The 72,089-nt window shown below is 36.1% G+C and overlaps 1 protein-coding gene, 1 long non-coding RNA gene and 1 pseudogene across 3 annotated transcripts; 2 read left to right on the top strand and 1 right to left on the bottom strand.

Annotated features, from left to right (window-relative positions):
• The first annotated feature begins 10,267 nt into the window (after window positions 1–10,267).
• Window positions 10,268–10,835, top strand: LOC129084019 (cysteine and glycine-rich protein 2-like; annotated as a pseudogene).
• Window positions 10,836–29,153: 18,318 nt separating this feature from the next.
• Window positions 29,154–36,360, bottom strand: LOC129084178 (uncharacterized). 2 transcript variants are annotated; one of them, XR_008530569.1, is made up of 4 exons: window positions 36,214–36,360; window positions 35,947–36,028; window positions 31,436–31,490; window positions 29,154–31,002 (listed from the first exon to the last, which is right to left on the bottom strand). It is a non-coding gene; the product is annotated as an uncharacterized LOC129084178 (long non-coding RNA). The 2 variants fall into 2 exon arrangements; XR_008530568.1 differs by lacking the exon at window positions 35,947–36,028.
• Window positions 36,361–36,684: 324 nt separating this feature from the next.
• On the top strand, window positions 36,685–62,043 carry VCPIP1 (valosin containing protein interacting protein 1). The gene is made up of 3 exons (XM_054590219.1): window positions 36,685–39,683; window positions 48,628–48,714; window positions 60,461–62,043. The coding sequence occupies exons 1-3, from the start codon at window positions 36,968–36,970 to the stop codon at window positions 61,330–61,332; spliced, it is 3,675 nt and encodes a 1,224-aa protein (XP_054446194.1). The 5' UTR covers window positions 36,685–36,967; the 3' UTR covers window positions 61,333–62,043.
• The last annotated feature ends 10,046 nt before the right edge of the window (window positions 62,044–72,089 follow it).

Raw genomic sequence — 72,089 nt, 5'->3', positions numbered from 1 at the left:
AGCCAACCTGTGAATCTAGGCTGGCTGCCGTTAGTTCTGGGCGTGGAGTTCACTGAGGCCAGCTGTTGCTTGTTTGATAGGATTTAAGAAGTTGTGAAGCATGAGCCAAAACGAGCCATTCCTATGGAAAAGCAGCTTGGGTGGGCCTATAAGTTGGGTGGGGCAGAGTCTCTGGGGATCTCCAAGGTGGGTTAAATGGTGTTAGCAGGGTTGATGGAGTCTCAGATATGGTACCAGCTTGCTGGCTCTGTGTAGGGAGGGTTTAGAAAAGGGACTGTGGCCTCTGCTCACCTTGATGCCAGACACTTCAGTTCCTCCCTGTATGCCACTGGTGCCTTTGAAGCTGCTGGCCTGGTGCTGGAGCTCAGAGGGGGTGAGTGTGAGTAGGTAAGTCCATGTGTGTGTTCTTTAAGAACTGCTTAGAGCTCCAGAACTTTCTTCCACCAACTCAATCTCCACTGGTTTTTGCAACCAGTGGAGACTTACCTTTCTGGCACTGGAACCCTGGGCTGCGGGGCCCTGTGTGGGGCTGGGACTCCTTGCTCTCGAGATATCCCTCCTGAATTTTTATCCACCGCACATGGGTGAGGAATCGGCCTGTTCTGCATCGGCGCCCCTCCTACCAGTCTGGAAGGTTGTGGTGTCTTCAATTCTGTAGTTGTCAGACTTCCATTCAACACTCTATTTCTGATGGTTCTGTGTGATGGTTGTTCTATATTTTAGTTGTAATTTTGATGTGGCTGTGCAAAGAGGCGAGACATGTCTGCCTATACTGCCATTTTGACCTGGAATCTTTCCTTATATTTTAAAAACACATTTAAAAATTTTGCCCCACAGGTAAAAGTTGGAATATTCATATTTAATGTCAGTTACCACTGCGTGGTCTTTTTTTTAAAGTATGTGAATCCAATACTTTTATACTTCAAAATATCATACTCCTACAGAAATTTATAAACAATGATGTTCAATGGCATATGGAAATGGATATAAAGTACAGTAGACACAAATCAGCACATTGCCACTGGTCCTTTCTACATTTTCATTGTAATCTATACACAAAGCAATCCACACAATAAGGCATAGAGAAGCCAGGGAAGTTCCTCCCTTGTAACAAAACAAGTGATCAGTGTGTCTCTTAATTAAAGCCATATTCACAGTGCTGAAAAATTTCTCAGCCAAAAGGAAGTTTTATGTCAATAAACTCCCAAGTGAAATGACATCATTCTTGCTTTAGAGACAAATAACCTGCTTATCACCACATTCAAACTTTGTTCCTTTTCTCTCTATTTCTTTTTGAAAAACAGACACCTGGGTACCATTGCATTTCCAGAATAAATTTGTCCTCCTGCTGTGACGAACACACACACACACACACACACACACACACACACACCACTGCCACCACCACCTCCCACAAATATTTTAACACAAGTAGGTGAATGAGCTACATATAACTGATAAGAGGTTGGGTGCTTTACCTTTATAATCTGAGAGCTGCAATTCAATAGCTTGATTTCTTGGAATACTAGAGGATATAAATGTATTCACAAACTATTAAAGGGCTTTTTCACTTAAAATTCATTTTAAGAGCACACTGTAAGGCTATTCACTTTGATTAATCATACCTATAGATTTAGATCATATTCATATAGAGATATAGATCATATTTTCCATTATGTTTCCAATTTCAAGTTTATACTATAAAAATTGTTGAATGTTCATCTAAATGTCTGGTTGATGTTTATGGCTTCATAGGGTTTTGTGTAAATAAAATTTTAAAATAAAGTTTTTTTGTTAGACAATGGGATCCAATATTTTGCTTGGAAATATGATTCTTTTCATGCAGAAAGGGCAAACATTTTGTTCATCTATTTTATCTATAACAGAGATTATGAGCACAAGTTTTGGGTTTGGACAGACTCTATTTAAGTTCTGGCTCTACCACTTTCTATGTTGGGAAAATCATTTCACCTCTATTAGCATTCATTTTATCAGTAATATGAGGATGATAAGAGTACTTTTATCTCCTCAGTAAGACAGAGGTAATAATAGTGCTTATCTCATGAAATTGCTATGAGGATCAAATGAACTTAGTAGAATACATGCAACATAACAGCAATAGACTGCTATTGTCATTATTATTATCTCTAACAGATATGCAAATGCCACTATTTTATATTTCGTTTGTACTAATAAAAAGAATGGTCAAATTCTAGAGATTTTTTTTTTTTGAAGAAGTCCTAAAAGTAACAGAAAAAAAATCATAAAAAGGAATACTGACCAAGTGATACAATGTCTTTCCCATGTGGAACTATCAAGATTTTATATCATAATAAAGTCCTCTGCTATTTGTAGTTCCTTTATTATATCTTTGGAAGAGTTGAAGGACATTGCAATACAAGAAATATCACTTCCTTAAGGGAGAAAAATGGATAAAATGGCAATCACAGGATGTGAATGATCTGCTCATAAGTCAGCTGGTAGTGGAAGTGAGCGCCAAGGTTCATTAGAATATTTTTTTTATAGCAGATAATCACCAAGACTAGAGAATTGAGAGTAATGCTACCAACTACCTGGTTACAAAAGTAAATTTGATTCATAGTATTTGCACTGCTTTTACAGCACCTTTTCTTCCATTCTACTACAGACTCATCTGCTTAAGTGGGTCAGACATGAAGAGTTGTTGCTATAATTTCCAGCTATGTTTATCTGTTGATATAACAAATCACAACATCCCAGAACTTGAAAAATAAGAAAACCATTTTTATTAGGAAGATACATTAAGGCATAGTCCTAGCCATGAATCGACTCAGAAAATAATCAACAAGAAAAATCTGCTGTAAAAATAGGTAAGAATAGGAGAATTAAAGTGACCAATTTATTGAATTTTCTGAACAAAAACAATTTAGTAAAACACAAAGCAGCCCAAGGTTAGAAAAACTCAGATATTCACAGGAACTGAAATTGAGATCAGTTTATACCACCTTAGCGCAGAGCAGAATTAACTTGTTTCCTTCAACTAGAAAATGGTTCAGATAGTGCTCATTTTGTGTGCTTGGTGTGGGAGTGGCCCAGAGCTCAACATTTTTCTTGGGCCAAATTAGCCATGTCCAAAATCAAAACTGAAATTGAAGTGTGTTTTATAATAAAGTGAAAACTCTTATTTTAAAGCAAAACTACACTAGGGTCAAATATAAGGCTTTTCATGTAACAGGCCTTTCTCATTTTCTGTGTTAGACTCATGAGAAAAACCAAGGGGAAGTGTTACGAGATCAGAACCCTTAGACTGCTGGCATCAGCTTTTTGATTTAAAAAAAATGCTGGAAATTAAGTTTTGCTAAGACCATTACTTATCTGAAGTAAAACTATTATCATAAGTATCAAGAACAAAATAAAAATCCCTCTCCTTTATAATTTTTCTTTTTTTTTTTTTTTTGCCTTTTGTTTGGATAGTCTATTACATACATAAACCATGTCTGTTAATAGGTGATAATAACTTATTTACATAAGTCATGTCAGCAGTTACTATATTCTTCAGAGAATCATATTACGCCTCTGAACTCAAACTTACAAGGTAGACTTTGAAGATAATAATTATTTTTGTTACTTATCAGTAGGAAATAATAGCTTTTCTTAAACACTAGTCATTTGGTGACTCAGTTATTTATGGTCAATTATATGCAATTAATGATTAAATCATTTCAAATGCAAAGGCTCTGGCTTAAAGAGGTTTGTTGCTGTTATTTCCTCAACTAAACCTCTAAGGAATCTGTGTCTGGCTCAACCAGATGTGTCAAAGACTTAAATAGACTTTAAGGGATTATAACTCTTTACATACCGGAAGACCCTTGCATTCCCTAGGTGTTCTAGAATAAACAACCTCAGTTCTTTAAATTTTTCTCACACCTCTTTTTTTTTAATGTTTTATGACTTTCATACATTTCTTTCCAAGTCCTCACATTTTTCTTTAGATGAGATGGCCACAGTGAGACATGCAAATCCATAAAGGATGAAATTAATGAAAACATTCTCTAATAGCGCTTCTGTTTGAACTCGTATATTGCAATTTAGAATTATTCTTACTTTTAAAGTTGTATTTTATCATTATTCAATTTTAAAATCTGAACTCTAAATGCTTGTTTAGCCTACTTATGTTTCTTGAATTATATTTAAGAGGTTGCTTTGATTATCCTATTGCCTCAGCACCTATTTTACAAACCTGTATTTTTCCTGGGTGACTTTGAATTTCATCATACTCGTTAAGGCAAACGACATTCAAAGTGGAGGTGTGCACATCCTAGGTAAGTGCTCAAGATAATTTACTACACTTCAGAAAGAAAAGATCCCAACATCTATTTGTTATAAAAAGAAAGAAACTAAGCTTTATTATTTAACCTACATATTAACACCGGCACCCTCCTACCGTTCTTTGTCATCATGCAGTCAGTAATCCACACGCTCTGTGAATTCTCCTGAGAAGGCTGGGCTTGCCACTTGCTCTCCATCCAACATCAGTGTATTACGGTTTTATATAGTATAGGGGGTCATTGATGTGGTTAATTTTGTAAAAACAAATCCTTCCAATAGAATCTATATAATACTTTGTAGTGAGATGGGGAGTAAATCATGGAAACTCTTTACCTTCTATCAAACTATTCAAGACATTTAGGGTTAAAAGCATTGCTCCTGATACACACTGCCTGGTTCTGCCATCACCAGCCATGAAACCTGGGTAAGTTATTAATTATCCCTGTGGTTCAGTTTCCTCATCTGCAAAATGGGGAGCACACCTGTATTTCTTGTGCTGGGTTCTGAGGGTAAAGTGAGTTAATATATATAAATCACTATAAAAATAAGCACTAGTTGTTAATATGTAAAAGAATACTTAAATATCAAGATAAATGATGTATTTTCCCCTCACAAAAATACAAGGGATCCAAATATTCCTACATTTTCTGAGGGTAGAACTTTCCTTTTAAGGTGAAGCTTTAGCAGTAAGTGAGACTAATTCCATTCACATTCCCCCTTTAAGTGTATATGTGTTTTGAAAGAAATGCTTTGGAGAGAATGCTTTGAAGTGAATGTTTGAAAATATTTCCATCAGTATGTAATGTTGCAAAAAACTGTGTGTGTGTTTGTGTGCTATCAAAATTTTAGTGTATATACACTTTAAAATTTGGGAAACACAATTTTCTATTTGTTTAAAAATCTCCAAAGAATGAATTTCAATGTGTCTTAAGCTAATCTGTTGAAAAAGTTAAAAATGTAATGTCTTTACATTGGTTTGCAAGAATTTTTGATAGCACAGAAAATGGAAATTTGCTAGTCAAATTTCAACAAAAACCTTTGCAGAACTGGTTGATGGGATTAAAAAAGAAAATGAGCACCTCAATAGCTATAGCAAACAACAATGCATTTCTTCAATTTAAATGTAAATATCTTTTTGAAATATCTAGCTATGACAGCTATTAAAATGTAGTATAAGAATAAATTAACCTTACAACGAGATCTTTGAATCACTATATCAGTGTTAAACCAAGATTTTAAAAAAGTAGCCCTGGCTAGACTGGCTCAGTGGTTTGAGCACCCTCCTGTGAACCAAAAGGTCACAGGTTTGACTCCTGGTCAGGTCATCTGCCTGGATTGAGGCCAGGTTTCCGGTGGGGGCTTGTGATAGACAACCAATCGATATTTCTCTTGCACATTCATGTTTCTCTCTCTCTCTCTCTCTCTTTTTCCCTTCCCTTCCTCTCTCTCCAAAAGATAAATAAAATCTTTTAAAAAATCAAATAATAAAGTACCAAGTAATAAAACATTGAGTGAAAGCAAAAAGGTGCTTGTACTATTAATAAAACACCATTAAATTGGCTCTTTCCTATTTTCAATTTGGGGTTTCTATTTTACAATGGGTACAATATTTAGCATAAGCAGTCACAAATATGTAATTTATACATGGGTGTGAATGCTGAAACATTTTTAAGGATAGGGTGCATATTCAAAAGCAAGAAGTTAGTAAACTTTTACCATCTCTATTCCTTGGTTTGTTACCATCTAAAATTTTAATGCCTTTTGTTCTCTTCCTTCTTCATTAATAAATATTTGTTGAATACCTAGTGTGTCCTGGGTCCTGGGTATTGGGCTAGGCTCAGGGAGACAAAAATTAAAGATATACTCCCCACCCACAAACAATAGTTTACATCATTTATGAAACATATAATAAGGAACTATTCCCACAACTAGAGTCCCCAGAATCACCTGCTTCTCAGCTCCTTGCCCTACCTCCACTCCCAAGTCCTTACACAGATAATGATCTGCTGTGGATTGGGATTTGAATTTAAAACTGGTCATTTGAACACCCACTTAGCTTTCATGTAGTTTAAATAAACTATTTATTACTTGTTTTATCTTCTAGATATCTGCAAGGTGCTTTTAATACAATCATGTGGACATAAATGTTTCTGATTCAAAGACATTTCCCCTGCAAAGCACTGAGTTAAGAGGGAAGGAAGGTTCAAGGTACAAAGATGTACTGCGTTTTCGAGATTTTCTATCCATGCTGAAACATGAGAAAATGAGAAATGAGAAAAACACCTTAATTTTGTCCTTATGCTATATGAATTTCTTTCATTATTAAATGTATTCCTCAGCACATTGCCTTTTTAACTATCTTACCTCTGTACTGTATTTCTTCAAGCTCCTTACCATACTATTTGAACGTTTTACAGGCATATTATTTGACTTCAACCACGTCTTTCAAATTTCATGTCGTTACTTGTAATTTCAACCCATGACTGGGATAAATTATTTTTAATTGCTATACTTATTTGCAATGGAGGACAATCACATGAAAAACAGGTAGAGGAAAGTACTGGGCGAAACTGAAATCACAGAAATTAAAACTCCCTTCATGCCTAAAATAGGATCCTATACCATTTCCCTAAATAGCAAGAAAACATGGTGATTTGAGGTATTCAAGGCAAGAAATAGGATCACATGACTTCCTGGGGTCTCATTTACTTTTAAACTCTGCAAATAAGCAAAGTTAAAGCTCACAGTACTTGGAGGAAATCTATATCCATTTGACTTTTTAAAGGTGGTCCTAGCGGTTCAGAAATTTGGGGCATGGTATGAAAAGTCAAAATTAGTTACAAAAGTCTGGGATAATATAAAATTAATTTAGAAAAACATAAGCAGCACATTAAGACAATAAAAAAATCTTCATTTGAATTTTAACACATACTTCTTGAGCTATCCCTCCCACAGAAAAATCCAATTTTACTATACTAATTATTTCCTTAGAAAATCAAAAGAAAAATACAATTTGGGTAAATTTCAGTATAGTGTAGTGATTAAGAGCATGGATTTAGAGGAAAACAGCCCTGGATTTGAATCTTACTCTGCTGCTCTCTGGACCCAGGCACATTTCCTAGCTCCGCAGCCTCAGTTTTCTCATTTATAAAAGTAGTTCCTACGTCATAGGGTTCTTGTCCATATTGAGATAATCACACAGTAAGAACACAATACATGGTAAAATTTAAATTATATATACATAGTATCTACAAGTTTTATATATAAGGCACATACTCTTTATAATAGTCCACATCATAGCCCTTGGAACCTGTGAATGTTACATTACAGGGCAAAGAATTAAGGTTGCATGGGCAACATGGGTGAACCTCGAGGGCATTACACTAAGTCAAATGTTAAGACAGAGACAAATACCATATGTGGAATCTAAAAAAAAATCAAAACAAAAATGATCTCACAGATACAAAGAACAGATTAGACTGTCGTAGGGGTGGGGGGCATGAAATGAGTGAAGGGGGTCAAAAGGTACAAACTTCCAGTTATAAAATAAGTATGTCATGGGATGTAAAGTTCAGTGGTGACTATAGTTAATAATACTGTATTATATATTTGAAACTTGCTAAGAGAGTAGATCTTAAAATTTCTCATCACAAGAAAAAAAATTATAATTATGTGTGGTGATGGATGTTAACTAGACTTACAGTGATCATTTCACAACATATGCAAATATTGAATCATTATGTTGTACACTTGAAATGAATATATTATGTCCACTATACCTCAATTATTTAAATTATTTTTTAAACAAAATTACGTTGTATATGGAATTGAGGTTGCTAATCTGCTGACTTTGAGATAGGAAGAATATCCTGGCTTTTTGGGTAGACCCAAGGTAATCACAAGGATTCTTAAAAGTAGAAGAGGGAAGCAATGGAACAGAGTCAGAGAAAGGTGTAATTATGGAAGAATGGTCAGAAAGATGCAACAGTGCTGGCTGCGCAGGTGGAGAAAGAGACAATGAGCCAGGGAATGTGGGCAGCCTTTAGACGCCGGAAAAGGCAAGAGAATGAATTTGCTCTACAGCCACCAAAAACGAGTACAGCCCTGCTGACACATTGAATTTAGCTCAGGGACACCATGTCACACTTCATCCATATGTGTTGTGTTAAGTCTCTAAGTCTGTGGTAATTTTTAGAGTAGCAGATAGAAAACAAATTCGATATATAGATATATCAGGAGCCCTACAGAGGTTGCAGTGTATAAGCAAAGGTGGCATGTGGAGAATTGTCTTTTTTACCTCCCCACCACCCCAGTTATGGAAACCATGCTAACTCACAAACTTTTCATTTGTTTCTTTATATAACTAGTTGCAAGAACTTGACTTACGATACCATAACATTATCCTCCAAGCAATAGGAGTGCTACTGGCTAACAGCTTATCCTTTTATGGTTCCATCAGGCAGCTAGCAACTACAGTAAATAAATTTTACTTATGTACTATTTAGCTTCTTATGATTTCTTATTTGTACCTAGACACCTGAGAGTATCATACAAATTATGAGTTGACAATGCCTGAGTCTAACTGGAGTGGCCCTGTCATTTCCCTGAAAGGTGAGGACAAGAGGTTGTCAGTGGAGGCAGGCCACACTCACTGAGAGCTTCCTGCCTTTTCTCAGCTCTATCAGAAACATATTATTTACATTATTGCCTTTAATTTTCAAAACCACACCATCATTATTCCTATTTTACAGACAAAGAAACAGAAGTTCAAAGAGATAAAATAACCCTACCCAGGTCACACTGCAGGAAAGCGGCAAGCTAAGTCCACTTGATTTGAAGCCTATGATTTTTCTAGAGCACCACAGAGCATCCAATGTCAAAGGGTGGTCCTGGGTGAAAGCCATCGAAGATCAGGTGTAAAAGAGTTTACAAGCTCAAATACCTAAAGTGCCTGGAAGGTACCACAGATCCTGAGTGTCAGAAGAGGTGAAAATGAGATGATAAACTGACAATCAGTCTTCACCAGTGGCAAAAGTTGTGTGCCTTCTCCAAAGGGAATGGCCGACAGCTGCTATCAGCTGATTGTTGCTATGTTAAGATCACAGGCCTGATATTGCCAGATCTACAGGGTCTGGCAGAAGTGAGGCCTGTTTGAGTGTGGTTGGGTAGGTTGATAATATGGGTATAATAATTTATAGTTTTAACTTGAACATTTCACCTAAAATGTCATATGGTGTGCTTGACTGTGATATTGTTATGTTACAGAATTATATGCTTGTGATGTAATAATAGATTTTGTAATAAAAAATGGGTGCTATTTGTGCCAGACCCTGTATTAATTTTTCAATAAAAGCTAGTTAATATACATTTTAATGTGAAATGGCATAATTTCAAAATGCTAGGAACAAATTCAGATTTTCTTAAAGCACTGTGCAGGCAAATAAGCCATACCTATCAAGTGAATCTGCCCCATGAGCTGCGAGTTTGAGATCCTAGAGACCAATACTGACCCAGGGAGAGGTCCTTAGTCATGCTAAAAGAGAGGTTGTGGGTGGATTGGACTGGATTTTGATTGAGCTCCCTGAGTGAAGAGGTTCCCTAATTTTGAACAAGGCATGCTTATTCTAGGGCACTGAAGTAGAGCAGAGAGGGAAATGTGACTCAACTTTTTCACAGAATCTTCTTAAAGACACCCGTCTAACCAATAATTAAAGCAATTCTAAACATATTAACCCACCCCTCTTCAATCCTTAACACAGCATGATACAGTGAATCAGTGGATGCTATAGCCTGGTTTTTTGTGTTTGTTTCTGTGAATAGGGGCTTGGACACTTAGAAGCTGCATGACTTAAACTTAAGGCAAGTTACTTAACATATTTGCCGAACTCCTCGCGCACTCTCAGACTCCACTTCGCTATCTAGCTCTGCCTGTGGTGCATGGTCCGGCCTCTGCCTCCAAATGACCATCTGGGGAGGTGGAAATAAGTGTGGGGCCTGTGGGCGGACCGTGTGCCACGCGGAAGAGGTGTGTGGCGGAAGGAGCTTCCACCACTGCTGCTTTCTGTGCATGGTTTGCAGGACAAATTTAGATAGCACAATAGTAGCTATTCATGATGAAGAGATCTACTACAAATCCTGCTTCGTAAAGAAGTATGGGCAAAAATGCTACGGCTAAGGCCAGGGCGTTGGCACGCTCAAGATGGACAGAGGTGAGAGTCTTCAACTGCACAGACCCACAACAAATCCAAACATTTCTAAATTTGCTCAGAAACCCGGAGGTGCTAAGTGTTCCAGATGTGGGGATTCTACGTATGCTCCTGAGAAGATCATAGGAACAGGAAAGCCCTGGCACAAAAACTGTTTCCAATGTGCCAAGTGTGGAAAGAGTCTTGAATCCACAAGTCTCACTGAGAAAGAAGGTGAAATCTATTGTAAAGGGTGCTATGCAAAGAACTTTGGGCCCAAGGGATTTGGCTATGGCCAAGGAGCAGGAGCCCTTGTTCACGCTCAGTAAGGGTATAAACCCAGAACCGAGATCACACGCTGAGAATACCCACGCAATCTAGGCACAGATAAATCTAACACTAAACTGCTGTGAAGTTCTACCAGCACTCATGTACTGTATGTTGCCCCATACTTGGGTAGGCTGGCTGACTAGTAGGAAGAGAGCACTGTATCTTTTTGTTTTATCCATCAGCATTTTCAAGAACCATTTCTTTTACCTTTTAAATAAAACTTCAGCTTGGAAAAAAAAACAAAACAAACGAAAAGCCATCTTTATGTCTTTCTTTCTCATCTGTAAAATAGGATTTTTAAAATAGTGCTTATCTCATGGATTAAATGAGTTTATATCCATAAACTCTTGGAATAATACTTGACAGATAGGTGTTTTTCAAATAAAATGAATAATGTGTACATGGATCTCTTATCTGAATGCTGGTCTCACAGGCCTGTGCACAATTCTGATTAGGTCTCTCTGTTGAGTCAAATGTTCAGGTCTACTATTTGATTTTTTTTCCTACTTACAAGCCAACAAGTTAGCTTGTTACTTTTCCACAGATGCTGGGAGAAGATAAGAGACATCTGAGTCAGAGAACAAAGAACTTTTTTACTCAACACAACATAAAAAGCATGGCCATCAGAACATTTGTATCAATCCCTCTTGCCCCCAAGTTCCATGCGTGTGATGTGAAGGAGCCCAAATAGATGCCACACATGCAGAGGGAAAACAATGAGCTTGGGGAACCCACTGCTTTTCTAACAGGCGACAAGCTAAGCCTACTCTGTCCCAAATGGAGATGTTACTTCATCCCTCAAGATTACTTGCTGCAAACACAACCATGAAAAAGAGCTTAGGTAATGAGTGGTGTGGTAGAAAGCCTCTAATGTGGCCCATAATGACTCTTGCCTTCTGGTATTCACTCCTGTGGGTAACTGCCTCCAGTTGACTGTGGGCTGGACTTATTGCCTCATTTCCAACTAACTGAATAAAGCACAGTGGTGAACTTCTGCTTCCAAGATGGGGTTATAAAGAGATTGTGGCTACTGTCTTGGGCACCCTCTCTCTCACTCACTCTGAGAGAAGATAGCTGTCATGTTGTGAGCTGTCTTAAGAAAGACCTGTTTGGCAAGGAAAGAAGTCTTTGGCCAATAGATGAGGCCTGCCCACAGCCACATGAGTGGGCACGGAAGTAGAATCTCCTCCATTCAAGCTTGGAGATGACTGCAGCCCTCGCCAATGCCTTGACTGTAGCAGACCCTGAGCCAGGGCACCCAGCTAAACTGTGTCCAGATCCCTAATCCACAGTAACTGTCAGAAAATAAATGTTTGTTGTTTTAAGCCTCTGTTTTGGAGTAATCTGTTACGCAATAATAGATGACACAAGTGGTCAGGGCTTTGCATTCTTGGCATACTGAGCATACATAACATGCAGGGGCGTAAGAGACTCATAGATAAGTATCTCCCAACAATGAGGTAAAGCTACAACCTCTGTAGGTAGGCAATGCCATTTTCCTAGAAGAGGGCTGACATGCTTAGTGTCTAGCCATCTAGAAAAGAGTCAGGTGATGAGTTTAGAAACCAGAATTTGGAAGGAAGTCCTTAGCTGGAATTACCAATCTTGGGGGTTATTTTTGAAGACTTTTGCTTACTTGAGAACATGGGGCAGGTAGGAAAAAAAGTGGTTTGTGCTTCATGTTTGCTGTGGGAAGCAAGGTAGGGAGGAATCCTTTCATAGTGTCAAATGCTGAAATGCCTATACTACATTTAGCGAACCACATTATACAGTTGTATATTACTCCCTGTATTTATTTGTTTTATGTTCATCTGGAGCCCTTTGAAAACTTTTGTTTAAATATTTCCCATGGTCTTATCTGTACTACAGGGGATTATGAGGTAAATGCCTGTTTCACAACATTAAAAGGGAAGCAATGCCCCCTGGAGGCCAGAGTAGCAATGCTCAGAGACACCTCTGAAGGTAGAAGAAGCTAGAGTAGGCAAGGGAGATGCCAAAGTTCTTTATAAATGCTAAAAATTAAATTAAATATCTCTTTGATTTAAAGCCTTTAAGAAATTGGCATGAAAAGTTTGTAACTATGCGTGGTGATGGATGTTAAGCAGACACTGTGGTGACCATGTCACAATATATACAAATATTGAGTGATTATGTTGTATATCTGAGATTTAATGTTATATGTTAATTATATTTCAATTTTTAAAAAGCCATTCATTCTAATAATGAAAAAATAAATAGAAAATAAAGAAATTGGTATGGAAGATTTTTTTCCTTAGAATACTGAAGAGCTTTTTTCTTTTTTTTTTTCCAGAGAAAATCACCTTTATACATAATGAAGGGCAGGATAGATAGTACTGTTGTTCGGAACATGGGCTTTGGAGTATAACAGGGTTTCCTTTTGTTAATTGTGTGTCCTTGGGCAAGTTGATAAAACTGTCTGAGCCTATTTCTGCATCTGTAACATAAGGGTTTTTCTGGGTTTCACTGGATTATAATGGGGATTAAATGAGATTATGTATATAATGTCCTTAGCACTTGGTATTTGACAGCTGCTATTATTATTAACTATTAATACTTATATTACTATGTTAATGAGATAAGTGTGTTCCAGGTAACCGCAACTACTTAATATGCTATTCTACATGCTGGTATCAGAATTTTCAGATAAGAAGAATTTAAAGAAGACATAAATTAGAATAAATACAGGAAAGTAAGACTCAATGGCAAGAAAACCCACGAATATTTGTAAAGGTATGTGAAAAACATAATCTTTGAAAACTTTCAATTCAATACATAGTTGTTACAAAAATATAATTAACATCACCAGTCTATAAAGGAGATGAAAAAGCAGTATAACAAGTATGTTATCAAAGGGCCTACTTAATAATTAGGAAATACAAAATAAAATAAATTTCAGGCTTTATATACCCTTGAAAATTTCAATTGAAAATGAAAAGCAGAGAGTAATAGAGAAGACATAGGAGGAAGGCACTGATTCTGAAACACTACACACATGACTTCGCCTCTTACCAGCTCTGAGCACAGATAGGCTACTACCCTCCATGTCCCTCAGTTTCCTATCTGTGCATATGAGACAGTAACAGCATCCTAGATTCATTGTGAAAATTAAATGAGAAAAGATGTTTTCTCAGAGCACAATACTCATCTCTTAACAAAAGTTCTCATCATCCTTTTGTCATTATCATCATCATTGTTGCTGAGTACTGATGTTATTACAGGAAGAATTGGAAAGGGGGTTAGTACTTCAGGAGATTCTGCAGAGCAGTATAGACTTTAATCTGTTTTTCCCATTTGTGGGAAGAAATTTAAAGGGAATAATATTACCTGATAAAAGGAGTTAATAGCAATGCTAATTATAACCTTCAAAATTTGGATCATTTTAAGCATCAGCTTAAATTACAAGGAAATTGAAACCATAACAAGCATTTTCTCGTACCACGAGGGCTTGAAACTAGAATCCAACCTCAAGAAAAAAACTCAAAAACATTCAAACTCATGGAAACTGAATCACATGTTATTAAACAATGAATGGGTCAATAATATTAAAGAAGAAATCAAAAAGTTTCTGTAAACAAATGAAAATGAACACACAACAGTCCAAAAGGTATGGGACACAGCAAAGGCAGTCCTGAGAGGGAAGTTCATAGCAATAAAGACCTACTTGAAAAAGATAGAAACATTTCAAATAAACAACCTAACCCTTCATCTTCAAGAACTGGAGAAACAACAATAAACAAAGCCCAGAGTGAGTAGAAGGAAGGAAATAATCAAGATCAGAGGAGAATTGAATGACACAGAGACTAAAAGAACAATTCAAAGGATCAATAAACCCAGGAGCTGGTTCTTTGAAAAGATAAGCAAAATGACAAGACTGTAAGCAGACTCATCAAAAAAAAAAGAAAAAAAAAGAAAAAAAAAGGAAGTGGACCCAAATAAATAATATCAGAAATGAAAGAGGAGAAATTACAACTGATACCACAGAAATACAAAGGATTGTAAGAAATTACTATGAACAATTATATGCCAAGAATTTGAAAACCTGGGTGAAATGGACAAATTTCTAGAAAAGTATAATCTTCCAACACTGAATGAAGAAGCAGAAAGCCTGAACAGACCGATCAATAACAGCTGGTGAAATTGAAGCAGTAATCAAGAAACTCCAGGCACACAAAAGCCCTGACTGGACAGTTTTACAGAATTTTACAAAATGTATATAATGTCCTTAGCACTTGGTATTTGACAGCTGCTATTATTATTAACTATTAATACTTATATCCCTTTCCTTCTCGGACTATTCCAAAAAATCCAAGAAGAGGGAAGACTCCCAAACTCTTTTTATGAGGCCAGCATCATCCTACTCCCAAAACCAGATAAACACACAACAAAGAAAGAAAACTACAGGCCAATATCGCTGATGAACATAGACGCTAAAATCCTCAACAAAAATATTGACAAACCGCATCCAGCAATACATTAAAAAGATCAACCACCATGATCAAATGGGGTTCATTCTAGGGATGCAAGGATGGTTAAATATTTGCAAATCAATAAATGTAATACAGCACATAAACAAAAGGAAAGACAAAATCACATGATCATACCAATAGATGTGGGAAAAGCATTTGATAAGATATGACATCCATTTATGATAAAAACACTCAGCAAAATGGGAGTAACAAGGGCATACCTGAACATAATAAAGGCCATATATGAAAAACCTACAGCCAACATCATACTCAACAGGCAAAAACTAAAAGCTTACCCACTAAGATTGGGAACAAGACAAGGTTGTCCACTTTCACCACTTCTATTCAACATAATATTGGAAGCCCTAGCCACAGAGATTAGATAAGAAAAAGAAATAAAAGGCATCTAAATTGGAAAGGAGGAAGTAAAACTGTTATTGTTTACAGATGACATGACAGTGTACATAGAAAACCCTATAGACTCTGCCAAAAAACTACTTGACTTAGTAAGTGAATTTGGCAAAACAGCAGAATACAAAGACGATATTCAGAAATTGAAGGTATTTTTGTACACCAACAATGAAATATCAGAATCTGAAATCAGGAAAAAAAATCCCATTTTCTATAGCAACAAGAAAAATAAAGGACCTAGGAATAAACTTAACCAAGGAGGTAAAAGACCTGTACTCAGAAAACTACACAAAACTGAAGAAATTAAGGAAGACACAAATAAATGGAAGCATACACTGTGTTCATAATTGAAATAATTAAGATCATCAAAATACTCAGACCACCCAAAGCAATTTATAGATTCAACACAATCCTATTAAAATAACAAGAACATATTTCACAGATATAGATCAAACGTTTTAAAAATTTATATTGAACCATAAATGACCCTGAATAGCTGCAGCGATTTTGAGAAAAAAGAACAATGTAGGAGGGATCACAATACCTGACATCAAACTATATTACAAGACCACTGTAATCAAAACAGTCTGGTACTTGCATAAGAACAGAAACATAGATCAATGGAACAGAATAGAGAACTCAGAAATAAACCCATGTCTCTATGGTCAATTAATATTTGACAAAGGGGGCTGAAGCATAAAATGAAATAAAAATAGTCTCCTCAACAAATGGTATTGGGGAGCTGGATAGCTACATGCAAAAAAATGAAATATGACCACCAACTTAAACCACACACAAAAATAAACTCAAGATGGATAAAAGACTTAAATATAAGTCACAACACCATAAAAGTCCTGGAAGGGAACACAGGCAGGAAACTCTCAGCTATTCCATGCAGCAATATTTTCACTGATGTGTCCCCTAGAGCAAGGGACATAAAGGAAAGAATAAACAAATGGGACTTCATCAAAGTAAGAAGCTTCTGCATGGCTCAAGAAAACATCAGCAAAATGAAAAGGGAACCAATCATATGGGAAAATACATTTACGAATGATACCTTGGACAAGGGTTTGATCTCCAAAATATACAAAAAACTCACACACAACTCCACTCCCGGAAGAAAACAATCCAATTAAAAAATGGGCAAAGGACCTGAACAGGCACTCCTCCAAGGACATACACAGGGCCCAGAGACATATGAAAGGATGCTCAGCATCACTAGCCATCAGAGAAATGCAAACCAGAATGAGATACAACTTCACACTGGTCAGAATGGCCATCATCAACAAATCAACAAACAAGTGCTGGTGACGTTAAGGAGAAAAGGGAACCCTAGTACACTGTTGGTGGGAATGCAGACTTGTGCAGCCACTGTGGAAAACAGTTTGGAATTTCCTCAAAAAGCTAAAAATGGAACTGCCTTTTGACCTAGTGATTCCACTGCTGGGATTATACTTTAAGAATCCCAAAACACCAATTTAAAAGAACCTATGCAACCGAATGTTTATAGCAGCACAGTTTACAACAGTCAAGTGCTGGAAGCAACCTAAATGCCCATCAGTAAATGAGTGTATCAAAAAACTGTGGTACATTTACACAATGGAATACTATACAGCAGAAGGAAAGGAAGAAAGAGCTACTACCCTTCGCAACAACACGGATGGAACTGGAGAGCATTATGCTAAGTAAAATAAGCCAGGGGGTGAAAGACAAATACCATATCATCTCACCTATAAGTGGAACCTAATCAACCAAACAAAAAAGAAAGAAAAATATAACCAGCAACATTGAAAGAAAAAACAATGAGATGGGAGGAGGGAGAGGGGTAAAGAAGGGGAGGGTCAAGTCAAGGAACATGTATAAAGGGCCCATGGACAAAGCCGAAGTGGGGAAGGATTGAGGGTGGGAGGTGGCCAGTGTGTGGGGCAGGGGAAAGTAGTGGTGGGAAAATGGAGACAAATGTATTTGAACAATAAAAAAATTTAAAAAATACAAAATGCTAATAAGCAAATAAACGTATGTTCAACATCACTACCAATCAGAGAAATACAAATTAAAGAAAAAACAGCTTCTTTTACCTCTCAGCAGTGCTATATTAAGGGGATGTGGGCAATGTGCGTAGTTAGCGGGAAGGAGAGCATGTAATAAGGGGCTGTATTGTCTTTAGGGAATTTTTTTTTAAATAATGAAATTTATCATCATGCTCCAGTGATTCCAAAATATGTCACTGGTGAAATATTCTTCCCAGGGGCATCTGCTCCCACTGCACTCACCTCAGCTGGCCCCTGCCTATTAGAATAGCAAAAATGTAAAAAACTGATAGCATCCCATGGAGTGTATGCCCATACAGCATTAGTTGAAGCATGCAGATTTAGGGAATGGCAAATTGGAAGGACTTAACATTTTAAATGTGTTTCCTTTGACCCAGTAATTCCACTTGTTGTAATCTAGAGTACTGAAATATGAGGTCTGTCCAGAAAGTATCCAGCCATGGGCTATGAAGAATAGACATTCACTGAAGAAGATATAAAATACAAGAAACACTGTACCTATGACAATGATGCCTCAGTCCCCTTCAAAGTAGGCACCTTGGGACCTTACACAGTTCTTCTAATGGCCATCAGCTGCCTTGCCATATTTCCTGAATCTTACTGACAGTCTAAAATCTCTTCCCTTTCAAAGGTGATTTTAGTTTTGGGGAAAGGCAGAAGTTGCAGGATAACAAATCTGGGCTATAGGAGAGCTAAGTCACCTGGTCACCTGGGTGATTTGATGTTTTGCCAAAAACGTCTGCACAGGACGTGATGCATGAGCAGACGTGTTGTCATGATGAAGCTGCCAATCACCAGTTGCCCATAGCCACAGCCTTCTGAATCATCCAGTTTCCATGGAGGAATGTTTGAACTTAATACAAAATTTCATGCAGATTTGTTGCTCTACTTGCTCAGTCATTTTGACTGCAATGGCCACACAGTACGCATGCTCACTCAAGGGCATCTACTGCCCCCGGGACTAGTGCAGTGAAGTCATCACTGTTCACACATGCTCATTCCAGTCCATTCTCCTTGACTGCCAGGTTACATTGATGTCATGCAAACCATTCTCATTATATTAACAATGGTTGGACTTTTTCTGGACAGACCTCATATTCCTAAATGAGCCAAAAGATGTATGTACAAAAAAAAGTCACATAATAATTGTAAAGGGGACAATTGGGGCACAACCTAAATGTCAACCACTAGGGCAGTGAGTAAATAAATCATCGTACATGGCGGAATTCCCTTGAATGTCTGGGAGCTCAAAGTAGGTAACTCCTCAGAATCTCTTATGAAGATTCCAACTGTAAGCCAGTTCACCCCATACATTGCCCTTATCTATGGTCAGTGTCTTTCTGTTCTGGTCTGCTGCACCCTTTTTTGTTATAGGGACCAAAAGAGGGCAGCTGAAGCCACAGTAGCTTGAGGAGTCAAGGATCCTGGCTCCCAACCCTGTCACTTTCATCTCAAAATAACTAACACGTATGTTACATGGCTCCTGCTTTAGGGCCTGATCTAATAGAGAAACCTAGAATTACTCAAGCAACACTTTAAAATCAGTCTCATTATCCCTAAGTTCCTATAAACTAAGTAGGGTATGTTCATTTTACATGAGGAAACTGGCTCATCAAAGTTAAATGGTTTCTCTAGCTTGTAAATGGTAGAGCCAGGATTAAGTCCAGAATGTGGGAGAACATCTTTAATAAAAATACTTTTTTCTTTTGTAGATTGAAATAACATTAAATATCCAGTTTTTTGTAAATATGGTTTATGCTTGATTTGGAATTATACATGGCATTTGAATCATTAAACTAATAAATGATTCAAAATGATTATTAGATGGATATTTTAAAGGTCTTTTATTTTAAATTAGCACTGTTCATGCACTATACCCTGTTGAAACAACAAAGCAAAAAGAACTAGTGATCTATTTCTAGTTACTGCAGGTGGCTAGACTCTCTGCTCCACTGGCAACAGAGACTAATGATAGGAAAGAAAGCGAAGTTGTTCCTTCTCAGAGATAAACACTGAGGTGAAGAAAACATGCATTGTTTGGTCACTGGTGCTTCTGCACATCCTTAAAGTGGAACCAAATTTGGCTTTTACTGATTCTACCTCCATTTCAACTATTTTTAATTTTCTAATTTCTGAGGTGAAGAAGGTTGAGGTTAGCAAACTGAAGCATTGTCTTAATTGTTCTTAAAAATATTTTAGAAACTGTGCTATTTTCAGATTCTGTTAATTTAACAGTAGTAGAAAATTCACAGTGAGTAAGCAGGGCAAGAATCTGAGAAGACTGATGATAAAATTAAAACATTAAGCCCAAGCACTCTTATGTAACAGATTACACACATGTACCAAGCGTAGTGAATGTTCATTGTTCACTGGACTGTATTGCATGTATGCCAGATACTTCAAAGAACATTCCAGAGAGATGATCTGACTTACAAGGTTAAAGGCCATATTTTGTCCTTTTTGTCTTTTTAAAGAGTTTTTCCCTGACCATTGTGGCTCAGTTGGTTGGTCATCATTCTGCAAGGTAAAAGGCTGCTGGTTTGTCTCAGGCAGGGCACATGCCTGGGTTGCAAGTTTGGTCCCCAGTTGGGGCACATGTGAGGTACAGCTGATTGATGTTTCTCTCCCTTGCCCTCTCTGTAAAAATAAATAAAATCTTTAAAAAAATAAAAGAGGTTTATTATTAAATATTTAGACATTTTCCAGGAAAAGGAATCTACGACGTCAATGACATACATTTTTTTAAAAAAGGAAAAAAAGAAAAACAGGAGAAAAAAAGAATGAGCAGTTCCCTGGATTAAGAGATCTAGAAGATCTAATAACCAAAAACACTGTGTGGATCTGATTTGAATAAACTAACGATAAAAAGACATTTTTGGGATTTCAGGGAAATTTGGTTACAGAATTGGTATGTTAGCAATAAATTGTCCGTTTTTTGAATATGGTTTTGTGTTATGTAAGAAAATGTTCATATTGTAGACACAGATCCTTAATATATGAAGGGACAAATTATATATTTGGGATTTGCTTTTAAATATTTCAGCAAAGGAAGAAAAAGGTTGACAGGCAAAATAAATGTCAGCAGACTTAACAATCATTGGGTAACTGAGTAGTTTCCAAAGTAATGGGAATTTATTGTACTTTTTACAGAAGTTTAAATTTTAAAAAAATTTTATAAAATATCCACAAATTTAAATTGGGAGTAGGGTTATGGTTGTAACCCTAGCCCTACTAGAGCTGTGAAGTGTTTGTTATGGATCATTATGAATTTATAAATAATTCTTTACAGATGAAGTTAGCTTAAGTCTCTTTTATTTGCATTGTGGTTTTAGTAAACTCTTTGCCAGGAGGGAAACATACCCTGAAGTCACCACAAACCTCCATTTGCCAAAATTCCTCTGAATGGCATCTGTGCTTCCACTCTTGATCTTCTCTAGTCATTCTTCACCTACTGGCTGGAGTTATATTTAAAATCATAATTCAGGTGATCTCATTCTTTTCTTAAAACCTAGCAGTGGATTCCAATTTCTGGAATAAAATCAAAAGCTCTAACATGGCTCCTACATCCCTATGTGAGGTCTCCTCTGTGACTCTTCCACCTCCTCTGGGCCACTCGCCGTGCTCCCACCTTGCTGGCTTCTTTCAGCCCTTCAGTTACCAAGGTCTGTCCTGGCCCATGACCTTCCCTGAGCTGGTCGCTTCTCTGCATAGTATACCCCCCACCCATTGTTTTCTCCCTTACAGCAATAGTTTTCTCTCTGAGCAATTTTCACAATTTATTTGGGTTCATTCGTTTTTTGCCTGTTTTTCCTACTCTTCTTTAGGTACATTCTGTTTATCACTGTACAGCCACTAATATTCTGAATCAGTTAAGAAATATTTCTTTCCAACTTTCCAGTCCCACAGGTATCATATGAATATTGGGATTTAGTTTTGAAATACTGGGAAGAAGGAATTTGGTGAATATTATCCAAAAAGTTGGCTTATACTTCAGAGAAATTAGGGTTGAGGGAGCAGAGGGCATTTGAGAGGAGAAATATCAGAGTGTAGCAAGTGATGATTAAGGTGCAGAGCAAAACTTTGCAAAAAGGAGATGTTGACCCATTGTGATTCGTAGTGTTTGAATTCATGAACTTCCGTTTCCTTATGATTCCTTTTCTACTCAGTCAGTGCCCTCTCTCCCATCTTAGCTCTCTGCTGTGCAATGAGGCATAGCCCTCATCAATGGAAGGGACTAGGGAACAGGCTCTGAACAACTGACTGGGATCTCTCCCAGACAGGGAGCAAATATTGGCAGAATATATACAAACATGTATACATTCACAATCCCAGGGAGTTTTTAGCACGTTTGTCTAAAATTGAGAGCTCAAACATACAAAATTTGAACAAGACAGTTAACATTTGAACTACTGGACTTATATATAACTGTACACCATTTATTTTTCTTTTAAATTTAACATTATATGGTGCATACAATGTGCCAGGCACTGTTAGTGGTTTTATGGCTGCTTATTAAAGAATTAAAGAGTACACATTCTTTCTCAGCTTATATGGAATATTTGTAAAAGTGATCATGTACTATGGTTATAAAGCAAGTCTCAACAAATAATGAAAATTCAATTGCTATAGATCTAACCATATATAGTAAAAGGGCAAAAACAAGTAAGAGGTATGTTGCCTAACAGAGCCAGAAGAGGCAGGGAGAGAAGGAGATAGCTGAAGTGAAGAAATTTTAGCTCTACCTAAAATATTTTATTTGAGAGAAAGGAAGGAAAAAAATGAATTCTTACATGGTCCAGAAAAAATATGTAATATAGGGAGACAGGATAAGCGAATGTGGTAAAATATTAACACCTGGAAAACTGAAGGGTATATGGGAACTCTTGGTAATATATATTCAATTTTTCTAAAAGTCTGAAAATAAGTTAAAAAATTTTAAAAGATAGCAATTATAGCTATCTCAATTTGTGGGTAAATGAGTGTCACATTATTTTCTTTACATTTTAAATATTTCATAATTAAAAGACAAAAAAGAAAAAAACTTAAATCAAGAACAGCAAATCGTTTATGTAAGGAACCCCTAGTTTCAGAAGAGATGAGGCTGTCATTCACCCACACAGGCTGCTTCTGAGTAAACGGAAACAAGCTGCTCTCGGGGACCCTGTCAGCAGAAGGGGCTGAGAGCTTAGTCTCCACTCACCCCAGCAGCCGGTGGCCTGGTTCAGGAAACAACTGCCCAGTGCCTAGGCCCTGCCTCCACACTTTATTTAGCTACATTTGGCAGTTTTTCTGTGACAGACAGATAGATCAATAAATATTAAAACACACATAAAAAGGAGAGGAACTAGGTGGAAAGCATGAAGGGATTAAGAAGTACAAATTGGCAATTACAAAATAGTCATGGGGATGTAAAATACAGCATAGGGAATGTAGTCAATAATGTTGTAATAACTATGTATGGTGTCATATGGGTACTAAATTTATTGGGTGGATCACTTTGTAAGTTATATAAATGTCTAATCACTATGTTGTACACCTGAAAGTAATATAATATTGAATGCTAACTATAATTGAAATTTTTTTTTGAAAATTAAAAAATACATTAAATTGTTTAACCATTATTCAGTTTCTGTGAATGTATGCTAAGGTCATTCAGTTGGTATTTATAGGATGCTCACTGTAAACAAATCACTACACTGGATGCAGTAGAAAAGTATAAAAATAAATACAAGATATGGCCAAATGCTCACCCAAACCCACAAACTGACAGAGAAAGGAAAGGCAGAGAAAGTGTGCCAGAGTTTATAGAGCTCACTTTTATTTTTGCTGCCTCATCTCATTTTCATACCAATTCTATGACATAGACTTCATTATTCCTTATTTTGTAGATGAAGAAGCCCAGAGAAGTTATCAACTAGGCCAAGATTATACAACTACTAAGTCACAAAGCCAGGAATTTATCTCAGTTCTGTCTGACTCCAAAGTCCATGGTCTTTCCACGTCACCATGATTATAAAAGTCACAAAAACATAAATACCATAAAATTCCACTTACTCAACACTCTTGGAGATGAGTCATGCTGGAGAGATAAGTAAGCAAAAGGCCATTCTCTAGGAAACATTGTTCAAAACCCTCCAAGATTAGAGCAGAGAATACTCCAAAAGCCTATGGGGAAAAGGCTTTTCCTCCTTGTGTTTCTTTTCTTTGTGGGCTCCAGGTATTCGAAGCCCAGCACACCTGCTGTCTAACTGACATGTTCTTCCTGAAAGCTCCATGGATTGCTTTTTCCTTTTTGCTACTTCAAAGTACAAATCAAATAGACTGATAACTCAGAAATAATTTTAGTATAGACTAGGTAAAACAGAAGAGAAAATGTTAACAGAAAATATACCAGCATAAAATGGAGGTGTAGGTAGATATACTTTGCCTCCTCGCACAACCAAGAGGACAAAAAATTTAAAAACAAGAAATAACCAGGACTGCCAGAAAATCGAACTGTATGGAAGTCTGATAGCCTAGGAGCTACACAAAAAACATTCATCTAGACTGGAAGGAGGGGTGGATATGGGTAGCTGGGGCAGAGAGGACACGTGGCAGTGATTGGTGGACCTGGTGGTCCCACATATGCATTTGGATAAACCATGCAGGAACAGCTGGGGAGTGAGACAGACCATGTAATATAGGGTTCCAGCAACAGGAAAAGAAGACCTCTGCAGGTAAAAACCTGTGGGGGTTGTGGTGACGGGAGAAACTCCCAGCCTCACAGAAGAGTCCACTGGAGGGACCCACGGGGTCCTAGAATTTACATAAACCCACCCACCCAGGAATCAGCACCAGGAGGGCCCAATTTGCTTGTGGGTCGCAGGGGAAGTGACTGAAAGCCTGCTGAGAGCCAAACAAGCAGCGCAGTTCCCTCTCAGATCCCTCTTCCACATATAGCATCACAATGCAATGACCTGGGTTGCCGGCCCTGGCAAATACCTAAGGCTCTGCCCCTCCTAACCTAACAGGCATGCTGAGACAAAAAAATATGGCCCAAATGAAAGAACAGATCAAAGCTCCAAAAATAGAACTAAGCAATTAAAAGATAGCCAACCTATCAGATGCACAGTTCAAAACACTGGTAATCAAGATGCTTCCTGAATTGGTTGAGTATGGCTGCAAAATGGTGGAGAAAGTGAAGGCTATGCAAAGTGAAATAAGGAAAAATATACAGGGAACCAACAGTAAAGGGAAGGAAACTGGAACTCAAATCAACAATTGGGAGCAGAAGGAAGAGATAAACATTCAGCCAGAACAGAATGAAAAAATAAGATTCAAATAAATGAGGACAGGCTTAGGAATATCTGGGACAACTAGAAATGATCTAACATTGGAATCAAAGGGGTGCCAGAAGGAGAAGAGGAAGAGCAAGAAATTGAAAACTTATTTGAAAAAATAATGAAGAACTTTCCCAATCTGGTGAAGGAAGTAAGACTTCCAGGAAATCCAGGAAGCTCAGAGTCCCAAAGTTGGACTCAAGGAAGCACATGCCAAGGCACATCATAATCACATTACCCAACATTAAAGATAAGGAGAGTATCTTAAAAGCAGCAAGAGAAAAGGAGAGTTACTTACAAAGGAGATCCCATAAGACCATTAGCTGATTTCTCAAAAGAAACCTTGCAGGAAAGAAGGGGCTGGCAAGAAGTATTCAAAGTCATGAAAGATAAGGACCTACACCCAAGTTTACCCTATCCAGCAAAGCTATTATTTAGAATGGAAGGGCAGATAAAGTGCTTCCCAGAGAAGTCAAGTTAAAGGAGTTCATAATCACCAAGCCCTTATATGAAATGTTAAAGGGACTTATCTAAGAAAAAGATCAACAGTAAAATGACAACAAATTCACAACTATCAACAACTGAACCTCAAAACAACCAAACTAAGCAAACAATTAGAACAGGAACAGAATTATAGAAATGGAGATCAGAGGGAAGGAGGAGGGGGAAGAGTGACGGAAAAGGTACAGGGAGTAAGCAGCATAAATAGTAGGTATAAAATAGGCAGGGGAAGGTTAAGAACAGTATAGGAAATGGAAAAGCCAAAGAACTTATATGTATGACCCATGGACATGAACTAAGGAGCGGGGGGATGCTGGGTGGAGTGGTGCAGGGTGGAGGGGAATAAAAGGGAGAAAAAATATGGGACAACTGTAATAGCATAATCTGTAAGATAGATATACATATTTTTTAAAAAGTTGGATTCCCAAAGCACAGTTTTCTGATACTAGATGGGCACACAACCAGTCCTAAATGTTAACACTGCCCTCCTGGTCCGAAAGGGTGGTATGACTGTGCAGGCCAGTTTTTCATTTCATTCCACAGTATTTTGTTATCTCCTGGCTAGGTAGCTTTCAGTATTTATCTTGTTCTTAGTCCTTGAAATAGGCCTAATGATTTGTTCTACTGCTTCCAAATGTAACCTCCCTGAATTTTAGATTCCTCATCTGTATAAAAAGGGAATGATGAAAATATTTAACTCAGATCAAATGGGAAGATCATGTGAATATATGGCATATAGTTAGCACTCATAATTTTTCTTCTTTCCCCATCTCTGCATCTATCCATTATCACCACCACAACCACCATCATCATCCTGACAACTACAGATAATGGATGAGCACTTACTATGTCCCAGGCACTGTTCTAAGCAGTTTATATGCATTAAATAATTTATTCTTCACCACAATCTTATGAGGTAGGTGCAATGACCACCTTAATATTATGAAGGCACCAAGGCACCAAGAGCACAAACAAGTTACCGAAGTTGAAAAGCTAGGACTTAATCTAGCCAGTCGGGCTCCAGAATCAGTGCTTCTAACCACCACACTACACTGCTTACAAACTGGATTCTTTTGTGTTGAAAGTTAGACATCCAGATCTACACATCTCCACCCAGTCTGCCTTTCTGGTCTGCCTCCATCCCCAGTCAGGGCCAATGAAGTTGACATTAGAGCAAAAAGAGAGAGAATTGATTGAACGTAAAACAGAGCCAACAAGTACATCCAATCATATAGAGATATATTTTATAATGAAAGGTGCAACTACTTTATAACCTTCAGTATTGTTTGAATTCTTAGAGCAGGCATTTAATACTTCCAAAATCAATTTTTAAAAGTATAAAGGTAGATTCACTTGGGGAGAAACATTATGAAGCATCAGTAACTTTGGAAAGGAAGAAATGATTTGCATATAGAAGGGTTTTTGTGTATTTAATGTCAGTTAAACTGTTAAAACAATAACAGTAAAAATAAATTTTCTTCTATCACTAGGACAGTGATTAAGGACAAGGAGTACGAGTAGATGGGCTGAATTCTAGCAATGCTATTTTACTAGCTGTTTGAACTTCTGTTTTTCATTTTTAAACGGGAATAGTAATACCTATTATCTAGGGATATTATTAGGCGTAAAGACAGACAATATAATTAAAGTGCTTAGTATGGTATATTTTTTCTTTTTACAACATCACTGTAAAGGCTGGAGAGTATTCTGTCTTATGACTGTGTAGGATTCATTTTAGTCATACATTGTTAAACATTTGGTTCATTTTCAATACCATAACTGTAAAAAATATTTTCATACATTTTTGGTTATTTCTTTAGGGTTAAATCCTAGTTGTTTTGGTGGACTGAGGAATATCAACATTGTAAACTGATGATACAGATTATCAAATTATTGACAATTACACAGTTTTACTGAGTAAATCTTTCCTATATTGAAGATATTTAATTAACTCTTGCCAATAATGGATATTATTCTAAAGAAATATAATTTTACATGTGCCAAAAGATCCCATGTTCTAATTTTACTTATTAGATGTTTCATTTCTTCTTCTGTTAATATTGTAAAGTTATTAGGCTCCATAAATTATAAGATTGCAAAAAAATAGAAAAATAATTGGGATAAGTAAAAATTTTAATGTAGCATAGTACAGATGTGGCATTTCAAGTTATTTATGAGGGGATGGCTTTTTTTCCAATGGTTTCCAAAGTATCCCCTATAGCTTCTCTTGTGGGGGGGGGGTAGGAATGAGGGCAGGAGATACTGGCAGGTTAAAGTAACTTTTATTTTATCCCATTTCAACTGTGTATTTATCTGTTTTACTTATTGAACTTACTGATAAGTTGTTCTGAAGGGTTCTGAACCTGGAAACAAAATCCAAACTACATTTAAAGCAAGGTTTTGGGACAACTGGTATTTTGCAATATAAAAATACATAGGTAAAATCTCTCCCCACATCACGTACAATATATAACAGCTGGATGAAAACATTAAATGGAAAACACCCCCATAAACTACCAAATAACTGCCCAATATGGGCAAGCATTAATTCCTTTTCAAGCACACAGATAAAACTAGATACTATTTGCCCGAGTTGGTTTTTCTTAAATGTGTACCTCGAACACAGATTCAAAATGTTTTTGTAGCCAAAGTGAGGAAAAGTTACATAAAATAGTACCAAGGGATAGTTTAAGGCACCAAACATCCCCATTATCTTATCAGCTTCTCCTGGATCACCCCCAAGTATGCATCCTAAATAAAACAGTGTGCAAAATAAACAAATGTAACTGAAGGACATTTCCTAGTATCTTATGCTGCTAGCAGACTCTTGACACTAAGCCTCTGTTATTCTGGAGCCATCACTGTGGCTCTCTGAAGTCACATCATCATCAGCATAGAAAGGTTCATAGGTCTAAACTTAGTTTATTCATCATTGCCTAAACTTATTTGACTATCGGACCTTTGTTTCAACATGATACCTATTAATATCCATAGAATTCATGGAGCACACCTTCGCAAATTCCAGGGTATATATAATTAGTATAAGTGGGAAAATGCTCAGCAAGAGGAGTCCTTGTAAAAGGTGTACTGTCCATTTATTGCTATTTTTACCAACGCTCAACTTCAGGTGCTCTCTGATGTGATCAGCTGACGCCTAGTGCGAATGCTTTAATTTAGCACATACACATCATTTCCTACAATAGTATATTGCTGCCGACTTAAATAACACTAGCTTGCAGTGTGCCTTGGGTTTAAATTCTTGTATATCATCATGATGCACTTGTACCTTGGAATACTAGGAAAGGTATATACAAATGACACAGGGCTAAAAGTGTGTTCTTCTGTCACCTATTGAAGTATGTCTTATGAAACTATACATATGTAAAATGTGTCAGGTACAACTTGTTCCGACTTTGTATACATGAAAGTTTCTGAATTAGACTGTACATGAAAGGAACTGAATTAGACTGTATTTGAGATAGAGCTAGAAGGTTTAGAAAGAGAGGTTAGGCCATTCTACAGAAACTCAAAATTGTTACCAGAATAAAGATACAACAGATGTTTCTTTTAGTAAATTCTTGAACTTTATTTTCTTTCACCCCAAAAGTAACCCTGGGTTCTAAATAAAGGAAACTGAAGCACAGTCAGGAAATAATGTCAGAAAAGTAGTTGGGGCCAGATCACACAGGGATGGTAATGTAGTCATGATTTTGGTGATTATAAGAAAAAAAAAGGAATGGCAGAAGGCATGCTTTAGATATATACAAGGTGAAACTACTGTCTCTAAAACTCAACTCTTTTTTTTCTTTTAATTTGTAAAATCAACTTTCTTTAGATATAATTTACATACATCAAACACACCCATTTTAAGAGTACAAGATGAGTTTTGGCAAACATATATATCCATGTCACCATCATTATAATCAAGATAATGAAAATTTCCATCATCCCAAAAGTTCCCTTTTGTCGTCAGTCCCCATCCCCTAACCCTCTACCTGAGCCAGGACTCGCTGGAATTTGGGGACTCAATAATTTTAATGTGGATTTTGAGGACTTAAATCTGTACTGTCTAATATGGTAGCCACTGGCCACATGTGGCTCTTTAAATTTAAATAAAATATACAGTTCAGTTTCTCAGTTGCACTGAGAATAGAATAGAATTAGCCACATTTCAGGTGCCTAATAGCCACATTTGGCTAATGGCTGCCATATTGGACAGGACATGCATAGGATGCTTACATCACTGCAGACAGTTCTACTGGGCAATGCTGACATGCTACCTTGGTCAAATTTGACCTTCACCACATGGAAGTGGGCCAAGCAGCATGAAAACTGAGTAGACCATACAAGTCACATTACCTAGCTTTATGTTAATATCTGTGTTCATTACATTTACTGCTAAGGAACTAAGCAAACCCATGGGTGTGGAAGGAGGGGAGTGTTCACTGAGATAGCATGATAATGGCAACAGTAGTTACAGAGTTGTTCAGTATGTGGAAATTCTTCCTCCATTATTAAGTTTAATGAATATCCTATCTGTATTTAGGGAAATGGTAATTTCCCTTATAAAGCACAATTTTAAGTAACATTAAACCTCAAAATCTTAGTCTTTTCAAATCTGTTTTTGTTTTTTGCAAGGGGAGTTCTAAAGCAAATATGCTACATTATTAACATTTGTTAAACCAAGCAGTGGGTGCATGAATATTTGAAATATTATTTTGCTGTACACTTTTGAATGTTTGAAATATTTTACAGACATACCTCAGAGATGCTATGGGTTCATTCCCAAACCATTACAATAAAGGAAATATTTCAATAAAGCCAGTCAAATGAATTGACATATAACAGTGCATATAACAGTTGTGTTTATAATATACTATAGTCTATTAAGTACGCAGTGGTATTAAATCTAAAAAATATACATACCTTAATTTAAAAATATTTTATTGCTCAAAAATGCTAACCATCACCTGAGCCTTCACTGAATTACAATCTTTGCTGGTGGAGGGTCCTGCCTCGATGTTGACGGCTGCTGACTGATCAGAGGTGGTTGCTGAAGGCTGGCGTGGCTGTGGCAAGTTCTTAAAAGAAGAAAACAATGAAATTTGCCACACTGACTCCTCCTTTCACAGATGATTTCTCTGCTGCAAGTGATGCTGTTTGACAGCATTTTATCCAAAGGAGAACTTGTTTCAAAACTGGAATCAATTCTCTCAAACAATGCTGCTGCTGTATCAACAAAGTTACACAATATTCTAAATCCTTTGTTGTCATTTCAACAATCTTCACAGCACCTTCACCACGTGTAGACACAGAGACACAAAGTTAGCAAATGCTGTTAGAAAATGGTGCCAGAAGACTTGCTTAATGCAGGTTGCCACAAACCTTGAATTTGTAAAAAATGCAGTATCTGCGAAGTACAAGAAAACAAAATGCAATAAACAAAGAATGCCTGTAAAGGAAGGAAAAAAGTATGCTTTCAAATGTTGGACAAGAATATTTAAGTTATCAAGATTGTCCATGACATGCCCTGGCTGGTGTGGCTCAGTGGATTGAGCGCCAGCCTGCAAAGCAAAGGACTGCTGGTTCAATTCCCAGTCAGGGCATATGCTTGGGTTGTGGGCCAGGTCCTCAGTTGGGGGCACGTGAGGCAACCACACATTGGTGTTTCTTTCTTCCTCCCTTCCCCTCTGTCTAAAAATAAATAAAACCTGCAATTAAACAATATAGGTTAAAACCAGTACATACTATAGTACAGCCTAAGAGTCAGCACAGCATAATGGTTAAGCATACAGGCTCTGGGGCCAGACTGCCTGAATTTTAATACTAATTATGCTACTTACCAGCAGTGAAACACTGAGCAAGTTATTTAACTCCTCTATGCCTCAGTTTCCTCATCTGTAAAATAAGAATGATAATAATAGTACCTGGCTCATAGAGATATTATAAGGATTAAGTAAATATACATAAAGACCCTCATGCATTGTAGATGCCCAATTAAGAGTTAATAGCTATCTATGATGATTATAACTTTGTTTTTTTAAAGTATCTTTTTTTAGAAAAAAGAAATTTAAAAAATCCATCAAAAATTTTAAAAACTGTAACTCTAATTGATAACACTAATTTAATTTTCTAAACATTCTACATCAAACAATTGATTTTGCACTTAAAACAACAGAAACAACATAAACGCAGAAGCAAAACCTTGGCTTAAGCACTTCTCCCAAAGTGCCCTACAGTCTGGTAAGCAGTGGTTTTCAACCTGTAATACTTGGACCAACACCCGCAGTACCAGAGAGCTCGCTGGAAATACAAATTCTCAGGCTTCACTACAGAAATACTCAATCTGGGGTGGAACCCAGCAATCCGTTTTAGCTTTACATTTGATTCTGACACTTACTGAAGTTTGAGAACTGCCATGTTAAGTCATAACTTCTGGCTTTGTATAATACTTGATCTCTCTCCCCTTTATATAATAATAAATACTGCCAATCATTCTTTTTCAAATACTCTCTGCAATTCTTGTTTATAAAGTCCTCTTTCCAACCCCTGAATATAACTTCTCCACGATACCAATACTTTTGAGAATAGCTCCTTTCGGTCCCGTTACTGCCTGATATAGAAAGCACAAATGCTTTTTGGATTCGGGCAAATAATTTGTGTTAAGGGGGCCTGGTGTACAACCTTAAAGAGTGACGTGCTGGCTAATGCCCAAAGATGTTCACATTAAAAAAAAATGTTAAACTGCTGCTGACCAAACAAAAATGCATGTAGGCCAAATGTGGCCACTGGCCACGAGTCTGTACTCACTTTTTGGCTAATTGTCTCTCAAATCACTAAGCAGTTGTGAGGTAATGGAAAGAGTGAGGGCTGACCATGGAAGAAAAGCTTGATTTGAAGCCTGGATCCAATTCTTGCTAGCTAGGTGGTAGTAATGACAGTAAAGTGAAACCTTCCCAGTCACATCTTCTCATCTGCGTAAAGACAATACTATCTCACAGGACTGTTTTAAAGATTATATAATATACTTAAAGCCCTCAATTTTTTATAGAATTTGTGATGTTTATTTTCCTGTATTGTTTTGATTGGTTATATGTGTTTTTCTCCTTGTACTTATGAATAGTTTAGATCAGGCTATTTTTCCTACTCGACTGTGAGCTCCTTTAGGATATGGATGGGCTTTGCATCTTTTTCAATTCCTATAGTTTCTACTTCAGTAATTAAGTCCCTTCCATATTCACTCTAAGCTTCAACAAATGCTTGTACCCAGACATGACAGTCTAGGGTAGCGAGCTGGAGTAAAATAGTCAACTCTTAGTACAGATGTATATTTCATAGGGGAAAGACTGTGTCTGACTTAAAACAATCCCTAATATAAAAGAGAAAAAGCAATGATTTTTTTTCTGTTGTGAAGTGGATACTTTTTGTTTTTATGTTAAACAGATACCCTTAGCTTTACATTTACCAGGTTTGTTAAAAGCAATCCAGGAAGTTGAGAAGTGCCATACTAGAAATTATGGGGGAAAAAAATGAATTTCAATTTTAACTAAATTTTTGTAATTCACATACAAGTGATGTTGGGGTGATGGTGGGAGAAGAGTTATGTATCAGAGCAGCTAACATTAGGTGCTCAGCTCATTTTTCCCATCTGGAATACTGAGACAAGCAAAAGAACTACTATGTAAATCTTAGGAAAGTTATTAAGCAATTAAGATCGTGGAAGTTTGGAGGAAGAAGGAGGAAGCATGTTTATCTCAAACAAGTAGATTATAAATAGGTTAGAAGCTTTCAGTATTCCTATGGCCTTATAAGAAACAGTATGTCATATTTTGTCCTAACAAAATTTCTTTTTCCTACTATGCAGGTACACATGCCTTCTAAGTGCCTATAAAGAATTAATTCACAAATTGAATTTAGCATGGTTAATATCTTTGTTCCTTTCTTACATCTATAGATTCATTAACTAAGTGACTTTCAGGTTAAATAATGTAACTTCATTCTAGAATTGCTTGAAAACTTATCTACGCCCCTGTCCCCCATTAACTATGCTTTATACCAGGGTATTTCTATTTCTTCCCTCAAAACTGTAATTCATAAAACTAGGAAAAATTATAGTAACAAACGGGTTTAACTATCAAATTTAGTTTGGGAAGAATGTTTCTAACTAATCAAGGTTCCACATAGGGAAATGAGCACTGGATCAATCAGTGGATTAAGCTAGGTAAGCCACAGAAATGCTGCACATTTCTTCAGGAGGGTGGGAACTGGTTATTTTGTCAAGGTACGATTCAGAGTGACATATTCAGGTGCAATATAAAAAAATCTATTTCACTGTTCATATGTATCACTGATAAGGAAAATCTGGCTTGGTGAGGTTAAGACATAAAAGTGCATGACTGCCGTCAGCTTTCACATGCTCCAAGGCTTTCACAATTCAATCCTTTGAATTCTGTATGAGTAAAAATTTCACTGCAGGTGTAACTTCTCAGTCATGGAAGAAAATAATTTCCACTTGAAGGGCATATCCAATTACTCAGCTTATAAACACTCAATTAAAAATTAATTACAAGACCACTTAAGTGATTACCACCCAACTATTGTCAAATCAGATATAAACAACTTTTCCTACATAAATTATCCTCTTCAAGGTAAGTACCATTACCTATCTTGCTAAAAGGTAACATTATTTTTTCATGGGTAACGTAGGACTGGGCAAGAAAGTAATTAAGCTTTGAAGGATTTCTCTTCCAAACACATCTCTTTTGAAGAAAATCATAGACAATAATTAGGTGAAAGTCAGTACTAAGACTCTTTACAAGTGTCTATCTTATAGATGGTTCATTTCAAGCATCAAATTCTATTTACTCAAAAAACCTAACTAGGTAAACCTACAGAAGACACAAAAGACCTCATGGACTGCACTGGTGTTACCTATTTTGTGCTGCATGTTTCAGAAATTTTGAGGAAGTTCATTTATCTAAGGTTTTGAAAGCAATAATTTCCAGATTGATAAGTGAAAGGGACTGACTATACAGTAATTTAAATAATACTAGCTTACACTGAACATATGAATGTTTTGCCTAAAAAGGCAGTTTCCTAGCACATAATAAAGCTTTAACCTTTCTTATGGGTCTTTGTTCTTAACCACCCCCCCCACCCCCCAGTCACTAAGAGGAGGCCCTGAGGCTTAACAAAAGTTCTAACCTTAACAGCTCTTTCTTACTTTTGTAGAGGAAGTACTGTAAAAAAGTACTGTTTGAGTCTGAAATACACTGGTGATTTGACCTTGGACACGTCACTTAATTCTTTCTAGTCTTTTTTCTGTAACTGTAAATAGGGTCAACTATATACTTGGTAAAGGTATCGCAGGACCAGTGTAAGGATCAGATGATATATGCTAACATATTAAGTACGCTATGTGGATGAAAAAGGGCCACATATTAAACCTGACAAGTTTAGGGGAGGCCTGCTTGGATGGTCTTACAAACCCAGAGACCAAAATAACAACACAAGGTGGTCACAATGTAAAAATTCCTAAGAGCAAGTCATGTTGGATGGTCCTGTCCTGGGCCTGTAGATTCTTGACAAAAATTGGCCTTTACCTTTGAAATTGTCTCTTGTCTTTGTGTATCTGGGATAACATACCTTTGAAATGTCCCAGTAATTTTCTTTTCCAGACTCCTCAAAGGCACAACTATCTACACCAGAACTCAAGGCCATGTTGTTACCTTGCTGCCCACATACCATCTCTATGTCCTGTAAATGTTTACTATCCTATACCCACTAATATAAAAGATGCGTCTCTCCAGTTTATATCCTATCTCCAGATATTTTCCCACCTTGCTTTCTCCCACCTTTGTAATCTACCACCAATGAATTTCATATAACTTTCCTAACAACTCCTCCTTTGATTTTAATTTTAAAATAAACTGCAAAACTACCATTCCCTGGAGCATTTTTCAGTATGTTGAGATTTCGCTTCCCGGCAACTGCGTCAGTTTGGCTCAAACTCTTACAAGACTTTTTCTTAGGCTACGTGTCCTTTATCAACAATTAAAATAGTAACCAGAAACTAGCTCTTATTTTATTAATACTGGCTTAACCTTCCCTGCCTATGTCCTTGTCTGTAAAATGGTTACAGATGTAGATCTGTACCTATCCAGTTGCTTACTGACTGTGAACTTGGGCAAGTCATTTCCTTTCTGGACGTATTTCCTAACAAGGTTATTACATAGAGCAAAATGATATCGTGTATAGAAATGCTGATAGACGTATATTAAGAACTTCACGATGGCTATTATAACTCTGAGGGAAGGAGGTATTATTTGTAGCAATGTAAACTGCAAAGACGTACATGGAAGGAAGAAACAAATGGCGCCTTAACGACCCCCAGTGGAGAAGAAAGGCAGAAAATGGAGCTCGGGCATTTCAGTAGCCTGTAATAGTGGGAAGAAAGAGAATTAAAATGTGGCGGGGTGGGGGTGGGGGGAAGACTTCAAGAATCACTCCGAGAATCAATTCACTATTTTTCCCCCTTTTTCTCTTATGATCGCCAGCCTAGGAAAGACCATTTCATTCAACTTCCCAGCCCACCATATCACGAGACATTTATTTACTGTACCTTTTTCACTGGGAGCCTTTCAATTCCCTCCCCTTCTTCTAGAGAAATCGTGAGCTTCAGACCTCCATTTCCGACCACCATTGCCTTTACCGCTCATTTACCAAGCAAGCTTCCCTGTATCCTTCCCTCCGCCTAAGGAGGAAGTGAAGCTGGAGGCACCGCAGTGTATCCTAGGAAATGTGGTCTTTCACACTCTTTCGCTTGGGCCCCAAAGTGGGGAAAACGGCAAGGCCGATCCAGATAAAACTACAATTCCCGGCAGACAACGTGAGTGACTATTTTCCTTTCTGCCCCGTTTCCTATCTCCTTCCTCTTCCTCCTCTCCGCGGACGCTGAACCGCCTGGCCTCACGGGACTTGTAGTTCTTATAGGACCTAAAATCCTAGCACTCGATGGCCAAGAAAGAGGATCGAAGACTCTAATTCCCAGAGGGTACAGCGAAAGCTGCGCCTGCGCACTCTCAGTGAGGGCGTGTATGTCTGTGTGTCTGAGCGAGAGAGCGAGAGTGAGTGAGTGTGAGTGCGGGTTAGGGTGGTGGCCGTTACGTTCGGGGCAACGGCTACGGCAGTGGAGGAGTAAGAAGAGAACCAAGTCTGGTGCTTCCGCCTTCGCTTAAGAGGAGGAGGAGCTGGTAGGGAAAAGGAAAGTGATTCGCCCTGGGCCTGGACTACACGGAGTTGGGCCGGTGGAGGTCTGGGCTATGAGCCATTGAGGGTCGCTTGGGACGCGGAGCGAGACACAAGAGCCGAGAGCTATGTCTCAGCCGCCGCCGCCGCCTCCGCTGCCGCCGCCGCCTCCTCCCCCTGAGGCTCCGCAGACTCCATCGTCCCTGACGGCGGCAGCGGCGGCTGCTGCTCCAGGGGTGCTCTCGAAGCGGAGAGACCGGAGAATCCTTTCCGGGAGCTGCCCAGATCCGAAGTGCCAGGCGCGTCTGTTCTTCCCGGCCTCCGGTTCCGTCAGCATCGAGTGTACCGAGTGCGGACAGCGGCACGAGCAACAACAGCTGCTGGGAGTGGAGGAGGTGACCGACCCGGACGTAGTGCTACACAACCTGCTGCGGAACGCGCTGCTAGGGGTTACGGGAGCACCCAAGAAGACCACGGAACTGGTAAAGGTGATGGGCCTTTCCAACTACCACTGCAAATTGTTGTCGCCCATATTAGCTCGCTATGGAATGGACAAACAGACGGGCCGGGCTAAGCTTCTCCGGGACATGAACCAGGGTGAAGTGTTCGATTGCGCTTTACTGGGTGACCGCGCCTTCCTCATCGAACCAGAGCATGTTAACACTGTGGGCTATGGCAAGGACCGCTCCGGAAGCCTCCTATATTTGCACGACACTCTTGAGGATATCAAGCGGGCCAATAAAAGTCAGGAATGCCTCATTCCAGTGCATGTGGACGGGGATGGACATTGCCTGGTGCATGCTGTCTCCCGGGCTCTAGTAGGCCGGGAGCTCTTCTGGCATGCCTTGAGAGAGAATCTGAAACAGCACTTTCAGCAGCACCTGGCCAGATACCAAGCCCTGTTCCATGACTTCATTGATGCCGCTGAGTGGGAGGACATTATCAATGAGTGTGACCCTATGTTTGTACCGCCTGAGGGTGTTCCCTTGGGTCTGAGGAATATCCACATATTTGGCCTTGCCAATGTGTTGCATCGCCCCATTATTCTGTTAGATTCTCTCAGTGGCATGAGAAGCTCTGGTGATTATTCAGCTACCTTTCTGCCTGGGCTCATCCCTGCAGAGAAGTGCACTGGGAAAGATGGTCATTTGAACAAACCAATCTGTATTGCATGGAGTAGCTCTGGTAGAAACCATTATATCCCCTTGGTAGGCATAAAGGGGGCAGCTTTGCCCAAACTGCCTATGAATTTACTTCCTAAAGCATGGGGTGTGCCTCAGGACCTTATTAAAAAGTACATCAAACTTGAGGAGGATGGTGGTTGTGTTATTGGAGGAGACAGAAGTCTGCAGGATAAATACTTACTTAGGCTTGTTGCTGCTATGGAAGAAGTCTTTATGGACAAACACGGTATCCACCCTAGTTTGGTTGCTGATGTCCATCAGTATTTCTACAGAAGGACTGGGGTGATAGGAGTTCAGCCTGAAGAAGTCACAGCAGCTGCTAAAAAAGCAGTAATGGATAATCGTCTTCACAAATGTTTGCTCTGTGGTGCCCTTTCTGAACTTCACGTTCCTCCAGAGTGGTTGGCTCCAGGAGGGAAACTGTATAACCTGGCAAAAAGTACTCATGGACAGCTGAGGCCTGACAAAAATTATAGCTTTCCCTTGAACAATTTGGTTTGCTCATATGATTCAGTGAAAGATGTTCTGGTACCGGACTACGGATTGAGTAACCTCACAGCTTGTAATTGGTGCCATGGCACATCTGTGCGAAGGGTCAGAGGAGATGGATCTATTGTGTATTTGGATGGGGACAGAACTAATTCTAGGTCCACTGGTGGCAAATGTGGTTGTGGATTCAAACATTTTTGGGATGGTAAAGAGTATGACAATCTACCAGAAGCTTTTCCTATCACTTTGGAATGGGGTGGCAGAGTGGTCAGAGAAACAGTTTATTGGTTCCAGTATGAAAGTGATTCATCTTTGAATAGTAATGTTTATGATGTTGCAATGAAACTTGTTACCAAGCACTTTCCTGGTGAATTTGGGAGTGAAATCCTAGTTCAGAAAGTTGTCCATACTATATTGCATCAGACTGCCAAAAAGAATCCTGATGATTATACTCCTGTAAACATAGATGGTGCTCATGCCCAAAGAGTTGGAGATGTACAAGGACAAGACTTGGAGTCTCAGCTCCCAACTAAAATTATTCTTACTGGACAGAAAACAAAAACTTTGCACAAGGAGGAGTTAAACATGAGTAAAACTGAAAGAATTATTCAACAGAATATTACAGAACAAGCTTCTGTAATGCAGAAACGGAAAACAGAGAAGTTAAAACAAGAACAGAAAGGCCAGCCCAGGACTGTTTCTCCCAGTGCCATTCGTGATGGTCCATCCTCTGCACCTGCTACCCCGACTAAGTCTCTCTATTCACCAACAGCTTCTAAAGAGAAGAAGATCCGAATAACAACTAATGATGGACGACAGTCCATGGTTACACTTAAGTCTTCAACAACCTTTTTTGAACTTCAGGAAAGCATAGCTAGAGAATTCAACATTCCTCCATATTTACAGTGTATTCGATATGGCTTTCCTCCTAAAGAGTTAATGCCACCCCAGGCAGGAATGGAAAAGGAGCCAGTGCCTTTACAGCATGGTGACAGAATTACAATAGAGATTCTAAAAAACAAAGCAGAAGGTGGTCAGTCTCCTGCAGCACACTCAGCCCATGCTGTGAAACAAGAAGAGATTGCTGCTGCTGGTAAACTGTCATCTAAGGAACTTCAGGAACAAGCTGACAAAGAAATGTACTCCTTGTGTCTTTTAGCAACATTAATGGGTAAGATCAATTTAATTCAGATATTTCTTAAGCTAGTTGTGAATATAATATACTTTTCTGTTTTTTTGTGAAAAAATGACATCATAAAAACTATTCTAGGAGAAAATTATTTTCTTTAGCTTTTGACAGTTAGTGGCTGGATATTAGTGTTATTCTCTATTGACTAAATAGTTAGGAAAACATAACTGAGAAAGTGAAAGTAGTCCCTTAACTATCACCAGATTATATATAACTTACTCTTTTAAAAAGATTTTTTATTGAATTTATTGGGGTGACATTGGTTAATGAAATTATATAGATGTAAGGTATACAATTCTATAATACATCATCACTTATGTGGTGTTGTGTGTTCACGCTGCAATAACTTATTCTTTGAAATAGGCTTGTAATGTTTCCATTTAAAGCCTTTTTCATTTCCCCCTCTTTGGGCTCTATTGAGCCCGCCCACCTTTCTTTCCCTTTTTCCTTTATTTTTAAATTTTATTTTCCTGCATGTCATGTGATTTCAGGACTTCCTGTTTGATGAATTGCAGTTCCTGGTGGTTTTACTCCCACAACCTTACCATCTAATAGTCTCTCTCCTCCTATTTCCTGTTCTCCCTTTCCTAGTTCATCATATTTTTCTTATTTGTATGTTCAGATTTGTGTTCAAGTAATTTCCTTACCCAGTGACTCTTTGCCATCAATTGTAATCAACTGTTGTAACTCAGGAGAAACATAAAAAACAGGTAGATGTTAATGGGGTTGGTTAAGAATCATTTCTTTTTAGTAATTCAGCTTATATTAAAGGAAAATGCATTATCAACAGAATGTAATTTAACGCTTTAGCTGATTTGAGATATACATTTTTGTGCACTTTTTACTTATTTACTTAATCTATGTTTTTAAATTACTGTTAATATATTTTACATAATAAGTCTAAAAACAAAAGTGAAAGATATATTACATATTAGAAGGGCCTTATTTTTGCTGAAGTAGAGCTTCAACTAGAAAAGTGATCTGGGTTTTGATTCAGTTTTCCAAGAGTACTAAATATCAGTGAATTGGGCCTTCTCCTTCCAAAATGAAGATTATTTATTGTTGGCATGTTAAATTAGGGGGCCTAGTAGCTAATAAGAGTTCTGAAAGCCCTGTACAAATTTATAACTTGGTATTGCTGATTTTATTTTGGCAGACATAGTCATTGAATGGGGGAATATGTGAAGAAATGTAGTAGGCACTTTACATATTTCTATCTCAGAGTTTCTAGTTTCTTAGAGACTGCATGGAATAGAGGAAACATTGTGTGATCTTTGGAGTCAGAAATAGCTAGAGTTTGAATCTCAACTCCACTACTTATTAACTTAGTGATTTCAAGTACACTGCTTAACTCCCCAGTGCTTAAATTGCCTCCTCTGTACAAAATACCCCTTGTGGTAGTTTAGCAGTATATTCCTTCTAGAACTCTGAAAATTAAGTGACATTAGAATGAATGGATGTCACTTAAATAAAATTAGATATGTGCAGAAGCCACTTAAAAAGTCATGCAACTTCCCAGGTCAAAAACAGAAAAGAGAAGGTCTTGCTAAATAAATAGGAGATGAACTCTTGAGGATGTGGCTCAGATGAGAACTAACCTTGGATGCTCAGCACCTAGTATATTGCAGCCCTTAACAGTCACTTTGAAATGTTTTTGATTGAATTAGATGACATTAACATACCAAAACAAAGGCTGTGTGAGCAGAGATGGAATGGATGGTCAACACTGAACACTGAAAAAGTTGAAAAGCAGAATTTGGCAATGTTTATATAGTGCTGTACAAAGGCAAAAGATACATCATCTGTGGTTCCTGAAAATTTTGCTAACTAGGAGGATAATCTCTTGAGAGGCAGGAATATGTGATCAATCTTTACCATAGCCTGGCTGAACGATCTGTACCCTTTTACTGATTCCATATTCATCAACTATCAATTCCGATCACTCATTTAGGTTCCTGATAAAAATGTAGATGTATAGTTGAGAGTGCAAGTGAGGATTATAGGGCATGGGTGAGATTATGATCAGTAGTCCAAAAGTCTGATCAGCATGATAATATATTTCATAACAAAAATTAGTACAATATAACTTATAATTAGTCACTATTTGATGTTGATTCAAGATTTCTGAACCTGAATATCTGAGTAATAAGACTGTGGACTGCAGTGAATTCACCAAGATAATGTCTTTCTGTTATGATCCCTTTCCTCTTCGCTTCCGACATTTACGTTGCTGCCCTTACAAACCATGATTTCTTTAAGTCTTCTCCTTGCACTCCAGACACAAAATTTGAGCATAAAAAAATTGGCAAAATTGTTTTGCCAATTTTATAGTGGTAGCACTTGAGAGACTTTCTGCTTTAAAGTACTAAGACAATGCCTGGCCTGTATTAATCCCTCCATAAATATTAGTTTTCTACCTCTAATTCTCTTATAGCTGTATTTAAAGACACTTTAATAAAAAGTGGTGTATTTCTAAGAATATAAATTTGGGGATAGTTATATACATACCTTATGTAAACAGTGTTGGGAAACTATTAATGTTTAGATTGGAGTGAGCAGGGCAAATGGAAAATGACAGGGCTTATTTAGAAATTTAAAGTTTCAAAGTGCAGAAATTATTTTGTGAATTACCAAATATGAACTAAGCTACTGATGTTACTTCAAAAAAGTAGCTCATTAAGCTTTATGCTGTTCAAATAGCTGATTCCTTCTTGTTTAGGTTTAGGCTTAAATACTAGCTTCTTAAAAGAGGCTTTCTTCTTCTGATCATCTTATCTAGTAAGAGTGAGAGAATTTAGCTAACCGCTCTAAGTAAGTACCCTCTATCATTGTATACTCTTCATTCCTCTCATAGAACCTATTACAGTCTTTCATTATCTTATTTGTTGGTTTACTTACTCATTTGTCTCACCCACTGTATTATAAACTCCACAAAAGCAATGATAGTAGCCTGTTTTATTCATCTGTGAAACCCCATCATCTAGTACAGGGCTTGACACTTAATTAGGTGCAAAGAAAATGCTTGCTGAATGAATTAATGCAGATTATTTCAGCAAAATGAAATATCTGCTGTGAGTTAGAGACTACAAGAGGTACAAAGATGAAGGGAGACATAGTCGTTGCCTTCCATAAACTTACCTGCTGGATTACAACTGAGGGCATCCTATACTTTTATAGCTTTCATCTACATTATATAGCTTTTATATCTTCATTAAATAGGCTGAATGCTTGATAGGGATATGTGCTTTTCCTTTCATTATTTTTAAGTAGAATAATCATTAAATAGAATATATTATTTATTTAGATCAACAAAACATTAAGTAAGTACATTAGTCTTTGCTCAGTATAAACAATTCATGCAACTAGTCATTTTGAATCTTATGATGCTAGTTTTAAAATGAAATAATGTTTTCCCTGTAAATACTTCACATTTTAATCTGGCTTATCTAGTCCACTTGGAGGTTATTGAGCAATTTTTGCAGACTATAATATCTGTTATTTATATAGTATTGGAGTGACTCTAACTCTGGTACTACAAAATGTTACTAAGTTTTCTTGTAGACCAGTTTTTTGTGCATTTTCTTTTGTGGTGGATATGATAGACGGTACATTATCCACCACAAATACTAGGCTAATTTGTTTTTTTTCTTAGTACTGTATTCTACTAAGTTTCTAGTTAATTTTCTTCTTCAAGGGATGAGGACAGGTTTGTGAAAAACAGAATTTGTCATTTGAAATTGCTTCAGTGGAATTAGGCTACTTGTGAGATCTCTCCCATTCACTACAAAGTTTAGTGACCTTTCAGGAGTTGAGAAACTTGTTTGATTTTTGTGTACTTGCTATCTTCCTGGAAAAAAAACAAACAACCTATGAATTTTTAAAATACGTTTTTAGATCCTCACCTGAGATATGTTTTATAGATTTTAGAGAGATAAGAAAGGCGTGGGGGTGGGGAGAGAAAGAAACATTGATGTGAGAGAGAAACATCTATTGGTTGTCTCCCATATGTGCACCATTTCAGGGATTGAATCACACCCTTTTTGGTGCATTGGATGACACTCCAACCACCTGGGCTACCTGGCCAGGGCTAATATAAATTTTTGAAGTGCACAATATTTTCTAATTTTATAGTGCCTCTTGATGTTATAACTGCCTTAAGATTTTCCAGAATTACAGTTGGGGTTCAAACACTTAATGTTTTAAATGACACTGGGTCTGAATATCATTATTGCATCTTGACTTTTTTTCTTCACATGTTGGATGAAGGACAGTTTCAGATCCAGGTAATAGTTAATGCATATTATTATTCTTTATATGCCATCTGATCACCCTTTTACATGATTTATATACAGCATATTTCTAATGGAGCAGTCATAAAGTTGATTTAAAAATAATGCATATAGATTCATCTTAAGATTAAATGTGTATGTTATAAATGGTGATTTTATATTATCATACTTTGAAGATTAAGTTAAACATTGATTCTGTTCCTTTCTGTACACAGCTACTTTGATAACTTATATTCTTTCGTATTGTTTCAATTACAAGATTTTTTTCTTTATTCTTGAGGTTTTTTTCCAAAGATTTTATTTATTTATTTTTAGAGAGAGGAGAAGGGCAGGAGAAAGAGACGGAGAGAAACATCAATGTGTGATTGCCTCTCGCATGCCTCTTACAGGGGATCTGGCTTGCAGACCAACCCAAGCATGTGCCCTGCCTGGGAATTGAACCAGTGACCCTTTGGTTCACAGGCCGGCACTCAATCCACTGAGCCACAGCAGCCAGGGCTTGAGTTCCCCCCGCCCCCCATTTCCATTTATCCCCTTATACCTTGCCCCCTCCTCCCCACAATCACAACACTGCTGTCCATGAAGGTACTATTTTTTAAAATTTAAAGAATTCACCCTGGCCGGGTTGCTCAATTGGTTGGACTGTCATCCCATACATCAAAGGATTGCAGGTTCTATTCCCCATCAGGGCACATGCCTAGGTTGTGGGTTCAATTTTTGGTTGGTGACCATGGGAGGGAAACAATTGATATGTATGTGTGTCTCTCTCCCCCTGCTCCTCTGCTTATCCCTCGTCCTCTCCCTCTCTTTCTGAAATCAATAAGAAAATCCTCAGGTGAGCATTAAAAAAATTCAAACAGTTCAAGTATTTATAAAGTAAAATATGATAGTTTTCTTTAACATTTGCACTCCCCAGAGATTCAGATTCTGTGTGTGTGTGCGTGCGCATGTGCGTGCACATTTACACACAGGTTTGTGTATATGTATATTTATGATAAATACATCTTTTAATGCTGATAATGATGCTAAGCGTTGTATGGGCTGTATACACTTAAAGGACTGAGTAAAAGGAAACTGGCATATCTTTCTTAGAAATGGTTTTGACTATTGATAAGGTAGATAACGTTTTTAGATGAAGGGATCTGTAGGAAGTATGGAGAGATGGCAATTCTTTAGGTATGAATACCTTTAGGATTCTTTCTTTCAGAAATAGTACCATGTTCCTGGTTTAAACTTACATTTTGGTCAGTTTATTTTATGGTCATAGATACTTCAGAATTTTAGGCATTTTGGGGTGGGCTTTAAAAATATATTTCATATAGATACTGTATTTTTAAATTTACTTGTTTCATAAAGTGCAAAGTAGAAAATTCAGATTACCTTTTTAAATATCTAAAGTTAGAAAATAGGAATGACGACCTTTTAAACTCACTTTTAACCCCATGATTGTAGTATTAGTAAAAGTTAGAAAAAAATAATATTTTTAAAAATGTTTTTATTTTAAATATACTTTTTAAAATTAACAAATTATGTTGGTGGTATAGAATTTTCTACATTTATATGCACACAATTTATTGAATGTAAATATTTACTGTAGTACTATGAAGAAACAGTTGAATTATAAAGTAACATTAATTGGAGACTAAAAGTATATGAATTAATATAATATTTGCTGGATGCTTTACTAACTATTCTATTCTTTAAGAGTTTGCTTTCTGATGAAATTTAGCAAAATAATTCTGCCTTTTAAAATCTGTTTTAGCAGCTTTCAAATATGCAATATTATTAACTATAGTCACCATGCTGTACATTATATTCCATGACTTATTTACTTTATAACTGGAAGATTGTACCTAAAAGTCTTTACCTTTGTTTTTGCTATGATTTTGTTTTACTAGATTCATGAAGAGGACCAATGGTACCATTAGCTATATTTTATCCGTAACATTGAAGAACAGTTATCATTGTACTTCTTCAATTAAGGTTTTTCAGGACTTCTTTCAGACCTTGTTAAAAGGAAAAACCTCATTTATACAATTCATTCATACTCATTAATTCAACAAATGCTAAGAGTGCTACTGTCCAGCACTGTGCCAGGCCCCTGACCTTTTCCTGACTCTGCAAAGCTTCTAGTCTAAAAGAATGGAGAAGTAAACTAAATTAACCTGCAGTGTGGTAATCATATGCATTGGGGCAACAAGGAAGGTTCCTACCTAACCACCACTGAAAAATCCTAGAGGAGCTGACACAAAAAGCCAGCTCCCCCTGCCCCTCCCTTCCTTCCTGCCTTCCTTCTTTCTTTAAAATTTATTAGGGTAACATTGGTTAATAATATATAATTTTCAGGTATACATTATAATTTGATATTCATAGACTGTATTGTGTGTTCACCACTAAAAGTCTAGTTTCCTTTTGTTACCATATATTTGACCCCCTTTACCTAATTTTCCAGGTCCTTACCCCTATTTCATTCTGGTAACCACCATTCTGTTGTATGTGTTTATGAGTTTTGTTTTGTTTGTTTGTTTTATATTCCCCATATGAGTGAAGTCATATGGTTTTAGTCCTTTTCCATCTGACCTATTTTAACTAGCTATAATACCTGCAAGATCCATCCATGTTGTCACAAATGGTGATAATTCCATTGTGTATGTGTATTTATACATATATTTACATATCTAACAACATAAGAAATGTCATTTTTCTTACCAGTGTTTTAGGTAGCCAGTTCTGAGGAATTCACTAATTTGGTAACTGTTCATATTTTTACCAGAAAAAATTAAGTGCACCCTGGCCAGTGTAGCTCAGTTGGTTGGCGCATTGACCCGTAACTGAAAGGTTGTAGGTTCATTTCCCAGTCAGGGCACATGTCTAGGTTATAGGTTTGTTCCCTGATTGCTGGTCCAGGGGTCCAGGCTCATACAGGAGGCAACTGGTTGATGTTTCCCTCTTGCATTGATGTTTCTCTCTTCTCGCTTTCTCTCTCTAAAAACAAAGTGCTTTCTGACAGCAATGAAAAAATGTCCTTGGGTTAAAAAAAAAAAATTAAGTACTACCATATAATTTTTGATATATTTTCTAAGTAGATGATATCCTAGAGCATTTTATAAAATACTAAGTACATTTAAGGTAACATTGATAATAACTAACTGAAAGGTTATCACCATAGAAATAATTTATCCAAATGAAGTTTAATAAGTTCATTAAACTTAAATATAGCCAAATTCTAGTAGTACTGTATCATTAGTAAATTAAATGTTTATGTGCAAATAAATGTTCTAGTTAACTGAAACTTTAAGCGCTAGGGATTTTAAAATTTATATACTTTAAACTGATATACTAAGTAACTTTAGCTAACTGCCATGCAAATTCATATTCCTGTTTATGGATATGGGAAAGACTGGAGCTCAGAGATTATAGGTACATAGTGATTATTTCATCAATAATCTCTTTTCAAAACTCAGTTCTGTTAGAATAATCTCCTAGTAGGAAAGGTAAAAGTTAACCTTTTTTAAAAAAATTTATTTATTTTTAGAGAGAGGGAAAGGGAGGGAGAAAGAGTGGGAGAGAAACATCAACGTGTAGTTGCCTCTTGCATGTCCCCAACTGGAGACCTGGCCTGCAACCCAGGCATGTGCCCTGACTTGGAATCAAACGATTGATCCTTTGGTTTGCAGGCCCACACTCAGTCCACTGAGCCACACCAGCCAGGGCCGTTCTTTAAAAATTAACTAAAAAAGTCCTGGTTATGAAAGAAGTACTGTATAATATCAGATTAGAAAATAATGAATTATAAAGAAACAAAACAACCACATTCCACAAACCAAAGGTAACTTTTATGTTCCTTCCATTCTTTATTAACTTCTTGAACAGTTATTATCATTCCTAACTTTTTATTTGAAAATTCTTACTGAAATATGCACTGTCAAAGAATGTTCTTGAAAAAATGTTTTTGTGAAATGGTAGTTTGCTTGTGGATGTTTTCTAACATCCACATAAAGGTAATTCTAAATCTGTTCAACAAGTTATTTTCTCCCTAAATTTCTATTTTAAAAAAACTACTTTAAAACAAAAAAATACTACAACATTAATTACTTATCTTCGGCCTGCCTATTTAGATTTCTCCCTAGCCCCTTCTATCTGTTTTTATTTGGTTTTAACATAAACATAGAAAATAAATCTCATTATTCTTTTATGAATTATCTTTATATAATCTTTTCTGTTCTAGTCCAAGGTTGCAAACTAGTATCCTTTGAGCTGTACTGAGTTTTCAGATCCATTTTGTTTAATATGCCCATTATTGACTCATGTAGTTTTAAAGACATTTCTGATTGAGTTCCTACATTTAAAGATTGAGAGAATTCACATTTAAAACCCAGATTTATGGCCTCTCTTGAAAGGCAATATGGTCTTGAATCATCGGGCCTACACTTTTTCATAACATCACTGGACAGTGGCTGCCACATTTAGATGGGCCATGCATTTCTAGTGTGCTATAGCCTTACCACTCCATATCACTTCCTTATATGTTGTACAAAGCTGCCTTGTGATCTCTGTTTGAGGCTAATTGTATTAAAACAACGCTGGGTTGGACATTTTTGTTTGTTGATAATACTGCATTTGTTTTTATCTTACAGGAGAAGATGTATGGTCTTACGCAAAGGGGCTTCCTCACATGTTCCAACAGGGTGGCGTATTCTACAATATTATGAAGAAAACCATGGGTATAGTCAATTTCTGATTTTATTTTTAGATAATATCTTCATTCAAGCTCTTAGAAGATTAAGGAAGTTCAGATAGTATTCTTCTAAAACTATTTCCAATGTTAATTTTAGGTATATATTCTTCTTCAGCAGTCTGCCTGATTAAAAGGGATTATTGTCCTGATATACTTGTTGTGTTTTCTGTTATATTACTGAAAATCTCCTATCACTTTCTTGCTCCTATTTTCTCATTTAAATTATGTATATGATTCTTAACAACTAAAGACAAATTAAGAGCAGATTTGGTTCTAATGCTAGTGACTATCCCAGAACCAGATAATACAGGCTTTTGTTACTGTGTTTTGGCTATAATTATTCTATATACCCCAGTGCTTTCTGGATTTTAGGAAACAGCTCATTTTATATTTAACTTCTTTTCACATCATGTGTGCATTGTTTGTAAAGGCATGTGTGAGTGTGTAACTGTATCTTTATCGTTTTAAGGTCTTAAGAGAGAGCATGCCAGTGTCTGTGTTTGGAAAGCACATGTTTTTCTAAAAATTTAATGTGAATGCTTTTGGCTTCAGACTTTATCACTCTGGCTTATCTCACTTCTTCACCTACCTAACCTCATTGGACATTAAATGCATAATCTCTATTTTATGGCTTTTGTCTCTTCCTGACTTTTTCTTTCATTCTTAACTGCCCCCTAATTTGACTGTTGTAAAAATGTTCAAACATGTGTAAAAGTAACGAGAATGAGAATCTGATGAGCCTCTATTTACCCACTGCCCAGCTTCACCAATTATTAGTACATTTCTACCCCCATATTAACTGGTCTATTATAAAATAAACCCCATGCATAATATAATATCATTTGTAAGAACTTTAATATGAATCTTGGTTTTTTTTTCTTTTTAAAAAGTAACCATAATACCATTATCACATTTAAAAAAAAATAACCAAACATCTAGTGTTTAAATTTCCTTGATACTTGATTATCTCAAAAAAATTTTTTTCTTTCGTTTTTTGAAAATTAGAAACGAATGAATGGCTTGCTTTCTCTCTCCCTTCCTCTAAGACAGGATTATTGAAACATAATTTGCATGTAGTAAAATTCACCCTTTTTAGGTATACAGCTACATAGATTTTGACAAATGTATACAGTCTTGTAACCACCACCACAATCAAAATAGATGATATTTTCATCATTCCAAAAAGTTGCCTTATGTCCCTTTTTAATTAATTCCTTACCATCACCTCCAGACCCTGGCAACTACTGGTCTGATTTTTGTCTCTATATGTTTGCCTTTTTCACATCAATTGCCAATTTCTTTTTTAGCCTAATGCTTTTGAAATTCATCTGTCTGGTTGCATGTATTAGTAGTTCATTCCTTTTTATTGCTGAGTAGTATTCCATTGTATGTATTTATCACATTTTTAAATATTCATAACCAATTGAAGGACAAAGTTTTTTCCTTTGTTTCAGTTTTCAACTAAACACAGCCACCAAAAACATTTATGTACAGGTCTTTTTGTGGGCATATGTTTTCACTTCTTTTTGGTAAATACCCAGGAGTGGGATTGCTGAATCATACGGTGAATATATGCATAACTTTATAAGAAATTTCCAAACCATTTTCAAAGTGGCTGGACCATTTTATATTCCTAGCACTATATTAGAGTTCTAGGTGCTCTGTATTCTTGTCAGTACATGGTAGTATCAGTTTTTGTTTTTAAAACCATTGTAAAAAGTTTATAGTACTATTTCATAGTGGGTTTTCCCTAAAATTTTTAGGGTAATTTGCATTTCCTTAAAAACTAACAATGTTGAGAATCTTTTCATTGCTTATTTGCTGTCTTTTCCCTCCTTCCCCCATTTTAAAGTTGGTCTGGATTTTTTAAATTGAGTTTTGAGAGTTCTTTATATATTCTGGGCAAACATCATTTATTAGATAAGTAATATTCTCTCCCAGTTTGTAACTTTTGTGTTCATTCTCTTAATAGTATCTTTTGAAGAGTAGAGCTTTCTCATTTTGATAACCAATTTAACATTTTTTTCTTTTATGATTTATACTTTTTGTGTCCTATCGAAGAAATCTTTGCCCAACCTAAGGTCACAAACATTTTCTTCTATGTTTTTTTCTAGGAGTTTTATAGTTTTAGGTAACTTAGGTTTATGATGCATTACAAGTTGATTTTTTATATGTTGCAAAGTATTAGTCCAAGTTCTTTTTTTATGTATGGGTGTCCAGTTGTTCCAACACCATTTGTTGAAAAAGATACACTTTATCCATTGAATTACTTTGATACCTTTATTAAAAATTGACCATGAGTTATACATTGAGGAGGGTGAGTTATATGCAAAATATATATCAGTAAAATTATCTGTTAAAAATCAATTGACCATATACATATGGGTCTATTTTTAGAATCTTCTTAGTTATTTCGGTTATTCTAGGTGCTTTGCTTATCCATATAAATTATGGAATCAATTGTTACTTTCTACGAAAAGCCTGCTGGGATTTTTATTGTGATTGTGCTGAATGTGAGATCAAATTGAGGACAATTGATACTTTGGCAACATCGAATCTTCTGATTCATGAAAATATTATAGTTCTACATTTATTTAGGTTTTCTTTGATTTCTCTTACCAAAATTTTATAATTTTGTGATATAATTATTACACATCTTTTGTTCATTTGTACCTAAATATTTCATGTTTTGGGATGCTGTTGTATAGCATGCTTTTTAAAAACTACAGTTGCCTATTGTTCATCACTAGTGCACAGAAATAAGATTGGTTTTTATGCATTATCCTGTGGCCATGCCAAACTCACATATTAGTTCTAGTAGCTTTTTATTAGATTCTTTGTGATTGTCCATGTAGGTCATATTGTTTGCAAATAGAAGACAGTTTTATGTTTTATTTCTTCCTTTTCAATCTGTATACCTTTTATTTTTGTCTCTTTTGAGTTCAGTGTTAAATAGGAGCGGTGAGAGTGGACATCTTTGACTTGTTGCTGACCTTAGGGGGAAAACATTCAGTCTGTAGGTTTTTCAGAAATGCCCTTTATCAGGTTGAGGGTACATTCCCTTCTATTACTTTTTTGTTGAAAGTTTATATTGTAAATGGATGTTGAATGTTAATTAGGTGCTCTTTTCCTGCATCAATTGATATGATCTTACGGTTTTTCTCTTTAGTTTGTTGATAGGGTTAAATTGCATTGATTGACTGTTTTTTTGGTTTACCTACTTTTAATTATTATTTTTTTATTTTTCAATTACAGTTGACATTCAATATTATATTAGTTTCAGATGTACAGCATAGTGGTTAGACATTTATATAACTTATGAAGTGATCTCCCTAATAAGTCTAGTACCCCCTTAACATCATACATAGTTATTGCATTATTACTGACTATATTTCCTATGCTGTACTTCACATCCCTGTGACTGTTCATTGATTGACTGTTTTAAAGTATGAACAGACTTTGCATCGTGTATTCAAATTCCTCATATTTTGTTAAGTGTCTTTGCATGTGTCTATGTTCATGAGGGGTAATAGTATCTTGTAATGACTGTATAGTCAGGATAGTGTTGGCTTCATAAAATAGAGTCAGGAAGTGTTCATTCGTCTTCTGTTTTCTGTTAGATTTTGTAATAGTTTTTATATTATTTCTTCCTTAAATGTTTGGTAGAATTTACCAGTGAAACCGTTTGTTCTTGGAGTTTTCTTTGTTGGACAATTTTTAACTACGAATTTAATTTTTTTTTAAAGATTTTATTTATTTAGTTATTTATTTTTAGAGAGAGGAGGAAGGAGAGAGAAAGAGAGGGAGATAAACATCAATGTATGGTTATCCCTTATGTGCCCCCCACTGGAGGCCTGGCCCACAACCGAGGGATGTGCCCTGACTGGGAATTGAACCTGCGACCCTTTGGTTCACAGGCTGATACTCAATCCACAGAGCCACGCCAGCCAGGCCAAATTTAATTTCTTAATAGAGTTATCCCTAAAAAGATTATTCCTTTCTTCTTGAGCAAGTTTTGTTAGTTTTGTCTTTGAAGAAACCTATCCATTTTGTCCAAGTTAACCAATTTTATTGGCATAATATCGTTTATAATATTCCCTTACTGTCCTTTTAATGTCTGTTAGGACTGTAGCTCTTTCATTTCTAATATTGTACTTTTCTTGTTTTGTGCTGCTCATGTTTTGCTGACGAGTTTAGTTAATGGTTTATCAGTTTTATTGATGTTTTCAAAGAAACAGCTTTTGGTTTTATAGGTTTTCTCTTTTTCTGATTTGTTTCATTAATTTCTCCTCTTTATTTTTTTCCTTCTTTATTCTTGCATTGTGTTTAATTTGCACTCTTTCTGGTTTCTTTGAGCTGAAACTTAGATTATTCACTATAAAGTTTTTTAATGTATTTCAAGCTATAAATATCTCGCCCGCTTTTTTGCATCCCTTTTATTTTAACTTTCCATCTTTCGCTTCATTCTACCTTCTAAAATATGTTAATACCATTTAATGATTTTTTTAAAAAGTTAATATTTAATTAGAATTGATTTTAACAAATGGTACTGGGACAAGTGTGTGTCCACATGCAAAAGAATGAAGTTTCACCTCTACCTCACACAATTCAAAAGTAAACCAAACTGTATAAAAAACCTGAGAATAAGAACTAAAACTAGAAAAATCTTAGAAGACACAGACATAAAACTTTTTGACTTTGGATTAGGCAAAATCTTAGATATGACACCATTAAGTACAAGCATCAAAAGAAAAAAGTAGATAAATTAAAAGCATACTTTTATGTGGCAAAGGACACCATCAAGAAAATGAAAAGACAACCCACAGAATGGGAGAACATTTTTGCAAATAGTGTATATGATAGATTTGTATCTAAAACATAGAAAATTCAAAAAACCGCAGTTAAAAACTGACAGAAGATCTGAATAGACATTTCTCCAGAGAAAATATATAAACTGCTGATAAGCACATGAACTGATGCTTAAAATCATTAACCATCAGGGAAATGGAAATCAAAACCACAATAAGATAGTACTTCACACTCACTAGGGTGACTATAATGAAAAAGATAATAATTGTGAGAGGTTGGTGAAAATGGTGTAGCTGCTTGGGAGAACAGTCAGGAGGTTCCTCAAAAGATTTTTTTTATTGTTATGCTATTACAGCTGTCTCAATTTTTCCTCCTCTGCTCTTTTCCACTCAGCCTACCCACTGCGCCCACAGTCAATCCCCAACCATTGTCCATGTCCATGGGTCATTCATATCTTTGGCTAGTCCATTCCCCTTCTTTCCACCATTATCCCTCTCTCCCCTCCTCTCTGGCCACTGTCAGTCTATTCCTTGTATCCATACTTCTGGTTCTACATTACTCCTTAGTTTATTTTGTTTATTAGATTCCTCTTATGAGTGAGATCATATGGTACTTGTCTTTCCCCAAGTGGACTATTTCACTTAGCATAAATAATATTCTTCAGTTCCACCCATGCTGTTGCAAAAGGTAGGGGCTCCTTCTTTCTCTCTGCTGTCTAGTATTCTGTTGTGTAAATGTACCACAGTTTTTTGATCCACTCATTTACGGGTGGGCACTTAGGCTGTTTCCCACACTTGGCTATTGTAAATAGCGCTACTATGAACATGGGGAGGTGCGTAAGTTTTTTTGAATTGATATTTTGGGATTCTTAGAGTATATTCCCAGCAGTGGTTTTGCTGGGTCAAAAGACAGTTTCATTTTTAGTTTTTTGAGGAAACTCCATACTGTTTCTCCATAGTGGCTGCCTCAGTCTGCATTCCCACCAACAGTGCCCTAGGGTTCCCTTTTCTCCACATCCTTGCCAGCACTTTTTGTTTGTTGATTTATTAATGGTAGACATTCTGACAGGTGTGATGTGATATCTCATTGTGGTTTTAATTTGCATCTCTCTGATGGCTAGTGATGTTGAGCATTTTTTCATATGTCTCTGGGCCCTGTGTATGTCCTACTTGGAGAAGTGTCTATTCAGGTCCGTGGCCCATTTTTTAATTGGGTTGTTGTCTCCTGGTATTGAGTTGTATGAGTTCTTTATATATTTTGGAGATTAAACCCTTGTCTGATGTATCATTGGCAAATATGTTTTCCCAGTCAGTCAGTCCCCTTTTCATTTTGCTGATTTTTTTTTTAGCCACGCAGAAGCTTTTTAATTTGATGTAGTCTCACTTCTTTATTTTTTCCTTTATTTCCCTTGCCCTAGTAAATGTATCAGTGAAGATATTGCTGTGGGATATTTGAAATTTTCCTGCCTATGTTTTTCATGTTTCACTGCTTAGGACTTTTTGGTTTCACGACTTATATTTAAGTCTTTTATCCATTTTGAGTTTATTCTGGTGTATGGTGCAAGTTGGTGGTCTAGTTTCGTTTTTTTGCATTACCAGTCCAGTTCTCCCAACACCATTTATTGAAGAGACTATTTTTACCCCTTTGTATGCTCATGTCCCCTTTGTCGAATATTAATTAACCATAGAGACATGAGTTTTTTCCTGGGCTCACTCTTCTGTTCTATTGATCTATGTGTCTGTTCTTATGCCAATATCAGACTGTCTTGATTACAGTGGCCTTGTAGTATAGTTTTATATCATGTATTGTTATCCCTCCAACTTTGTTGTTCTTTCTCAGGATCGCTGAGACGACTTGGGGTCTTTTTTTGATTCCATATAAATTTTTGGCATTTTGTTCTAGATCTGTGAAGTATGCCATTGGTATTTTAATAGGAATTATGTTGAATCTATAGATTGCTTTGGGTAGAATGCACATTTTAATGATATTAATTCTTCCAATCCATCAACACAGTATATGCTTCCATTTATTTGTATTTTCCTCAATTTCTTTCTTCAGTGTTCTATAGTTTTCCAAGTATAGGTCTTTTGCATCCTTGGTTAAATTTATTCCTAGGTACTTAATTTTTCTCGTTGGTATAATAAATGAGATTCTTTTTTCCCTTCTCTTTTTGATAGTTCACAGTTGTACAAAAATGGCTTCGATTCCTGAATATTGACTTTGTATCCTGCTACTTTGCCAAATTCATTTATTAGGTCAAATAGTGTTTTGGTGGAGATTATAAGGGTTTTCTGTGTATAGTATTATGTCTGCGAATACTGACAGTTTTACTTCCTCCTTTCCAATTTGGATGCCTTTTTTTTAAAATTTATTTTTATTCTTTTTGTCTTATCACCATAGCTAGAACTTCCAGTACTGTGTTGAATAAAAGTGGTGAAAGCAGACACCCTTGTCTCGTTCCTTTTAGTTTTGCCCATTGATGTTGGCAGTAGGTTTCTCACATATGGCCTTTATTATATTGAGGTTATTTTCCCTCTATTTCTTCTTTGCTGAGTGTTTGTATCATGAATGGGTGATGGATTTTATCAAATGATTTTTCTGCATCTGTTGATACGATTGTGTGGTTTTTGCCCTTCGTTTTGTTAATGTGGAATAGTATGTTTATTGATGTGTCAATATTGTATTATCGTTGCATCCCTGGGATAAATCCCACTTGATCATGGTATATGATCTGGATCCTCAAAAGACTTAATATAGACTAACAATACAACCCAGCAGCTCCTCTCTTGGATATACACCCAGGAGAAATGTACACACAAGAGAAATGTACACAAAAAACTTGTACACAAATGTTCATAATAGCATTATTTGTAATAGTCAAAAGTGAAAACAACTCAAATGACTATATCCTGGTGATTGGATAAATAAGGTGCTATATATCCGAACAGTGGAAAATTATTTGGCAATAAAAAGGAATGAAGTATTGGTACAGGCTACATCATATATAAACCTTGAAAGTATTATGCTACATAAAACAAGCCAGTCACAAAAGACCACATATGTTCCATTTATATGAAATGCCACAGAATAGGCACACCTACAGAGACAGTAAATCAGTGGTTGCCTACAGCTGGAATGGGTTGTGGGGTGGAAATGGGAGTGACTGCTAATGGGTTCAGGATTGCTTTTCGGATAATGAAAATGTTCTGGAAGTGATTGTGGTGATGAGTGCACAATTCTGTGGCTATACTAAAAACCACTCAATGGTACATTTAACAGTGAGTGAATTATATGTGAATTATGTCTCATTAGCGCCAGTACATATTTTTAAAATGTTATCTGTGGTATCTATCCTTATTAGAAGGTAGTTTAGAGCTCTGGAGTAAGACCATCTGAGATCAAATTTGGTTTATCACTTACTCCAAGCATGACCTCTAAGTTGTAGTTTCTGTATTTGTAAAGTGGTTACGGTAATCTCAGGGTCATGGTTAGGATAAAATGAGATTGTGCACATGTAGCAATTAGCAAAGGGCCTGGTACTGAAAAAACAGCTAATTTTTGTTATTAGTATTTAAATTCTAGGTGTTATTTGTGACATCATTAAATATTCTGTTGACTATGATACATCCATTTGAAATGGGTCATCACAAAATGATTTTATCTTTCAAAATACAATTTCTTGTAATATTTGTGGTAAAATACTCTGTCTTTTTAGGACAGATTCATGTGGCAAGTCATTAGTGTTATCTTGTGGTCAAAGGATCAAGCCCTCCTCACTTGTCAAACATAAACCCATTCCCTCCAGAAATTGGAAAAAAATGATTTCTCTTACTTTGTTAAAATCCACCCTAATAGATATATGGTATATCTACATTTGAACAGAAATACTGCCTAATATAACTAAAGGAGTTTAGTTGTATTTGGAAAGGTGTTCTAAAATTAATTTGCTTACAATGTAGTAAGTTTTCTTGCAGGTCTTTATACAGAGATAAATGCAGAAGACGAATGACAAATTTAGTTTTAACCCTTGCACAGATATCCTTTGATTTATAGTGTTTGGTTTTGCTTGTGTTTGAACTTTATAAAAGTGGAATTTTGCTATATACTTTCTGTGTGACTTCTTTTATGCAGTACTTTTTCAGATTCATTCTCGTTGATGGAATCAACCATAGTTCACTTTAACTGCTGCATAGTATTCTATCAGTTTAGTATAATTCATCCATTGTTCTGATGCACTTTGGGGTAGTTTAGAGTTATTTGGTGTGAGGAAGACTGTAGCTATAAATATTAATATATATGTCTTTTGGTGTATATGTGTAATAGAATTGTTGATATGCAATATAAAAATTTTAATACCCCTTGATTCTTAAAATTCAAAGGACTGTATATAAGTTACGACTATGCTTAAAGGGCCACCACATTCAAAGTATTTGCATTGATATTTTTAAATACATATTTTAGTTTTTAAATAATATAAAAAATCTAGAAACTATAGAAGTCGGAAACAGCACCTGTAATTTAAAAATATTTGTCTTACACATACATTTTTGGGCATGATTGCAATTATAGTACTTAGATTTGTTTCCTGCTATTTTACCATCATGCACATTTTACCATATATTATGAGGCATCAAAGTTTTCTTATTTATATCTATATTAATAGCTGCATATTATTTCCATCAGGAAGATAGACCGTAGTCATTCTCTTCTTGTTAAAAGCTTATATTGTTTCTAGTGATTTATTGTAAATAGTACTGTATTGAACATGTGTAGGACTATGATTCTTTCCAGGGATAGCCAAAGGGAAAGCATCACAATAACAGCCTAGAAAAATTACAAAAGCTTTTTGATCTAATAGAGGAGATAACTATTGACTGCCTGATTTATATTAGGCACTGTGGTATGTGCTTTGCATGTTTTTTCATTTAATCCTGAAAGAACAAACAAAATGAATAGTTTACCCATCACTGCACTTACCTGATTGAAATATGATTTCTTTGTATCAGTTTCCTAAGAATTCCATTTTATTTTTGAATTGTCAGGGTTTATTTTAGTTTCTGGAACATAGTCTAAATTGGTGTTATCTTTTAAAATGAATGTTTAAAAGTTTTGCCTAGGTAGGTCCCTGACCTTACTTCAAAATTCTCTTTGCTACCCATTTCTTCCGAGTCATGGTTTACAATCTCTGAGGTGTAGGGGATTAGTAGACAGTAAACTGATTCCAGCATTTTGCCCCAAAAGGTGCTATTTAAACCATATTTCTGATTTTGATTTTTGTATGTCTATTTTTGCCATTTATCTCTGCCAAAACTGTACCAAGAAGAAATTCTAGTTGGATTTTTATTAATTGATACTTCACTTACCATTGAAATGAATGTTTATTTGGAATTACTATATACTATTTACTCATTTGCATTTTAATTCTTTGGTTATTTGAAAAACAGTGAGATACATTAGAACCACTATGGCTTTGTTCAGTAGCATTTTAAAAAAGATATTCTTAATAACCTACAAAACTGAAGATGATGTAAATGCCCACAAAATATTCTAGTGTTCATTCATCCTCCTCTTCTGAATTTCTGTAACACTTAACAGTTTCTTTTTAACTAGCTTGCTTTTGCCTTTATATTTTGCTATAAACATACCCATTCACACCACATATTAAAGTTCTCTAGTTCATCTTTTAACATGGAAAAATCAGTGTTCTTATAAGATTTGAAAACCCTTATTTTTGAATACTTGGAGTATACTTAGGGTGACAGATTTAAAATGTAAGGATATTGGATAGTTTAAAACACGCACACACATAGTTTTTGTATTCTCATGCTGCAAAAAATGTAAAAAATTTTGAAATACCATGTAGTGAAACCAAACTGCTCAGCTAGAAAAACAAAGAGAAGACTGCTCTCAAGTTCTGTCCTCTACTGCTGCATTAGTTGACTATCAGAAATAAATTGCAGTGGGCCAGTTTGAGAAACATCAATAGCTCAGGCTCATTTTGGTGATTCTGACCTACCAGAAAGGAATAAGAGGAGTAACATGAAATTTAACTATTTTAAAGAAATTGAATTGAATAATTTTTTTTTATTTATTGTGACCAAGTGTCAGTTCTTACAATTACACTGAAGTCGCAGTGCGTTAATCTTAGCTTTCCTACAAGTGCTCCATAAATACTACTTCAACTATGGAATGTCTTATTTTGAAAGGTCATCTTACATATTTGTGAAAAATATATACTTATGTCATATTGAGAAAACAGCTTTCATTCTGGTGTTCTGTAATTCAGTAGAATTACTTATTCTTAATTTAACACACACTGTACAACCCTTTTTTTTTTTTTTTGTAACACTTTGCCCTAATAGGTATTTTTCCAAAGTTTATAATTTGAATTTTAGTAAATTAAAGTATATTTTCTTACTACTTTACTGTAAGCCATTGCTTTACTAATACTCTTGCTGGTATTTTCCTTCTAGCTCAGCTGTTTATTTCAAGCTCCTTTCCTAACTTTGTGTTAGGTTAATGATTGATATATATATTTGCTTTATGTCTCTCTATTCAGATACGTAGGTTATATGTGTATATATTTTTCTGAGCCATTTGAGGATTACAGGTATTGTGACATTTTGCTTTTAAACATTCAACAAGTATCTTTCAAAAACAAGGATATGTTCTTATATAAGCACAATGAAAAAATGATATATTTTCTTAACTAGCCCCTGGGGTACTACTTTAAGGTCTATGGTGATGTTTCTTTTTTGGTAATAGTATTAAATTCTATTAATAAGTAATTATTTTCTAACTAATTTTGTTTCAAAAACTGTTATCTGTAAATTATTGAAAATTTACTATTGTGCCTAAAATTGTCCTTACTGTACTTTTAAAGTAACATTTTAATATGTTAAATATCTTTTCCCCTTCTTTAGGTATGGCTGACGGCAAGCATTGTACTTTTCCACATCTGCCTGGCAAAACCTTTGTCTATAATGCTTCTGAAGATAGACTGGAGTTGTGTGTGGATGCAGCAGGACATTTTCCCATCGGTCCTGATGTTGAAGACTTAGTTAAAGAGGCTGTAAGTCAGGTTCGAGCAGAGGCTACTACGAGAAGTAGGGAATCAAGTCCCTCACATGGGCTATTAAAACTAGGCAGTGGTGGAGTAGTGAAAAAGAAATCTGAGCAATTTCATAATGTAACTGCCTTTCAGGGAAAAGGGCATTCTCTGGGAACTGCATCCAGTAACCCACAGCTTGATCCAAGAGCTAGGGAAACTCCAGTTGTAAGGAAGCATAACACAGGGACAGACTTTAGTAATAGTTCCATTAAAACAGAGCCTTCTGTATTCACAGCTGCTCCTAGTAACAATGAGCTTATTCGAATAGCTCCTGGAGTAGTAACAATGAGAGACAGCAGGCAGCTTGATCCTGATTTGGTTGAGGCTCAGCGAAAAAAATTGCAGGAAATGGTTTCTTCTATTCAGGCTTCAATGGACAAGCACTTGAGGGATCAAAGTACAGAGCAGTCACCATCTGATCTTCCTCAAAGGAAAGGAGAAGTTATGAGTTCTTCTGTGAAATCTGGGGGTCTTCAGACTGGCTTACCCGAATCTTTTTCTTTAACTGGTGGCACTGAAAATTTGAATACAGAAACAACTGATAGCTGTGTGGCAGAGGCACTGGGAGCAGCATTTGCCACAAGGTCAAAAGCACAAAAAGGAAGTTCCGTGGAGGAACCTGAAGACATGGATAGTCAAGATGCTGAGATGACAAACACAACTGAGCCAATGGATCACTCTTGATTTTATTAGAGGCTAATAAAGGCAGAATGTTTATTGTGAATATGTAATATTTGTTGGCTGGGCCACATAATTTGATTAGTCATTAAATATCTTGTACGTATATAACACAAAGATTATATCTTGTTATTCAGTGCATGATAGCAAGTGTGTGATTGGCAATAGCTTTTAATATACTGCTGCCCAGGCTGGCTCTGAATTCCTATAAATTAGATCTGCTGAGATGTTTCTTCCATATATGTGGTTCATTGGAAGTTTTTTGTAATTTTAATTCCATAAAAGTCTTAATGTTTCAAACATAAAAGTTCTCTTGCAAAATATGTTTGATTTCTGAAAAGGTCAGGACTAGGAGGGAATGAGATTTTGCTTCTGTTGATGTCATCAAGATAACCATACCACATATTTACTAGAGTGTCAAAGATTTATGTAAATTTGAAGGTTATCTGAACTAAATTGTATCTTAAAATTCATAAAAGGATTATTAGACACTGGTATCCTGACATTTCTGTGAATGTAAACATTCATAGATTCTGCATTCTTTGTGAAAGTATCTTGAGAATAGAGTGTAATGATAAAATTTTTTGCTGCTTTGAGCAAAGGATGGGGAAAATATCTGTTCTAGAATGATAAAGTCAGTGTGATTCAGTTATGTTGCTGTCTGAGCCAACACAGCCAGTTAGTTGTGTGCTCTGTTGATAATATGTTACCATTATTTTTTGAATCCTGGCCTGGTCAAGTACCACCAATTTTTTTTTTTTTTTTTTTTTTTTTTTTTTAAATCTTGCAAAGAAGTTGATTGCAGAGTGTGGTAGAAAATATAAAAATAATGGTAGCAGTAGTTAATCTCTAATTTTCAGAGTTTGTCAGGTTCACAATTTATAAATAAGAATTTATCTTTATGAATGAGTTACGTTGTTCTATGATTTTGATCATTGGTATTTGAGCTTGTGTATGCTAAGTGTCTTTGACCCCTTTTGAACCAAACAGTTTTCTTTTTCTCTTTGAGTCCATAAGGTTTTCTTTATTTGTTGGCTTCACTTGGATTTGGATGCAAATTTTACTGCATCATACCCTGATCAACTGGGCATTTGCTTAAATAGTGTATTCATCAAATCTTTAGTGCGAGTTTCCTCAAGAAGTAGCTTTCAAGCTTATTCCTTAAAGACAGAGAATGTTTATCCTGAGATTGGTATTGCACTATTTTATCCTATTTTGTAAATCTGTATTCTGAAATGTACATTTCAATCCATCTTTTTCCTTTGTTCACTGAAATTAAGTTGAACTTGAATGGATGAAAGACAAAATATCTGTTAATACAATCTCTTATCTAGAGCATTCAAAGCCTGGCTGTCTCTGTTTGCACATGTAGCAGATGCAGAACTGTGAGCATTCTAAGAAAATGTACATCAGAAAGTATATTATCAGGTGTTTAAAAATCTTAACCTGTTGATTCATAAGGTACGTAGACAGTACTTTAATTTGTGTTTCCAAATAAGAGAGGTTTTGGTTTCCTTTCTGTGAAAGTATCTCTGACTGAATCCACTTACTAAATGAACTAGTCCAATTTGGAATAAAGAAAGAATGGAGAATCTAGACATTTGCAGGTGATACTGAGCAAGACAATATATTTGGGCGCCATCACATTCTCACATTTTATCTCCATTCTTCTAAAGTTCAAGTATCTTTATATCTAAATAGCAAGAACATATAGAGCTTTTATATTGTGCACTAGTTTTGCATAAAGAACTGCAGCTACCAAATATTTCTCATTTAGTATAGGTGACTTCTGTGATTTAAACTAAAAATTATAAATATTACTAACTACTATAGTTATTTCTGGCTTTTCAGCCACTGAAACATGCCCCTACCCTCCCCCCTTTGAGTTTAAATACAAGAAAACTAACAAGCAAATGCACTGCTTCCAGGTACATGATATAATCACCTTTTCTTTCACCTGTGGCTTGGTATGTTTAGTTAATTATTGACAATATACTCATAGCATAAAGAATATCAGAAACAAATTTTATGTCCCTATTTAATACATTCATTTAGTCAAATTAAAATGTACCCGTGAACATTTAGAAGGGCTTAATTTCTGACAACACTATTAATTTCTCTTGCCACAGCAATGCTATTTAGAAGCCAGTTAGGTATAAATATTATAATAGTTTGGGTTCTCCTGTGATAAAGAATAAAAGGCTTGATTCTGAGAATGATAAGATTTCTTGAAATTATTTTAAAGCTGCTGAAATTTGGTTGGGGTAATTAATGGTTTTTGAGATGTGGGCCAGGTATCATCTTTACAAAGAAGTTCTAGAACAGAATTTCTTTTAAGTTCTTAAATATCATTGTTTGTCCTTCCATATGGTTATCATAATCAAATGTAGGACTAGAGAATGATTATTTTTTAGTACTACTATTTATGATGACCACAACTTTGAGTTCAAGTTAGAGATCATAAGTCAAACTATTTTTTATCCCTAGATGTAACATTATAAACTATCATTCAGTCTTATAAGTTCTGTTTGCAGTGTTTCACTGTAAATCAAAGGATAATTGTTTTTTCCTTCAGTAATCCATTTTATAGTTAATCATACCAAGTTTGAATTGATGACCCAAAGTCCAGGTGGAATTGAAGATAGTGTATATCTAGAACAGTGGTAAGGAGAAACTGGTTGAAATTGAAGGAAAAGATAACTGCCAAATATAAGCTAGAATATAATGAACTCCAAGGGAATGGTTACTCAGGAACTAGTTAAAGGGCAAGCATAAGGTCCATTTTCCCCCTTTTCACTCTGTTTCAGGTATTTTATTGGAATGTTAGGATAATGATCTGAGAAATTTAGCAAATTTCTGTATATTTTCTGATAATTTTTAGTTTGGTTTTACAGTCAAGCCTACCACTTGGAATCTGAAATATATCTGTGATTCCGAGCCACAGGTCCTTATTGCCATTATTTTTGAGTATCTTAACTGCATTGGAAATGAGTAGACTTTTGTGTATGGTCTCTTATCTCAGGGAAGATCACTTGCTAGCAACTCATACTACTCATGACAGGTTTTTGAGAATTGTACTGACACCACATTAGCTACTAAATGCAAAGTTTATAAAAGTATTTTATGTAGTTATCTAGTAATAATGGCTGCTAGTGAACATTTCTCTAAATTTTAGACCTCACTAGTAACTAATCTTTAGGTATGAAATAAACTTGCAACTTCTGATTTGTCAATATAATGACAATATTATAAAATGTTTATTTCAGAGTATCAATATAGTTTTGTCTTCATTTTTCAACAGGAATAATAATTGGCTCATACTTAAAATAATGGCAGAGCAGATACTGAGTTTGATGGTTCTCAAACAAGGTTTCCATATTAAGATTTTCATAAAAACCTTTGCAAAATCAGGTTAAGCTCCATTCATCTTAATGACCTTTTATAATAGTAGTAATGAAGTACATGCTCTGATTAAGTTGAGTAGACATGTCCTACATTTTAACGTTACTGTATAATTTAACAAAATTGTACAGTGTCAAGGCCCTTCATAATTAACATAAGTCAATTGTTTCAGCCCTGACCGGTATGGTTTGGTTGGATCATCATCCCATAACTGATAGGTTGTGGGTTCGATCCCTGGTCTGGGCGTGTACAGGAGGCAACCAATTGATGCTTCTCTCTCACATTGATGTTTCTCTCCCTCTCTCCCTTTTTCTCTCTCTGAAAGCAATGAAAAAATGTTCTTGGTTGAGGATAAAAGAAAAGTTAATTTTTCAAACCAGAACAATTCACTTGAAAACATACAGTAGTAGAATGTTTACTTAAGAAATAAAGTAGCAAAGGGGAGCTATATTACCAATGTAAGATTTATAGTTAATTGTAAGTTCTGTCATTCTTAATTCTTTAAGATGCTAAGTATTTCATACTTAATAATACTTAAATCATGGGAATTTTAACGTTTGTTCCAAAATAGAAATTGTAAAAAATTGTGAATTACTGGAGAAAATGCCATTACTTGTATATCTGACATTTAATTTTTTAAATTATGGAGTATACATGCTTTTGTAGTATAATACAATGATTATTCTCTTGTAAAAGAAAGGAAAACTAGTAAAAAAAAAAGTTTTAGTTGATGTTATCTGCTTGTGAGTATCAATTACTTAGTATTTAAAATTTTAAGATTGCATACTTTTCTTTAGAATGCACAAGTCCCTTCCTGAGCCTTTACGCCTGTGGTGGAGCAATAAAAGACTGAAAAGGTTATCAATATTTTCAGGTTTACTTGACTTTAAGAATTAGTGCCAAGAGCTGAAGAGTCTACTTTTTGGAGGCAAATGCTATTGAGAATATGTAAAAATAAGTAGTAATAGTGTAAATATTTGGAAAACATAGCAAGTGCTTTAACTGCTCAATAAAACAGTATAGATGTTACATCATCCCTAAGGCACTGGCTGTTACCCATTATTTTCTGGTTTTGTGATTGCTGTATATATTTCATTTGAGTAATAATTGGTGATAGTTTATTATAACTGTATAGTGTTCTACAGCACACTTCACTGTACAGTATTTGTAGTTTTCTTTTATATCAATAATAAAATAAAATAATACATACTGATTTCCCCCTCAACTTCTCCACATTAGCTTTTTTAAATAATTTTTTATTTAGTTTCCTAGAATTACACCTTACTATTTTAATGCATGAAAATACCGTTCTGTTATATTAAGGAATTCTTATTGTAATAAAGTTTTTTAAAAATGTCCTTAAGTGAGTTATCATATAGGGACAGTAATTTCTCCCCTTAAGGCAGATTTCAATGTAAATGAAACACCCAATTAGAAAATAGAAAAATTTCTTTAGACATATTTCATAATTGTGTCATGTAATGGTTACTGAGTATTTAAAGACAAAACAAAGATGTTCCAATGAAAACTTGACTTTGTGCTGCTTTAAAAAAAAGAAAGAAACACTGGTCAGCCCTGGCTGGTGTGGCTAGGTGGATTGAGTGCCTGCCTATGAACCAAAGGGTTGCCGGTTCAATTTCCAGTCAGGGCACATGCCTGGGTTGTGGGCCAGGCCCTGGGTTGGGGGTGTGAGAGAGGCAACTGATCAATGCATGTCACACGTCGATGTTTCTCTTCCCTTTCTTCCTCCCTTTTCCACTCTAAAAATAAAACCTTAAGAAAAGATACTGGTTAGAGATAATGAAGAAATGGAAATAAAGGAAATAGTACTAAATTACATTTGTATAGTTTAACAATCAACATAATGTATTTACTTTTAGTATATATGCTTAACATCCATTTTGTTAAGAGTAGACTGTTTAACTTAGTAGTTAGGGCACAGCCTCAAACACCAGACTTAATAGCTCCGAGTCCTGGCACACTGCTTATTGTGTGACATCTCTACTTCAGTTTCTTTTCTGGGAGCATGATAATGACATCAACTCCTGGGGTGGTTGTAAGGATTAAATGACTCTAATACAGATGATTAGAACAGTGTCTGACATAAACATTTAAATGTTTATTATTGGTTGTGTGTGTGTGTGTGTGTGTGTGTATATCTCTCTCAAGATAATTCCATCGTTAACATTTAAATGGGATAATTCCTCACATATAGGACACACATTATTAAATTGTCATTAAAATGAAGTTACAACTTTATTTGTGGCATATAGTTAACAGAAAACTGAATGGTTATACAGATTTTTATGCAATAGCTGTACGACGACAATGCAACACTGAAAATCTAGAGGACTGACAGCCTGGGCTCTTAACTTGTTCTGTGACCTAAGGAGCCTTTCAAAGCCTCCATTTCTCCTATAACCTTGTGGTTCAACAGTTTTTTACCCTCTTGTTCTGCTTGATCATGTCATTGTGGTCTCACTTGCTGACAGCATAATGCTGATTAGACAAGTGACATGGGTATGAGCCCCAAATAAACTAAACGTTAAGTAGCTTATGCTTTGGCTACACTTGTTCCAAACTTGGATTTGAGGTCTTGTACATGCATTCCACTGGTTACACACCATATAATTTAGAGCTCTCAAAAGCTCCAGTGAATAAAATAAGATAAACATCCTACTTAGGACAGTTTAGCATGGGTTTTATTTTAATTGATTGGCTTTTTCAGACTCCAGTAACTGCGATTCTGACTTGATATTTGTTTCTGATAATTAAAAGTGTATATGGACAAATTGAAGCAGGTCTTTGATTTTTTTAAACTATATATATAGCACACACACACTCTGAGGTATACTGAGGTGAAAAACAGGCTTTTCAAACTTGTACTCTTCCTAGTTGCAACTAAACTTGCCTTTGGTCCATTTACCATGCTACATAATTCCTTATCTAAAAACATAAATGGTGTGAGAATCTGTAGCAATTATTCCTGTTTGTCAGTTCTATTTATAGAAACATGCGTAGTATGAGTTTTACCTTTAAAATAATAATGTATTTTTATATTTGATTTATGTAATCAACATGTAGAATCAGTCATTCAGAACTGTTTATTAAGCACTGATGCCAAGCTTCTGTTCTAGGAACCAGACAGGCAGTTCTAAATGAGACAAATTCCATGTGGCTCTTAGAGCTTATTTCCCAATGATGGAGACAAGCAATAAATAAATTCATAATAACTAATTCAGTGACCCTTTCCCTATATTTGAGAATTAGTTTAACTCTCAGAACACCTCTTTGTGCTTGGGTACTGTCATTGTTGCAATCTTCCCAGGGAAAAAAGCTCAGGTAGGTTAAGTAGTTTACCCAAGGTCCTGGAGTGAATAGGTGACAGAGCTGGGATTTGAACTTAAAAAGCAGTTTATGACTCCATGGACTGTGCCTTAACCTCAGCGCTACATTCATAATTTAGGAAAGGGGTGAAATTTGGTGATAAGCCTTTACAAACATTTATTGTTAGATCTTGTTTTCAGGAACACTGACGTGGTATGAACAGACTGAAATGTATAGTATCTATCTTTAATTTCTACAAGTTCCCTTCCTGAACCTCAATTCTCTGCCCCAAGTTCTTCCCTCCTTGGGTTTTTCTTATTCCAAATTTGGAAGTGCTTAAAGGACAGGTTTAATAATCTAATCTTAGATGGTTAAACTGGGTGAATTTGAGAATTGTTGGGAAGATAAAAAGTCCAATCACCTCATTTCAAAAACCTAGAATAATTATTGTCACTTACTAAGATGGTCTGTTGCTTTGGTGTGAAGTTTCTCCAAATGTGATGCTTCTTAATGTATAGTTCATAGGCTACATGCATATCACCTAGAAAACTTATTTTTGTGGCACTTATCATGTGTCAGGTACTTTGCTAAGACCTAAAGAACTAAAGGATGTTTAAAAATCCAATTGGCAAGATTCAGCACCTCCAAAAATATTTTATTTACTAGGTCAGTCCATCAAGCAAAATTAAGTGGGATGGATGTTTGTGTTTGCCACACTGTAGACCCCAAATCCTTCCTGTAAGAGGGTGGCGATCCAATTAAATAGGTAAGGATGAAAGTATTTGAGAAAGCTTGTGTGAATAGGGTTGATAAGGAAAGAGAAACCAACTGTGACAATGAGAGAGTCTAAATTAATGTATAAAACCAACTCTAGAATCATGAGTTTATCTTTTGAAACTAAAAGGTATCTCTGCTACTGAAATGGCCAGTGTAAATTAGGTGCATAGATCCGTAACAAAAATGTAAGCAAAATAGTAAAGCAAGAATCAGATTAGGAGCTAGAACCTCCCAATTATTCTGATTTCTTTCAACATTACCAGGATTATAGAAAGATTAGTTACATATCTTCTAGCTTCTCATGGCCCTGTCCTAGTATCTGTCACCTGTGTTTCCATTTAGCAGTAGTACTGCCTAAGTGGCTAATAATGTATACCTTAAAGTGTGCTTACAGTGTTGCTTTTCAAGTTAAGATTATCATTTGGTAATTTTTCTTATGGCAAATGATTTGCCTTTTTATTTAGTACATATAGTAAACTACAATATTATAAAACTTACTCTTGGTACAGCAGAGTGTTTAGAAAAAGCAGTATTTGAAAATGTAGTCTGTGAAAGTTTTCATTAAAATAGTCCTTGTTTTCCTTTTTTAAAAGTTATTCTCAAAGTAATGCATGTAAATGGTTAAAAAAATTCAACTATAGAAAGACAACCAGCTCATCTCAATTGCTAAATCAACCATTTCTCTTTTGGGAGTTATCTCCATAACTTAAGTGAGATGCATATAGGTCTACTCTCTTGATTTATCAACTTTAGACAATACTTACCTATTATGAAATATGAGTTCCCTGGCCTTAATAGGTTATCTTTATAACTTTATATAATGTACTTAAGTATCTGCTTATTGAGCCATTGATTTTACACATTATCTCGTAAATCTCCAGTATGTAAAATGAGGAAATAAGCATCTCCACACTTTCTAATATCCTCTACTTCCCATTCTACTTCCTTTTATTAGTTATACCATTACTTTTACATCATCAAGGCTTATGATATTCAAAATATGTTCTGTAGTTGTCATTGCTTTAAAAGTAATCTACAGTTCACCTAAACTGATAAACAGGTGAAGCGACCCCAAATGTCAAATGAGAAGGGTTTTTTTTGTTTTGTTTTTAAGACAACTAGAGGTTGGAGCTCTCTCAGGGCAGATATTATAATTTAAATACGTTTATGTTAAAATCCCTCAGGTGGCCAAGTGGAGAATACTTGGACTGGACAAGAGGACTAGAGACTTGCTGTAAACAGATAAGACCCTGAACTGACCCACTGGCAGTGGGGATGGAGAAAAGATAATAGAGTAGGAAGGTCAACCTAATCGCAGGTCTTGACTTCAGAAGGTGGATGATAGTGCTACTAATTTGGGATAGGATCCAGGAGTAATTACAGACTGATGAATAGGAAGTGAGTTTGATTTGGGGACATGTTGAATTTGGGGACACTATTTAGTGCTTCCAGATGGAGAGAGATGAAGTTTGGGAGAGGAACAGGGATTGGAAGTAAAGATTTGTGAATCATAGGATATGACTGAAATTATAGGAGTGGGTGACACTGCCTAGGAAGAGACTATAGAATGAAAAGAACTAAAAATGCAATATTGGGGAGTGCCAATATTTAAAGAACAGGCTTGCAAAGGAATCTGAGGGATGGAAATCATGGAGGTTGATGACACAAAACAAAGGATGAAAATTTCAAGTAAAAGGGAGTAATGGAGTCACCCAGACTCTTTCTATGAGGCCAGCATCACCCTGATCCCAAAACCAGATAAAGACCCTACAAAGAAAGAAAACTACAGGCCAATTTCACTGATGAACATAGATGCTAAACTCCTCAACAAAATATTGGCAAACTGCATCCAGCAATACATTTAAAAGATTACCCACCACGATCAAGTGGGATTCATCCCAGGGATGCAGGGATGGTTCAACATATGCAAATCAGTAAATGTGATACATCACATAAATAAAAGACAAAAACCCCATGATCATCTCGATAGATGCAGAAAAAGCATTTGATAAGGTACAGCACCCATTTATGATCAAAACACTCAGCAAAATGGGAATAAATGGGGCATTCCTCAACATAATAAAGGCCATATATGAAAAACCTACAGCCAATATACTCAACGGGCAAAAACTGAAAGCTTTCCCACTAAGATCGGGAACACGACAAGGATGTCCGCTCTCACCGCTTCTTTTCAACATCGTATTGGAAGTCCTAGCCACAGCAGTAGTCAGACAAGAGAAAGAGATAAAAGGCATCCAAATAGGAAAGGAGGAAGTAAAGCTATTATTGTTTGCAGATGACATGATAGTGTACATAGAGAACCCTGTAGACTCTACCAAAAAACTCCTCAACCTTATAAGTGAATTTGGCAAAACAGCAGGATACAAAGTCAACATTCAGAAATCAAAGGCATTTTTGTACACCAGCAATGCAATAGAAGAAGAAGAAATCAGAGAAAAAATACAATTCGATATAGCAAGAAGAAAAATAAAATACCTAGGCATAAATTTAACCAAAGACATAAAAGACCTGTATGCAGAAAACTATATAACATTGAAAAAAGAAATTAAGGAAGACACAAATAAATGGAAGCATATACCGTGCTCATGGATTGGAAGAATTAATATCATCAAAGTATCCATACTACCCAAAGCAATTTATAGATTCAACGCAATCCCTATTAAGATACCAATGACGTATTTCACAGAAATAGAACAGACATTTCAAAAATTTATATGGAACCATAAACGACCCCGAATAGCCGCAGCAATTTTGAGAAAGAAACACAAAGTAGGAGGGATCACAATACCGGACATCAAACTCCACTACAAAGCCACTATACTCAAAACAATTTGGTACTGGCACAAGAAGAGACCCATAGACCAATGGAACAGAATAGAAAGCCCAGAAATAAGCCCAAGTCTCTATGGACATCTAATATTTGACAAAGGGGGCAGAAGCATAAAATGGAGCAATAATAGCCTCTTCAACAAATGGTGTTGGGACAGCTGGACGGCTACATGCAAAAAATTGAAATTGGATCATCAGCTGACACCATACACAAAAATAAACTCAAGATGGATAAAAGACTTAAATATAAGTCACAACACCATCAAAGTCCTAGAGGAGAACATTGGCAGGAAACTCTCAGATATCCCACGCAGCAATTTTTTCACTGATATGTCTCCTAAAGCAAGGGACATAAAGGAAAGAATAAACAAGTGGGACCTCATCAAAATAAGAAGCTTCTGCACGGC

Source organism: Pteronotus mesoamericanus, unplaced genomic scaffold, assembly GCF_021234165.1.
Source record: "Pteronotus mesoamericanus isolate MK-2021 breed Mesoamerican mustached bat unplaced genomic scaffold, CSHL_Meso_final scaffold_174, whole genome shotgun sequence".
NCBI classification, from domain to species: Eukaryota; Metazoa; Chordata; class Mammalia; order Chiroptera; family Mormoopidae; genus Pteronotus; species Pteronotus mesoamericanus.
Note: the sequence above shows the minus strand (reverse complement) of the source record. Positions and strands in the feature narration are given on the sequence as shown.

What these genes read in the sequence shown, in the direction of transcription:
- VCPIP1 (XM_054590219.1), top strand. Translation starts at nt 36,968, where the DNA reads ATGTCTCAGCCGCCGCCGCCGCCTCCGCTGCCGCCGCCGCCTCCTCCC. An exon ending in TCTTTTAGCAACATTAATGG is followed by an intron (nt 39,684 to 48,627) that starts GTAAGATCAATT and finishes TTTATCTTACAG; the next exon opens with GAGAAGATGTATGGTCTTAC. An exon ending in TATTATGAAGAAAACCATGG is followed by an intron (nt 48,715 to 60,460) that starts GTATAGTCAATT and finishes CCCCTTCTTTAG; the next exon opens with GTATGGCTGACGGCAAGCAT.